This window comes from Agelaius tricolor, unplaced genomic scaffold, assembly GCF_023055355.1.
Source record: "Agelaius tricolor isolate 1412-34295 unplaced genomic scaffold, bAgeTri1.0.p SCAF_4, whole genome shotgun sequence".
Classification (NCBI taxonomy): Eukaryota; Metazoa; Chordata; class Aves; order Passeriformes; family Icteridae; genus Agelaius; species Agelaius tricolor.
In genome coordinates this window covers 26,804,485-26,876,573 of record NW_027269264.1, presented here as the reverse complement: position 1 = coordinate 26,876,573, position 72,089 = coordinate 26,804,485, and the positions used below count along the sequence as shown (strand labels likewise).

At 37.9% G+C, this 72,089-nt stretch overlaps 1 protein-coding gene across 8 annotated transcripts; it reads right to left on the bottom strand.

The window, feature by feature from the left end:
* Window positions 1–18,299: 18,299 nt before the first annotated feature.
* TTC39B (tetratricopeptide repeat domain 39B) lies at window positions 18,300–70,304 on the bottom strand. 8 transcript variants are annotated; one of them, XM_071424967.1, is made up of 18 exons: window positions 70,186–70,304; window positions 42,747–42,851; window positions 41,356–41,487; window positions 39,481–39,557; window positions 38,267–38,334; window positions 36,278–36,342; window positions 36,011–36,116; window positions 34,582–34,647; window positions 32,931–33,039; window positions 32,032–32,099; window positions 31,885–31,944; window positions 31,421–31,582; window positions 30,273–30,364; window positions 29,865–29,985; window positions 27,834–27,945; window positions 24,353–24,470; window positions 23,116–23,232; window positions 18,300–22,100 (listed from the first exon to the last, which is right to left on the bottom strand). In XM_071424967.1, the coding sequence occupies exons 2-18, from the start codon at window positions 42,839–42,841 to the stop codon at window positions 22,004–22,006; spliced, it is 1,665 nt and encodes a 554-aa protein (XP_071281068.1). In that variant the 5' UTR covers window positions 42,842–42,851; window positions 70,186–70,304; the 3' UTR covers window positions 18,300–22,003. The 8 variants fall into 8 exon arrangements, with proteins under 8 accessions (XP_071281068.1, XP_071281067.1, XP_071281073.1 ...); XM_071424966.1 differs by lacking the exon at window positions 70,186–70,304 and adding an exon at window positions 62,911–63,635; XM_071424972.1 differs by lacking the exons at window positions 42,747–42,851; window positions 70,186–70,304 and adding an exon at window positions 38,942–39,017 and having other exon boundaries at window positions 41,356–41,386.
* Between the last annotated feature and the right edge of the window lie 1,785 nt (window positions 70,305–72,089).

Genomic DNA, 72,089 nt, shown 5'->3' with positions numbered 1-72,089 from the left:
ATGCCAACAGAGAAATCTATTCACGTGAAAAGATTTGCTATTTACCTCCATGCATGACATTTTTAGTCCATTAAAGCTTTGAAGGGGAGGAAAGAAATACAACAGAAACCACTTACTTATCCACTTACTGGGGAAGGTATTTGTAAAACATGGCTGCACCAGTACTTGAGCTGTGTTTTTAAGGCGCTGATATGTTCCTGCCCTGAGGAGATCACCACACTTTTTCTGCCATCAAAAGCTGCTAATCTACTTTGCTCCTGTGGAATCTCAGTCTTCACTGGATCTCCTATTCAAGTGTTTTATGTAGTACTACATAGATTTCTTACAGAGTTTATACTTGTACAGAAATTCAACTTTTCTTTAAAGAAATTCGATGGAAGGTTGCCAGTTTTAGTAGTCCAGTTCATTTTGACCCAAAGTTACTTTCTTCTATAATAGATGATAAAAAATAGTATGCATTCTAATACTAAAATGCAGCACTGCTACAAAAAAAAAAAAAAAGAGTTGACACAGGCTTCTCATTAATAGCAAAAAATACAGAGTAAGCATCCTACCACATTCTATGTTCAATGATCCTGAAGGCCACTAAATAAATCCTGTGAAATGATGCATTTGTTTATCTTTCGCTCAAATTTATAATTAAAAAACCCCTTAGGAATACAAGAGTGAACCAAAGCTAATAGTACTGAATTGTCAAAGGCAGTTATCTTTTCGTCCCCTTTCATGTGAATCTACATCCATACATGAGGTATTTCAAACATGGACTGTACAAAAGCATTTCAGGTTGACCTCTCTGCCCATAACTCGTCTGGTGCAGTGGTAAAGCAATTTGTTCTGTGTCAGTAACAGCATTCATGGCTGATAAGGAAACCTAGGATGTGATTTATTCCTAGAGCAGCTGAAGATGAAATTCCAGCTGTGTTACATTCTCTTAGTTAAGCCAGCTGTAAATTACAGCCAGATCCCTGCAAAAGGCAGAGAGATACTGAAAAGATGAAAAAGGAAAGCATCTCCAGAGACACAGTACCTCACAGACTCCAGGGCTCTTGGCAAAAGGCTTGGCCTGGTTAATGATCTTCTGTGTGATAAGGAACATATGGCTTTCACACTTAAAAAAAAGTTTTAAAAAGCATCTCAGAGAAGGAAAAATTGAACCTCAAGCAGCTACATTTGGTGAAGGGCAAAGGGAGGGAAGTGCAGTATCTTAGCTGGCAAGAGCTAAAACAACACCAAAAATTCTTACTAGATCTGGAAACTGAAAATTACAGATAATGGAAATAAAATGTTATTGCAGTGGGCCATACATTCCCACCAGGAGAAAAATTCTTCCAAAGTCATAGAGTTGGCAGAAAAAAGCCTCTAACCCTGTGGTGGATTTTCACACCTTCCCAACCTGGTGAACCCAGGTGTAAAATGATCATCTGTTTAGCAAAAGTATATGGCCACACTGCCTTAGGGAGCTGCTAAGTATAAGACAGAATTTGCAGTTGTCAACTGTCCATGGAAAGCTTGCCCAGAACAGAGGGCAGGAAGAGGAACAAAAAAGGCTGAATGTATAATTGCCTCTCTTTTCTACCCTTTTTTCCTCAGCTGAGGATGAAACCCTTCACAGATCTGCTGCAGATTCATTATACTTTTGCAATCTTGTGGAAAATACACATTTAATGAGAATAAAACATGAGAATAAAAACAGCTCCCAATAATAACATTATTAACAACAATTCAGTTCCTATTTTATCAGAATCAGTGTTTGTTCTGTTGTAGAAAGAGAACTTCAGCCTGTATCTTCTGAATAAGTCTTCCTATTTTTATGGAGATACTTTACATCTGGAGATGTAACTACAAAGTCACATAAACATTGTCCAGTTGCAGTAGTTATCCAATACAGAACTTTAAAATTTTTTTACTCTCTGAAACAAAAATATTTAAAACAAACAAACAAATGAAACAAAACAAAAACCAACCAAACAAATAAACCCAAACTAACAAACAGTTAAAAAAACCCAACAAAAAAAAAACCCTGAAAAAACCAACACCACCAAAAAAAAACCTCACAACTCAAGTAAATTGCAACTGAGTTATCTAAAACACTGCTCTTGGCAGTGTTTAACTGATTATGCTTATTTTCAAGATGCTTTTTGAAAAAAAACAACAATTTTTTTCTCAATTTCTCAAGAATCTATTTGCCTCCATTCTCCAAGGCTTATTTCGTTTCAAAAAGTATCTATTGAGAGTAATCACAAGCGAAATCAAACGGACAGAAAATTGCTGAACTGTAACTACAGAAAGGTACACTTTAACATGCCAACCTGAGTACCATTTCTTGTCTCTCACCATTATTTCACCACTGTGAGGACACGTACATTTGCCAGAGCTGGCTACATTTGACTAAAACTGCTCCTAAACATGAAGGATGCAGGAGGCAAATGCAAGAGAAGATTCTTGGAATCTCAACCCCACCCACCTCTCTTGTTCTCTGTTTTGTGGACACAGCCAGACACAGTGGTAAATATATTCCAGTACTAGTTAAGGGTAATATTTTTACTGTAATCGGTTTGAATAACCCCGATGTACATAAAAAGATTCCATGTTATCGCCTTAAGCATTTCTCAGCTTTTCCAGATGGGTATCATGGGCCAAGCTCTGAATTACAGATACTATGCAAATACCTTGAAAACCCCAATCTCAAGCTTGCTCAGAGACAACTAAGAAATTGCCACTGAAAAATCTTGTTGTCCTGAAAATTTCTGCATGAAAACTCCAGTTGCCACTTTATCTTCTGAAGTTATAAGTGAACAGTGAAATATCTGCCATTAAAAAAGAGCAACTATTGATGACAGACCTTGGAATGAGTTTTACTTGATACCATAAATTTTGATAGGCCCAATAACAGCTTCTGTAAAAGCACCTCATTGGAGGGCTAAGCTCACTATATAGCACAGATTTCATCAACTGATGAACAAATCCAAACAAAATTACAGTGCAGTTGCAGCACTTCCTAGAGGCATGCAGTGAACAAAGCGAGAACTCCCACAGAGAGGGCAGTGATTCCCACCTTACCCTGGAATTGGGAAAATGTGTGAGAGAATAACATCTCCAGGTTGTAATGAAAGAACAATACCAACAAGACTTCCTCCTCCTCCACTCTGCAGACCAGAAAGCACTTTATTAGCTAATCAGCAAGACCTCCAGCCAGGGGGAACTGAGGGAGTAAAAGCTGCAAAATTACATTGCCAGTCTTCCTGGATGACTGAGCTTGACTGCTTAATAGAGAATGGAATTCTGATTAAAAGGAATTAAAGACTTATGGGTAAACAAGTTGAACTCTGGCAAACACAAGGCTTGTTGGCTATAAATTTTGTCTTCATATCAGTGTTAAGGTATACAGAATGGCAGGAGCAGTCAAATCTTACAAAGTCATTACCCTGCATTTTATTATGGCAAAATGGGTGCATGTTTTTCTTCATGGCAAATGAAGACCAATGTTATTCATCTTTCTGATTTTGACCAGTATATTTCCAGTAAAATGTACTGGACAAAATCAGAAAGATGAATAACACTGAAACGTTTTATCTCACTAAGATGCACAGGTTAGAGGCTCCAAAAAAAGTGTTCATATATTGAGTGTTAATTTTTGAAACTATGATTGTGAAGTTATTTCTTGCAGTAACTTCCCAAACTGTAAATGCAGCTGGCCAATCAAATTAATACCATAGTGCACCAAGACTAGTTTAGCATTTTGTCCCTAAAAAGCACCTGTACAAGTCTGCCTTTTGAGTAGTGATCCCTGATATACTTCACCCCTGCTACACTTCTAGTTATAAGCGTAACATTGACTCTATTCCCCAGATCTTTCCATTCGAACCTGTATATATTGAATAACTACTAATTTGAATGATCACTAATTATAATTTTTTTTTTCAAATTATCTAAATAATCCTAGGGAGGGTCACAAGAACTGATGCAGAGAATTCACACAAAGATTAACAGCAAAGAGTGCAACACAGTGGAAAACTGTAGCTTTTTACCAAATGTGTGCTGAACAAAACCATTCCAGAGAAATTAAGTTGCTAGAACACCCCTTCCCAGTGAAGAAATTACTGGTATTCATGGGAAGACATTTAATTAAGTTACTTCTGAATTTATATCTAATTCCTTATTCCTGTACAGATTTTCTGCAAAGTGACTTTTTCTGATCTTTGTGTGAGTGAATGAAATAATGAAATCCCACAGGCAGCTAGGAATGTTGCTTACAAATCTTCTATCTTATAAATGACCAGACAAGTGCCTTGTGAATAGTTTCATTACTTGAATGATGCGTCTCTAGCACTAATGGATGAAGAGCAGTCAATTGAGCCATGGGTGATAACTACAACTCACAAGAGAAATTATGACCAGACTAGCAATAAGATACTTGCAATTGTGCTTTCATGCTCTAAATTCCAACAATGTAGCCAGATCAGATTTCCGAGTGGGAGAGGAAACAGGATCATGAAACCCCAAGAATGCCACAGCAAAGGACAGGAGGCATGGTTGAAATTCAGAAGGAAAATTGACAATCAGTTACTTGCTACTCTGAATTTGGAAAGCTAAGATATTGCAAAGATAGAAAAACTGAAGGATGAGGATTATCTATTAAAAATGCACAAATAACACCAAACATAATAAGCCAGACGAAATATATCAGAGCTTCTGAAAGTCATATAAACTAAAAATACTACTTTGAAATGTGTTTGAACAAGCACCATAGATGGTAAAAGGCAGTCACAGGTATATGAACACATTGATTTCCACTGTTTCTCTCATACAGTAACACACAGAGTGGAAAAGAAGACTTAAATACCTGGGATATCACTGAGACATACATGAAAAGACTATTTGTATCAGAGTCAACATTCATTCAGCTGTGTGTGACATTACACACCGCCAATCACATGGTCACAATAAGGCAGAAAAAGTCCTCACTGTGCTATTAGTTGCATTTTCTGTGTTCAACCCCCATGGAGCCAGGGCTAAGCATTCCCTTTCTCCAGCATGGACACTGTCAGATTTCACAGGATGTCACTAAACACCCAATCAGCATTTCTGAAAAGTTCCTTCCTTCAGTAAGCACATTGGCTTCACCAGGACAGCATGCAAAGGAAGGAGATCCTGGCCTGTGAGAGCAGTGAGAGCAGTGTAAAAAGAAATTGCTTCAATTTCTTTCACCAACAGGCACAGGTTGCATGGGCAGGAGCTGCACTGTTGATGTCAGCTGTAAATACCAGCCCAATGCCTGTGCCATGGTAAAGAGCGAGCCAGCCAAGCCAGCCCTCTGTGAATCTCTGGTTGTCTTGAGCAGTAGAGCAGACCATGGTCAGTGTGACAGGAGACACACCTAGACCCTTGAAGCCTGATATGGCTTCTCATGTGGCAGGGAACACGGCACTTCAACTCTGGTGCAGTCTGGGTGGGCTGATGGCTCCTGCAGCCACAGGACTGTGCCATGAGGAGCTGGGGCTGCAGCCTTGGCACTGTGCACCTCCCCTTGCTCCCACCACTGCCCCACAGGTGCCCTGTGTGCAGCTCAGGGTAGGCACATGTGGTGATGGTGGCTGAGCTTGGGTAAACCTCTAGCCAGCACAGTCCTCAGCCCAGCCCTCTGAGGGACCTGGGTTGTGCCTGAAGGGACCAGAGAGGGAGAGAAACCAATTACTTTTGGTTAGATATCATTGGGCAGGTGAGTATACTTCAGCTAAATCCTCAGGAAAATGTTCTCTACCTCCCATGGTCCCCAGCATCTCCTTCCACACTATAATATAATACAATACAATTATTGTATTTCCCAAGACACTCACAGCTGGGCTTCCCATGGGACATGGTTCTCTTCAGCATGAATAGATGTTCCTCCTCACCATCATCTTTCTCAGCATTCAGTTTGACATATGTACCTCAATCTTCTTCCACCCTTGCCTGGAATTTACCCCAAATATTTTTTCCTCATGCCTCTTAAGCATCCACTTCATCTTGCCTGACAAACTGACTGCATGAGCTAAGTTGGAGCCAGATGGCCCTCCTTCTTTCTTCTTCTAGAGCTGGCTGCAAGGGATTGCCCTGAAAGAACACAGTTTCCCTTCTGGCTTGGTGTCCCAGCAGCTTGTGGACATGTCAAGCCTTGATATCGAGGCATCATCTCTGCCTTCCACCTTTTCCCCAGGTGGTGAGTTATAAAGTTCAAGCTTTCTCATTCTTCTTATAACAACAGTCAGAGGCAGACCTTAAGGACCATGATTGCAGAACTTTTCCCCATTTCTGTGCTTTGAGTCTTTCTTATTGATTAGGAGAGGAACATTTTCCTTACCATAGTATCCTGCACTTGTATTTCACATACAACACTGTTTATTCCTTACCAGAATGTATCTTAGTCTTCCATTTTAGCCCCAGCAGAGCTAGTGTGCTAGCACAGATCCCTGTGCCTCCTCAGGAAGGCCATGAGCTCCTACTATTTTGCTTTGCTTTCTAGGGGCTGGTTTTCATGTTAGGGGCTGGTTTCCCCCAGGACATGTAACTGCCACATCCTAAACTGAGGGCATAGGTGAAAAAATGAGGAGTTAGTTGCATGCAGAAAGTTCATGTGGAAAAAGAGGAGGAAACAATAGAGACAGAATATGGAGAGAAAAATCTTACCTTAAACTTTGGGAGATTACATGATTAAGATGAACACAAATTCAGACAGGATCAAGAGGTTATGTGGGGAATATGCAGCATAAAGAGAAGCACAAATGAGGAGATAGAAAACGGGGTGTTGTATTGTGAATATGATCACACCAGGTGATTATGTTATTAGATCTACTGAGCCTGCTGGTTAAGGGATGAAGAAATACATGGTGGGGGAGAAGGAGGGGCCAGACAAGGGCTGCAAAGGAGAGTAAAGACTTCTCATCCTTGGATCAAAAGTACTAACAGAGTTCTCCCACAGCAAGCCAATATGCTTTCCTCAGTTTAAATGTATGCTGTAAGTTTGGGTCCTCCAGTTCAAAAAGCAGATGTTAGGCTTTAAAACAATTCCCATCATTGCTTCAGGATCTCATGGCTGGAAACACAAATAAACGTGCACAGAGTAATGAAATTATCTGCCACTGGATGCATGGCTTGTCATCATTACCACTCAGAAGAGCCAATTCCAGTTCAGACCACCGTTCCTTTCCAATCTGAATGTTTTCAGTTTTCCCCCCCCCAACACACTTCATTCTCACTAATGAGGAAGCAATCTCTTTTCACAGACCCAGAAACATTCCCATAGAGGACTTGCTTGCAGAGGATAGAGGGCCTTTGTTCTTTGTCTAAATTCAATGTCGTTAAAAACAAGCTGAACAGCTGCAACAACAGTTTCAACCAAACAGTCATCCCAGGGACTGAACCTCCCTAGTTCTTTTCAGATCTTCATTAAAATCTGCCTATTGCTTCTTGTTTCTTTCCATAGTTTTCTTCACTACCTTTTTCTAGTGATGAAACACCAGAGAAAAAATATCCACAGAAAAATACATGCATTACACCCACAATATCTAATACTGTGAATGTGATGACAAATATTTCCAGGGTGTTTGGAAAGAGCCAGGTCACAGCCCCTTATGCTTTCAGCTCTTTTCTTAGTGCCCCTGTGTATCAGATACCCACTTTTTTCTTTCCAAATGCTCCTGAGACATAAGTTCCTCTGCAAAGCCCATGGATGGTTAGCAGAAATGTCACTGGTCCATCCCAAGGCATATACTGTTCCCTATTTCATCTGCCTACTTACTCTGTGTCACTGCTTGAATTGGATTCCATGGTTTTTGAAACACAGGAGTCATGTTTGTTATGTGCCAGAGGGACCTCTTAAGTTTCTTGAAGATGATCCTTGTTTCTGTAATATGAAGAATTTAATGTGCTTCCTCACACTTAACAATACTAAAAAAAATGGTAGCAACAGAGGATACTTATTATTCAAAAAAAAAAAGGCAGTGCTTTGTTCTTATTTTAACTAATGCTTGATCTGTCATATGAACAAACCAACAAACTCGGACTGTATTTTATGGATACATTGCTTTTCCTTTTAAATAGCAAAAAGGGAACATTTTTGCAGTTGCTTATTCACTAATCTCAAAAAGCAGCACGGACAGAGAGTAAATACTCTACTGCAGCAGCTATACGCTTTTTCACAGATCAGGTCAGAAAAGAAAATGTTTGAATTAGGAGCAATAATGGCTCCTTTTTGGCAAGTGAAAGAAGGCAAATATTATTTGGATGAGGTCCAAGCAAAGCTTTCCCAGCACATGTTATTTTATCTGAGGTTAAAGGCCTACAAAAAAAAATCCACCCAGCTACAGCTTGTGAAGTTTGCCACCTACTGAGGAAAGCACAGCACAGCACTACCAGAAAACACAAGGTGAAAAAAAATTTTTAATTGTGCTGAAGCTATTAGATGTTATAGACACATTTGCTCTCACAGACTATTCATAAAGGCTTCTTATACCTCTATACAGCTTCCAAAGGACCAAATAAACAACAGAAATACTTCTCCTCCTTCTCCTTGATACATAAAGCTTTAAAGGCAGTGTTTTACCCTGAATCAGTCCTAGATTTTGCCTTATAAACCTAGAAATTACTGAAAAAAATTACTCCCAGCTTTAGCAAGGAACACAATTTCCCAGCAATCTGAGGTGATAAGATGTTTTAAGTCACAAACTGCTAGGTAATAAAAAGTCCCGCTGTAGCCATTTCTAGAATTATATTGGTAATTATATTTACCTCACAGGCCCATTAGAAGAAGTACTCTTAAGAAACTAAGAGTCTGCCTTTACAGCAGGAGCATTGAGAAATACTACCTGCTAACAAGTCCAGAAAGATCTGTTGTGGTTTGCAAAGATCTCTTACCATACTTTAGCATGAAACACATAGACTATAACATGGCCCTGGAGCAAGGCAGAGGGTGCTCATACAGGATGTGGAGACATCACTGAGCATGACAGGGTTGGTTTCATTTCACATTCACTTAGGTAAAATACATATAAATACAAAAACACTATTAATAACCTTAATGGAGCCACGGGGAAAAAGAAAAAAAAAAAAACAGACCGTAAAAGGTGCAGAAGACTCAGAGTCCATCTTAGTTTTCCTTAGCACATGGTCATGAGGGTACAAATAAAGCCTCATGTAAATATTACCTCCCTGCTAACAGATGAGTTTGCTGCCTGGCATAGCAGAAAGCAACAGCTCCACAGCAGATTTCATCTGCCTCCTGTTGGAGCATAAATCATTGACCCTGCCTGCTCACAGGAGAGGGTTGTATGTGAAGTGGGAGCTTCAGACAAAGTCTATTAAAGAAGCCCTGCCACTGAGTCACAAGGTGCCAAGAAAACTCCCATGCTTTATTAACTCCACCTCACAGAGAGGAGTCTTGGGGAAGCTGGATCTCATTTTAGCCTGTCAACAGGTTTTTTTCATAACTATGTCCCACCAGTTTTAAAGATGGCAAATCAGATATATTTATAAAAGATGAGTTATTTATTAAAAGAAATTAACAGACAGAAGATGTGTATCAAAATTACTTACAGTACAAAAGCTAAAAAACTAGTTATGACATAAAATGGAAAAATGCACTATATTAAAGCAACTATTTATTAAAGTTAGCAAAACAAACTTTAAGTAGAAGTTTTGATGTATCTCACCACAGTTCTTTTCATGGAATACTTCTTCCCCTTTATATAAATCCCTGGAAAGCAACCATGAAGAGGCATCCCAATCCATGGGAGAAACTCCATATGCTTCACATGGAAGAATCTAAGTGAATGAAAGTATGCTAGACTTCTATAACATAAAGGATTTGGCTACAAGACATATGCCTTCCGGTCAGCTCAGCATCTTATCTGTCAAACCTTACTTCAAAGGGTTTGAAGATGGCAAGCCAAGTAGGGCTTTTAGGATATCCAACACCAAAAATTACTGGCACCTCCACTAGTTCACCACAAATAGTTTACATTGTTGTATCTTTTGACCAGATTCCAGGCCAAACAGGTAAGTTTTGTCGGGGTGAAGTATTTTAAATTAATGTTTAAATAGCATATATATTTATGCACACATTTTCATATGTATGTCTATATCTGCAAGAATGTGTATATATAGACACCATGGCAACCAATGTCAAACAAATAGAGATGTACATGAAATACATGTACAATAAAACAAAGTCCCAGGTTCTGGTAAATGAGTAACATCATTCAAAGTCTTCACCTCTGACAGAAATGATTCTGCGGAATAGTATCCACACGGATAAATACGGAGATATGTTTCATCATTTTGGCTGGTGCAACTTAAAACTCAGAAATACTTCTTGAGAAAAAAATGTTACTACTGCAAGGCTCCAGGAATGGCATATACAACTCTACCAATTACTGCACACTCTGTGTGCTTCTAGCCCCACACAAAGACTAATTCACTATGCACTGAGCTGGTGTCCACTGCTGTCAACTTGTGTGTCAGTGCTCTCAGAGCCCCACAGTCATCAGGGCACTCATCAGGGCTGCCTGCACAGAGCCCATGGGGCTCTGACACATGCAAGGCAAGAGCAGTCTGCTTGCCAGAGCACCAGTAGAAAAGCGTAATTGCTGGTCTTCCAGAATGTAGGCTGAGAAAGCGACTGGCTGAGTGAATGCCTTACTTTTTCAGAAGGCAAAATGAATCCCCCGCTGAGATGTTCCTTGTCAATCAAATTGTAATGCCAGAGCAAAGCTGACATACTTAGGTCTCTCATACTCTTCAGTGATGAAGTGGCTTCTGGAAAACTTGCTTTAAGAAAATCTTATAACATTGGCCCCTAATATAAAAGTAATTAATTTTAAAATTATTGTTGTCAATGCAAGATTATGATATAGATTTGTACATGCTACATTTCTTTGGGTTTCTTTCTGGTGGGATAATTAAGTTAGGGGAGAATGTTTTGGTTTTCAAGTACATTAAAATCTTCATGTACAATTGGAAGTAATTTGCCACAGAATGTCCCATAAAATCAGCTGCATGCTCATCTGGCTGTAGTGCTTTATTAGCTAATATTTCTTGTAGATCTTCTTTATTTCTTCCAAGCCATACAGTTTAGTTCTCACAGCAAGACCAGCAAGGAGCTGTCAGGAGATAGCGCCTCTCTGATTACTGCTATGCTGCCCTCCATGTTCACAGCACACACAGTTCTTTTCTCAGTAGCCCTGGTTTCACATTCCTTTCTCATTTTCAACATCTATCTGCAATTCCCTAGCAGGAAAATTGCAGATTTGAAGCTTTGCAATGCTTGCTTTCTCTTCTGTGGGTGGAGCAAGACATCCATGCACCAGGAACCTTAAGCCCAGTGACAGCACCAGGCTCAGTCTCTATGTGTCCACCACAGTTGTGCTCCTGCTTTTCTCCAAAATGGGAACAGACGCCAGGTGTGAACTGCATGAGATCCAAACAGGCAATGTACAGGACTCAGGGTGGTCTGACCACAATTAACGTCCATCTGTCTCAACCACCCCCTCCGATGTTATTCAGATACTTCTTTACCCTTCCCACCCTAAATGTCCAAAGAAGGCTGTCTAGCCCCCCAGAGCAGCTCCATGCTTTGGATGTGTCATGTACTGTACCTATGGACCTCCATTCCAAAGTGTTCTCTCAGCTGGCATTTTGGCTGTCTGTCACATGCTCATGCACCTGCAAGCAATGCAGCCAAAAAGGCAATGACCAGTTTACCTGTTTCTGGAGCCCCAAAGCCATGACATCAGTTTTTAAAGTTCTACCTTGGTGATACCAATAGCATTTTTTCAGTCTCCAAATCTTGCTTTCTGCCTTTGAGACTACTTCCTCTGTGAGTAACCTTTCTCTATAACCTTCAGATGTCTGTATTCAGTCCTCCAACTGATTCTCTAGCAATTAGAAGATTGTCCTCAATAACATTGCACACATTTCTCAGCTTCTGCTAATCTTATTATAGCTACAGCTATTTCTTTCATATCCTGAAAAATAACTCCCACAGCATTTTGTATTCCCAATTTCAATTAGCTCCTGTAAAGAGCAGACCCTTTTTTTTTGTGTAATTTCAGAATCCTTTGTTGTTTGTGTTGTCGAGGGTGAGGTTAGCTTCTGGCAGCCAATGCCCTCCCTGAGGAACAGAGTCTTTCCCTTCCAAGAAGTGCTGATCTGGTCATTTAAGTTATTTTCTTGGAACAATATAAAGATAGTAGAGGGGAAGAAAAATCAAGAGTTTGAAAGATCCCATGACAGGTGTTATTCCACAGTCCCTGGCCAGTCACTGCAATTCTGGGACAGCCCAATAAGCCTGCAGTCTCTGCTGTACTCATATTGAAAAGCATGTGAAGAGGTCTGGAACATCTCAAGCTCAAGGCTCTGTTTTTACACACATGAATGTGCTCATTACTTTCACATGACCATCAGTAAATATTCTGATTACAACCAGCTCCACCTGCAAATTGTGAACAGGGATTAGCAAGGATGAACATTTTGTCATTGAGGATGCTGAAACTGGGTCATTCCATGCTCTGCTGCTGTGTCTCACTGTCCTGGACACAGAGTTGGGGGACTGCAATTAGGTTATTCTCACTGATAGTGGCTTGTCTCACACTCAGCAGGAAAGCTGCTTTTCTCTGCTGACCTATGGTTCTGGCCATCCCGTATCTCATGCTCTGCCGTTGAGCAAGTTCACAGTGTCATTTTTTGCTACTGCATTCTCATTTTAAATACTGTGAGTCCGAGAAATGGCTTATGTGATGCACCTCACCTCCAGGCAGGTGCCAAAACAGCAGTTCAAGACTGGAGAGACTGCTAGCCTGGGGTGCTCTGCTTAGAGGAAAGTTTCCCCATAGAAGCTACTTAGCCCAGTTCCCAAAGTGCACTTTCTGGCCAGCAGAAGTGACTGTGATTCCCCAGCTGCTAGAAGGGTCACTCCATTCTAAGGTTTGCAGCAACCTCCCTGACAGATCAGCCCAAGGCCTGGTGAGTTTCCAGTCTCTTGCAAATGTGTTGCTGCCAAAACCAGGTCTGTGATACAGAACACAGGGCTCTTGTTTGCTGGGGTTTTTTTTCTTTACAAGGGCACCTTGCAGGGTTTGGCATCTTCTTTGTCTTTTCACTTGTCCCTGCTCGTGTTCACCACGTACAGCTGCCATTAACTAGGGTCACTTCCACACATAGCCAAGCCAGAGGCAATGTGAGCCACTGGCAGGCAAAGCCAGGTGCCCAGGATATGGGCTGCTCCCCTGGCTCTACACGGTACCCCTGGTGAATCTGTCTTCAATACACAGTGCCAGTTCCCTGCTCTGCGAGCTGCTGGACCGTGCCACTGTCTGCTCCTCCCATTCGCCTGGCAAAGAGGGAGAGTCAGGCAGAAACCTGCTGATGAAGCCCTGAGTTTTCATGGAGTTGGAAGAGGAGAGAGAAGATAAACTAGGTCCTGCTAAGGGTGGGCAAAGACAGTGGAGCAGGGGAGCAGGACATTTTATTTGAGCAAGACCACCACCCCTCTGAGTTCCCTTTTCCAGATCTGAACCCTGGAAGATCCATAAAAGGCACCAGTCACAAAAGGAGGGTGAAATCTACAAGTGATGAATGGTCTGTTGTCTGCTACAGAAGATGGACAAGATGCCTACAAATTAAGATTGAGTAAACAAAATTTTGTTCTATAACAATTATTTTCCTGCCAAATACTTCTACCCTCCATGCATTCTGGTTGAATTGCATAGTGCTCAAACTTCTGCCTCAAGTCTCAAAAAGAAGGGATTTTTTGTGGCATGCACTCATGGTCAGCTACCACAGTAGCTTCACACTGTAAATAAAAAAGAAGCAATGAACACTATTTCCACTGCTGTTTTACCTTACTTTGTTTAGAAAATACATGCCTTTCTCGCATCTATGAGAGATAATTTTAGTGGTCTTGAAGGAATCAAAATGAATATAGCTGAGACTTGAATTTGGTCCTTAAAACAGTCCTAATTTGGCCCCAAAAAAGCTCAGACACAGTATCATGATAGTTAATAAACAGCTGTTTTCACAAACACTGTTGGAATCAATCCAATATAAGCAAGCTTTTGCTGATGGTATATTGTTTACTAGGGCCTGACTGCCAGCAGGGTACTAAGGGAGGAGAAAAAAATCTTACACTAACAAACTGCTAAATGGCACAGCAGGGCACGCTGGAACTCCATACAACGCCAGCAATGAAATGGAAGCTCCTGGTTTCTTCACAAGACCTTGCAAGATACTTCCGAGGCCTCTTTGGTAACCAAAGCCACATGTGTGTTTTGCAGTGATACAGTACAGCGGGTCACAGAAGACCAGTTAACAGGATCAGATAGTCAGGTTGCACACTGAAATCCATACAGACACACTGGGTAGATAATGGTGGATTGTTTGGCACATATAGACTAGGAGTTACAATGCAGTCTTTTCTGTGAGATCCAGCAGGGCTACTGACCCAGGCTACTACCACGCAATTTGGGTAGCAGTATTGGTAGCTGCCAATATTTAGTTAGGACAGTTTAAGTGCTCCTTAAATGTTCCCAAAGAAATAGCTGGGAGACAGAACCTACAGCTACACTGGTCTATTTTCTGACAAGCAATGCTTTAAATAGTTAACAATACAATTGCTATAAATTTTCATCTATTGTCAGAGCCATGCTACAAAAACATTGTAACTTAAGAACTTCCAGATGGAAGAGCTATTTCAGAAATTGTGTAACACCCCCGCAGGTTCTCCTTGTTGCAAAGTGAGAAGTCTGGGGGCTTTTTGTTGGTTGGTTGGGTTTTCTTTTTGGTTTTTGTTTGTGGGTTTTTTGATTTTTGTTTGTTTAGGACACCTCTGGATTACATTGCCTCCATTTAGTTAGCAAGTGAGTACTCTGCACTATAATTTCTCTTCCTAGACATCTTTCTGTCAATCCTTGTGATAGAAGTCTTCATCAATTCATATTATTTTATTATTTCCATAGTCTAAGGTGGCATCAATTGTTCATATGCCACAGAAACCCCTACCTAACATATCCTTCACACATGAATTTCTCCTGCATGTTCTCCCTTTCCTAGTGGCTATCCTCTTTCCCATCAGTGGGGGCAACTGCTACAGCCAGCAAAGACAAGCAGGTATCTCAGCTGCACATTATTCCAGGGAAGCATGGAGCTAGACACTCGTGAAAAAGAAAAGATTTTTCTTTGAAGACTCACACTAATTTCAGACAATCTAGCAAAGAGGTGAGACTCCAACTTTGCTGTCCTAGGAAAGCAGTAAAAAAATTCAAGGAAAATAAAATTAAAGGAAAGCTCCTTTTTCAGCTGCAGAATTCTCCAGAATGAAAACAGATGCTGACAAATTCTCACTGGGGTTTCATACACCAGAAACATTGGGCATGTAACAGTTTCCAAAGTCCATCAAGACAAAATTTCCAGACACATTATAGGATATTCAGCTTGGTGGACCTAATCTCATTTAGCTGCATAGGTAAGATTCCTGAAGTTAAGGAAACTTGTTTCAGAAACCAGAATTCTGTTTTTTGTCCTTCCAATTTCAATCAGTAAAATTTGAATTCAATTCTGCAGTACCGAAACCGGTATCGTTATTGCAACATGTTCTTTGGGTAATAAATCAAATAAACAGAGAAGCTTTAATAAAAATTAACAACAAAAAGGAAAAAAATATAGAAAATAGAATATTCATAATGTAAGGCCCACCAATTTACCAAGTAGCACTGAAAACCTTAAGTGTTTAGACAAGAAAATATGTAACTTGATTTTAAATAGATTGCTTGACTTCAACCTCCCAAAGGTTATCAAAGGAGAGAGAGATCTCCTAGGGAGAAAGAGAGGGGATGGTTGATGAACAATTTAGCATGAACTGGCAATGTGTACTTGTAGCCCAGAAACCAAACCAACCCTGGCTGCATCAAAAAAAGCTGCCTGGCCAGCAGGGCAAGGGAGGGGATTCAGGACCTGTAGTGACAGAACAAGGAGGAATGAGTAGTAATTGAAGGAAGGGAAATTTAGGTTAGAGATTAGGAAGAAATTCTTCAACTGTGATGGCAGTGAGGGATTGGAACAGGCTGCCCAGAGAAGCTGTGGATCCCATCCCTGGTAGTGCTGAAGGCCTGGATGGACAAAGCTTTGAGCAGCCTGGTTTAGGGTGAGGTGCCCTGCCCATGGCAGGGGGTGGGGTTGATGATCTTTAAGGTCCTTTCCAACACGTAACATTCTATAAGTAACTTTTCACATACAGCACATATCCAACATCTTAAGTTAGCTTATCCGGATCTTTCACAGATTTCCTTAAAAATCTGACTTGTTCAGTAAGAACTGTTATTACTCAACAGCATACAGTATTTTGGGTTGCAGGTTTTATTTTTCAGACAAGGCTTATTTTTTTTCTGCCTAAACTATTAAAATCTTAGCTTGTAGAAAAACAGCCTGTAATTTGATATTCATTAGATGTATTCTCACGGGCCTCCAGAGTACACTGCACTTAAAGTAACATCTTGATGTTACTGTTCATCTTCTATGGCCACTCAGAACTCCCCATAACACATTTCACTTTCACCTTTTTTCCTTTTCTTCCAACTCACAAAAATCTGATTTAAACCATCTCCCACTCCAAAAATTAATTATGAAGCAGGCACAATGATTACAGTATTGTTAGTATTATTGCTTGCAATAAGTGAAGTTGCTTCCACAGCATATGAACAGTCTAATGAAATTACTGTAAACTACAGGAGGAGTACTTTCCATTTGGGTTGTGAAAAGAAACTGACCTTGAATTTTATGCATATTATAGAAAAAAAAGTCTTAACTTTCTTCAAAGTGCAAAACAATTAATAGTAGGTGAAAGATCATCTGACGTTCTTTCATTGTCAAAAGTTTTCAATGTTCCTATGTAAAAACTAATAGAGATGGATTTGAAACAACTTTACTGGTATGAGTAGAATTTGGAGATTTGAGCCATGCACCTTTTCCAAGTAAAGCTTGAGCATGCATATTCTACACCCACCAATGAAATTTTTAACTACAGCTAGATTCCTTTGTAGAATACTGCTTAAGTAAGTTCATCAATGCATGCAATACAGAACCTCTCTTAAAAGAGAAACAACAAGGTGGGTCGGGTGTTACAAATGAAAGTTTTATATCTGTACTGAGCATATGTAGGCAATGTGTTTTGCCTGGATATAAGTTCCATGATCTTGAGCAAATCTGTAATGAAAATAAAATCATACTTAAATTCATACTGCCCTTTTTTCTACAACTAAGTTTAATTCTGAAGATCACCTAATGCTCTGGAACAAGTTAAGCCTAATATAAGCTATATAAATAGCATTAACCTAATTTTACACATCTTTCCACCCTGACTGTAAATACTGATGTAACATGTCATTTAAGCATATCAGTAAAATTATCCTTATATACTCTTATATCCACTGTATAGTAAGAATATTGAGTTTTGAGGTCCACATTTACATGCTCAAGCAGGTAAGACCATTAACCTCTCAGGCAGGATTTTAGTAAAACCTTAACTTTTCCCATAGTCACATGACGTGAACACTAAGTATTTTCCATGCTTCAATGGCACAGATATTGAATCTCAACCAATCTCAACTGCAATTTTCATGGAACAGAAGACCTGACACAGAAAACAGAAACATCTCCTACTGCTTATGTGTTTGAAGAAGTTCTCTCTTTAGGTAAGTGACTAAATCTAGGAAGGTGCTCCTACCTGGGATTACTAGCTGACATGTGCTTCTCTACAGATTGGAAGTACATGCTTACACTACTGCAAAAAGGAAAGTATTTAATCTTGGAATCACTAAGCATTAAATTCGTTATGCTAACCATGAACTCTTGACTTTTTTTTCCCCAGAAGGTACTCTTCTACAAATTGCAAAGTTAAGAGCCACACTGTTTCTTTATGATGCTGTCCTATAGCATTTATTACCAGATTACAGGGAAAAATACAAATCAAAACCCAGAACACAATTAAAAAAAAAAATTCCAAAACATGAGTAGCACCACAAAACCCTCCCAAAAAACCAAGAAACCCTGCAGCTTATTTTGTATTTGCTATCTACATTTAAAAGACCCTTTATTCACTCAACAGACCTTGACAGCTTTATGCAACCTCTCAGTCTGGACTGGTTGTATAAGAGCTCTATGCTTAAGGTAGCATTTATAAATTAGAGATCAGGCCTTATTTGATGATAATGCTTCGGTAAATCTCATCTGGAGGTTCTTGACGTACAACTAAAATACAGTGCCAAATTTTGCACTTGGTAGCACAAGTATATATGATTTATTCCTCTGAAGAGTAAATCCAGTCCATAATAATGAACATTTCTACATGTTCTTTAAACCAGAAGATACTTCATTCCTCATTTTCTGTTTTTCTTCCCTCATTGTTTACTCATCAAGTACCAGATAAGATACATGTGCAAACCTTAGTAGATTAGAAGCAAAGAGACTGCAGCACCAGGGGAAATAGAAACATTCTTTGTTGCACTAGGCAGGGTAAGAATACACAGAAACAAAGGACATGAAACATTAGGATTAGTAATAAAATAACCACAAAATCTAAGTTGAATTTGTAACAAGAAATTACTTGTTTTATACATTACATTGCAAGGTGTTTTAGAAACGTAAAAAGATCTGATTGTTATACATTTCTATGGCCATAAAGTGCTACATACAGCTGCTATCCCATGTGTATAAGAACAGATATATAATAATCTTGCATCAGCTTTCTTTTAACATATATTTGCTTTCAATTTTTTTTAAAAACAGAAATTCATTCTTTATTCTGATGAATAAAGACTTACAAACCATAGTACAATGATGTTTCAACAGATTAATAATTGATTGATATGCACAGACATGAAGTTTTTTGTAATAGTTTCTAAGTAGGCAATTCTTAATCAAAGAGAAGCTTTGTCCTATAACCAGGCTAATTTATTATTGCTTACCTTAAAAAAAAATCTATTATCGGAAAGAACTATAAATAACCTTTTGTCATAATTTAACTGTAAGATCAGCCTTTCTTGCTTAAACTAACAAGTTAAATTTGCTCTTGTATATATTATAATTCCTACTATTATCGAGAGAGGCTATAGCATCATAGGTAAATGATCAGCTTTGCTTAGTTAAGTTTTAGCACAATAGTCAAAATTCCCATGGAGGATGAGCATATGAGGTGAGTATTATAAACAGCAGTTAAGACTAAATCAGAGCTGTATTTAAGGCCGAGTACAGAACACAGCAGATTAAAAAAAAAATTAAAAAGCCACAGACCCTTTGTATGAACGCTTAGACAGGAATTGCTTAACTCAGGCATAATGTCATAAATACTACTGCATCACAGATGCATTGTGTCAAGGAAACATGCACTCTTCTGCAGCATTTGGAAACCTAAGCATCTCTTGCAGCTCTGTGGAGACCCACCTTAACTGAAGGGTAACAAATCACTCTCACACATTTGTATGTTCGCTGTTAACAACTTGGAAAAAAAATGTTCAGCATAAAGCTTAAAGTAAGAATTCTGATCAGTCAATCTTTCTAGCCAAGTCTGGAACAGCAGCACAGAAAGGAGGGAAGCTCTAAATAGCACTTAATATTGGGTCCTCAAAACACTACAGAGGGTACTGGAAATTTCTGTGCATAAGCGTGTCTCTTCAGTCAGTAACATCACCCATGGAAAAAGTACACTGCTTCTTGAAGCTTTGTACTAAACTTTGAAAAAATCAGTTTCTAATGAAAATCATTGTTCATTTTTTGTTAGTTTTGATTTCCATCTCAAATCACCCCTAAAATATTAGCTGTAAGACACTCCCCACAAAAACAAGAGATCAGAGACTACATCATGCTCCACCCTGAGAGTCTGTAGTCCCAGTTATAACTCTCCTGAAATGAAGTACTGTTTGGAACACAAATTACAGAAGTTTTACTGGTAATTTTTTCCCATCACCTTTTACAGAAAAATAAGGCAGACCCCAATTCAATAATCAGATTAAACTAAAATAATCCTAAATTGAACATATAATGCCCACAGATGCATCAAAAGTATTTTCTGAAAATACATGAGTTTATGCTCACTACAATCAGATATATATAAATGGGTAAATCTTTAGAGAAGTCATTTGACAGCATATGCTAATCTCTGTTTTGAGGTTTAGCTACAGTCAACTGAATATATATGAAAATAAACATGCATACATTATCAGTAATTCAGTGTCTTGGGTGTTTAAGCTTCAAATTTACATGTGTATAATTTAACATGGTAAGTTACACATGTACAATAGGCACACATTCCAACCAACAAAGAAAGACTTTGGATCAGATTTCCATTTTGAAAGACCCATTATGTTTATTTAGCTAATATTTTTAAACTCTTACTTCTCCTGTAAATATACCACTCTATTACAGAATTATAAGCAATTAAATGACCCCATTATTTATAAGTCATAGAAGAAAGCTGTGTTCTCAGTAACTTGAGAAGAACTTCTATAGATCATATTGAATGTTTAATTAGAAACTTCAGTTACTCATTTACTGAGGACACATTCTTCCCCTATTTCTTTCGTCCTGATTTTGTTTGGGTGGTAGTTAAGGGCAGCGAATCACATACATGAGCACAGGTACTATGAACTTACTGTGCAGAAATAAACATACCAGACATGGATAAAATATGGAAATTTTTCACTAGCAATAGCTAGTGAAAGAAGAGTTATTGGGTGTATACTTAAAAAGAGATATATTTTTATTTTTAAGAACAGACAGATAGAATCTGTGTATCTAAATAAATGGGAAATTCAATTTCATACTGCTGTTTGCATAGAAGCATGAAAGGAAAAATGCACTTATAATTATCTCAATTTTACTGCACATTTTTGGTAGAAATTAGACTAGAATATGCACATTTTCTTAACAGCAAGATTAAAAGTGGATTCTTGATGCACAATCAACTTCTGTTAATATGAATTCTAACTTGTTATTAGGAAAATACACAAATCCACCAATATTTTATTTACTTTGGCTGGGATCCAAGAACAGAGAAAACCAACTAGGGTGCTAGTCTACAAATACTAAATGATCGCTTTAAAAAGGGAAAGAACAATCCTTCTTCCAGATCCATGACAGGGAAGATGGGAAACAATCAGTTTCAGTTGTGTCAAGAACTATTTGGAGTAGACATCAGGCAAAATTTCCCAGTCTCTTCTCACTGGGAAAGACATCCTGTGTAAGTTCCAAAATGACTGTTCTCAGTGCTTTTTTGTTAAACAGGTGAAATAAATCTGTCAGGATCAACTTAAGACTACTTTAGAACAAGGACATAACGTCCTTTGTAGCTCTGCTTTTCTACAAGTGAAAAATATCTCCTAATATGCATTTCTTTTGACTGAAACAGACCTGCAAAGACATTATAACTGTAGCCCTGCTTAGCTTCATCTGACAGAGTAAAAATATTGCACTTCACACAGTTTAATATTGTTCCCAAAATAAAATTAAGTCAAAAATTACTAATTCTTTCCTCTGGAACACAAATTTCAGAATATGTTACGCAAAAAAATGTGGGTAAGGTTATCTGCAGACATTGCATTTTTGTTCCAGAGGAGAAAAGAGTCTCAAGTGCACTGCAGAAAATAAAACTTTCAAAAAATGCAGAAATTATCACCAGTTCCACTGCATAACCTGCATCTGTTCTTATATAAAAAAAATAAAGTATTTTCATTAAACTTTATTGCACCATCACCTTTTTTTTTTAAAATATCCCCCATCAAGTCAAATATTAAATTATTTTTATCAACAAAATATAAGGTCTTCTTTAACAGCATGTAGATACAGTATAGGCGCTATACAGAAAAGTCTTAAAGAATGACATCAAATCAGAAGTGACAGAAAACAATCATTATGTTCTTCTCTATGATTAAAAAAAAGATTGTGTAGGCTATTTATTCTATGCATGAAAAGCATCCCTTCTCATTCAAGGTGTTGAAGCAGGTGACACCTTCAAGCTGTCAAGTGCTGCATGAATTCTGAAGTGCAACCTGGACTCCATAGAGTATTCTTTGTAGTTGTTTCTGCAAAACAGACAACTTATTTTAAGAAAAAGATGTTTGGATTGAATTGTTTAAACTTCCAATGTTTGTAAGTTAACAGTTTTTATTCCTTCAACAGGAAGCGGAGACTGACACACAGATGAGTTATGAGATATTTAAAACTACATCCACAAATTGAGTGAAGAAAACGTAGACCAATACTAAAATTAAATGTCCTCATAAACTGAATCCATGTCTTAGCATCTCTTTCACTTATTTTGATCCTTTTAACAGACCTCCCAAATACTAAAATTTGCTGTGAAAAGACAAGCCAAAGTCTTTTCTAACTACAGAAAAGGGTATTAGTAGAAAATGTAGGCTTCAACTCATAACACAATTCAGCCAGAGTAATAAACATCATATGTACAGAAATCATATTCTGTAAATCCCATCCCCCCAAAACAAACAAACAAGCAAAAAAGCCCCATGAGGGGACACTATTGCAAGACTGGGCTACTTCTCCATTAACACAAGGGACATTCTATCTTACACTACAATCTACAGATGATGCAAATATGCTGCTCTACAGTACATTAAACTCTCAACTGGTCTTCTGCAACACCATGTGAAAGGAAAAAGGGGTGCAGTCAGACAGGTGTAGTGGCTTTTGACCTGTCTTATGAACACCTTTAGTGGAACTGATTTAATTCCCACAGCTTCCCTCTGGGACAGAATGGTGCATATCCCTTCCCTGGACTCTCCAGCTTCATCCCATGCATACAGTGGACCCTCAGCATCTCTGAAGCCCATACAAGAAATAAACATTTTCCCTTCATACTGTGTCTTATTTGAATCTGTCTACTCCACTGTGTCTGAAGGACAGTTTAATGAAACTGCAAAATTCAACTATATTGGACAAGTCCTGCAAATCAAGAACAGAGATTTATAATTACTTGGATTTTGCAAGGAAGCTGTCAGGAAGAAAAAAACAAGTGTCCTCAATGCTGCAAATACACAGTTATTCTTAATTTACAAAGTGATAAAAAAATCCACTTACTTTGCTGTTTCTATGTATCTTATTGCTTTTTCTGTCTCATCCTGCTGTTTGTACAGAAGACCCAATTCATACAGTGTGAATGGCACCAAGTAGCTATCGTATTTTATTTGCTTCTCACTAGAAAACCAGAAAAATACAAAAATGGTTACTTACAACCCTGTTTTAAGTGACCAGTTAACTTTAAAAGCAATCACTGTCTGTAACAGCACATAGCCAGAAAAAAGATTCTGAAGCCTTTTTTACTGGTTAATTCTGTACACATTGATAAACAGTCTTGAAGCACCATAGCGCCCTAAACATGTAGAAAATAAAGTTGAACAAAATGTAAGTACTCCATGCACCAGAAAACTTTTACCCTCACCCATGCAAAACATACACTTCAAGAAGAACTGTTGTCTTTAGTTTTTTTTTTTAATACCTCAGCTATAAAAGCCTGCCCATTGCCAACTCCCTTTGGAAAAAGATATTTCAGAAACAGTGTTCCTTTAACTTTTAACTTGCAACCAACCAAAGCCTCTGCCCTGTAACTTGCAATGTGCTTAACTAAACTCACATGGGACCTTAGAAACAGTAAGAGAAAACAAGATGGCAACACAACTAAAACACATTAACAATAACTCAATAACAAATTGTATTACTACTTTTTCTAAATAATTTGTTAGAAACATTGCACATGTAAATATGCTTCTTCAGCCCAAATACCTAAAAACTTACAAGACATTTTCAAGTACAACCAGTACTGGACTCATGTTTTATATAGAAAAGCTCTTACAACTGGTATGGAGCTGACACCTGAAAATCCACAGCACAGGAGAAACCAGTCTTCAACTGACACATGTAACAACAACTTCTCATCTACATGGGGAAGCATTAGTTACTGAACTGAAGCATTAACTACTAAATACTGAATTTTAAAAATAAGCCAAACAAACACTAAACCTATCTGTATTGTCATTACTTACAGGTAGCTCTGCAAATACAACTCCAAATGTATTTGGATATGACCTGACAGTTTGATTTATTTAGCCTCAAACACCACATACATAAAGCTACAGTAAGCGTTAAATTGCTACAGAAAAATACATGCAAAGTCTTCTGGTTTTCTACTTTCAGAGGTATTTTAATTCCAGGTCCTTAACATGATGTTTAATTAGTCAAAATTCTAGCATGACAGCTGCAACAGGAGTATCAGAAATGTCACCAAAAACTAGAAAACCTATTTCTGTTATTTTTTTACCTTTGAATTACTTTACTGAAACATAATTCAGCTTGCATGAGTCTTCCCAAGTGTTTCAGACAGAGGCCTTTCAGTAGCTGCAACATGCACACATCATCCACATAGTATTCACTGTGATCTAACAGTAAAAGTGAGATATGTCAAACAATTTGAAGACATCATGAAAAGGAAAATTAGATTTTCAATAGGGAATATATATTCAGACGCAGGATGTTGCTTCTTATGTTCTATACCTCAAAATGTACATATCCTTCAGGCATGGTTTAAAATACTGTTTACTAAAGAAGATGCACCCATGACATCTGTATCTTTATCTTAAAAGAAGGCAAAGAAGAAATAAGAAATTGAAACATCCAACAAATGGGCATAAACTTCATTAACTAAAGATTAAACAGTCAATAATTAAATATATTACATTACATAAATAGTCATTAATTAAAGATTTCTTACTTGCCTTACTTAAAGACTTCTTACTTCTTTATAGCTAAAACTACAGTGAGACAGGAACCATCATATTATCTTAACAGCTTCCCCTGTAACAGAGCACTGGCAGACCTCCAGTAGCATCAGTAGCATAAAAAAACCTGAAAAACCACACCATGACTCTCTTACAGAATTCTTCAAAAGCATCATTTTGCGGTACAAATTCAAGAAACAATGTTTACTAATATTTTTATCATCTCTAATGTTTGAGAGGTCTCAGAAGTAGTGCATAATATTTGAAAAATATTTGAAAATAAGTAATAGTGTATAATATTTGAAAAACTTTATTGAAAGTCTTATGTTCAATAGAGCTAAAAATATCAGATGAAAGAGGGTGTTTGACTCAATTCAAAATTTACTTAACAAGTGTGATCCTTTTTAGTTCCCTTAGTTTGTAGCATTTGCTGGGTACATGGAAGGAAAAAAAGGAAAGAAAACACATATGGATAGACAGATGGCACCACATACATTAACAATTCAGGAAGTAAAACACTCTCCCTTCAGATCATGTTGTTTACAACTAATTACCAGCTCTCTAAGGTCACATTAATTTTTTTCCTTAATAGTCTGCCAAAGAAATCCTACATAAACAGTTCTGAAACATGCAAGACTAATGCATTTTTGGACTCCACAAAGTGCTTTGCGCCATCATGTTCAGCCTTATTTCTGTCTATGTTTAGACCCAGAAAGTCTTGATAGATTGTAGATGACAGACTGCGCTTTTAGGGACAGCAGCGCATGAGTATTTTGCATTCTCTCTAGCCTGTTCTGCTAGGCTAAGGTGTTGGACTCTATGACTGTCTCCTGAAGGACTCATTCTTTGAAATAACTGGGGGCATGCACTGATGTCAGTTAGGGCTCACCAGTCTTTCAAAACTTCAACTAGTACTCTAATTTCCCAAAAGAATAGAAGCTAAAACATTAACACTAAATGCACAAATAACAAATGCACAGGCCAATTTAACACAGACAACCTTGCAATAAATGTGGGAGAACCATCTTTGCAGCCGCAGTGGTCTACACCAAAGGATATATCAATACCAGGATAAAAAAATAAGCAAAAAATTATTTTTTCTTGAAGTTAAATAATCTGTTTTTATATATTGCATATGAAAAAAAAAATTCCCAGAAATCCTGTGGAAAACAAAATAAAAACACCATCTCTAATGTCCTCCATTTGTTCCTTCTACCATCTCTATTTTCAGCTCTATACAACATAAAATTACTTTCAGTCCTTGAGAGATTCCATGCTGCGCCTGTTCATGTGGAACAAATGAAGTAAAAGCAGTTCCGTGAAGTCTCAATCCCAAAATGACCTTTGTGTATAAACAACACCCTTCTCACAGCACCTTAGCAATCCTTTGATATTACTACCACTAAAAATGGTCTATTAAAATTATATTGTAACCTTGTCATACTCTGTCAGCAGCCTTAATTTTATTTTTTTTTTGGAATTCAGCAGCAACTCTTTATTTTCACTGAATCCATATCTTTAAAAGCAGATCAAAATCACATATATGAAATCCAGAATAAAATTACATCTGACTGAAGTTATTACTAAAAAAACAACACAGAAAGTATATACTCTTCCAGACTATATCCTATTTGCAAACAGTGAATTTCCATAAGAAAAAACACAGTGATTTTATCTCCATTGCTTTAGTTTTGGTACTTTGTACATCTTTCCTCAGAGATTCGATAGGAAAATTTACTTCACTGTTACAATAGATGAGCACTTCTAGTACAAATCACTGCACAATAAAGCACTGGATTTCCAACAGGTTCTGTTAGAACCCTCCATGTGGAACTCATGGGAATTACTTTATTTGCAAGTATCTTCCATATCACTGCACTTTTGTTTTAATATTACAAGAAAAAAGGAAAACACTTGAGATTTAAAAGGCACACAACTGATTCTGCAGAAAAGTGAAGGGCAACACAGAAAATAAAGGAACCCCATTCAAACATGGCCATGCAGGTTACTCTCATTTGGTTTATTATATCATCCAGATTTGACCATTATAAATTCCTTGTACGCCCCTGTATAATTTCTTAGGCATCACCTCAATTTACACTATAAATCATACTTAGATATATATTACGTTTCAGAATTGCTGTTTTAACCACTAAAATGTTCATAAGTGTGACTTATGGTTTAGTGTTCATAACTGCTAAACCACATAACCACTGAACCACTAAATTGTTCATAAGTGTGACTAGAATCTGGGTTGAATAAAAATTATTTTAATTAATTATCATTTAAAAAGATTCACATGAAAAATGGTAATATTTATTCTAAAAAAACTCAAAAGAGAATTCTCCCCAAAAATTCACACGACAGGTAAAAGAACCATCCTGATAAAATCTCACAAAAATCAAGTACTTGTGCAGTAAACCAGTTGTAATAAATTAATTTAAATTCTTTTAGGAGTAAATTATGGGCTGATTCTCTAAACATTACTCCAAGATGTAAAACCATGGTCAAAGTTTATTCGTTTAGTATGTTTAATTTTACAACTAGCAAATGTGTTTTATTTTTCCAGAAAGCAAAACAAAAAACCTGACTCATTCATGCATAGCACTTCATCAAATCTTTTATACTTTGTCATATTCTATGCAGCATGCATCCTATATAATAAAGTGTGATATAAATTGGTTTAGAAAAAATATTTTTCAGACATTTAAGATATTAGCAGATTATGGTCCAAGAACACTCTCCAACACAAGAAAAAACTAAGCTAGACCAGTCATGTTCTGTAACTAATAACCTCACGTCCCTGAGTTTTCTGTAGTTGCCTGCAGCATCAATCACACTGCATAAAGAACATATTGAAGAACCATTCCTAACTTTCATGAGGCTCCAAAACTTCCATACTTTGACTTAATGAGAACATTATCAAAGCCAACACTTACTTTGCAGAATACGAGAAGACAAAAGCATAGAAAAAAATCAGCATTTCTTGTAAGATTATTAATTCCACCCTAATTGATCACTTACTAGTTTCATTTTGTAGAGCAGCTTCTTCTTTTTCAATTGTTACCAGTAAGTTTTCAGTGAGGTCGGCTCTTTTGCCCACAATTGCAAATCCATTCCAGACATACATCATTTCCTGATTAAAAAAAAACAAAACCAATCAGCCAACCAAAACAAAAAGGTGAGAAAAACTCATGGAATTGCATAAATATTTAACTAAAGAGTGCCTTTGAAAAGGCTGTTGTGGAACATTTTTGAGTACATAAAATACTACCAAAGCTTGTTTTGGTACAACACATCTATGAATAGGAAAGGAAAAATTACATTGAATGTGTGTTGACAAAGTTAACCTGGGTTTTTAAGATTTGAGAGTTTTGATGCCTTTTTAATGGATTCTACTATCATGTATTTTCACAGATCTTCAGAAATTAAACTGAACAGATTTTATCAGGACAGTTTACCATCACCCACATAACACATCAGCAAAACCGGATGCTTTAGATTAAACTTGTGGTCCCTGCCACCTAAACTAAAGAAGGAGCTAAAAGTAGTTTCTTTCTGAGGGATGATAGGCAAATCTGGAATTTGCATTTGAGTGCGTTCTTGTATATACAGCATACTTATGTAAGCATGCACCCAAAAACACGCTCTAAATGCCCTAATTGATAGACAATTACCTTCCGTTCAGAGCAAAACTGGAGGTAGATAAAACTTTCTAGATAAAAATGTGATTCCAGTAGGCACATCCAACATATGATTTTACTATAATTTCTACAAAATTTTCTTGGAAAAAAATCAAGGCAAATCCTGGAAACATATCTTCCCAGATGGCTCCATACAACAGTAAGCAATAAGCTTGTTTTGATACATTATCACATTGTAAAACTTGAGGAGAATGAGGGTTAATGCTAACCAACAAGGAGCTTGGCCAAGATCTTTACTCAGTCATTACAAACTAGAGTATCATTTGTTCTACTGTAATTGAAATTACACCTCTGAAATATGACGCCTAATGTCATTCTGAAGCTGATACAATACATTGGTGAAAAATTTCCACTTGCATTTGTAGTGTAAATATGTACATTTTCAGACAGAGAAAAAATCTGGTTGTATCAAAGTCTGAAACAGTGTTAAGAACATCATCAACTACATCATGCTAGATTATTTCAGTTCTGTAGTCCTGTCCAACTTATACTTACTGAAATCAACCATACACTGTGTTTGGTTATGCTTAGTCCATGATGAAAATATTCCTAAATTAAAACAGGATGCTGGATTTGACAGCAAGACCAAATATATATATACTCACAACTTACAAGCACTCTGCTGTACAAGCCCAAGACAAATTTTACTTAATCCTCTACATGCAATTTAATACAGAATGAATTTTAGAACCAGAGGATTAATTTTCTTTGGACTCTTCTTTCTATATCAATGAGCACTAACATAAGAAATTTCTTCTCAAATTAGGTTTTTCATGCACAGTTGTTGGTAAATGATGCACATACAAAGATTTTAGCATACACATATGAAAAGTATCACTGCTGTGCACATAGAAGTGGACTGTGCAATAGTAATGACTCTGATGTTAAAATACAGGAAATTAGAATAGCATTCATAAAGTTACTTTAGCTTCTGCTTGTTTTAATCAGACTCAATACAAGGGGAATAAAAAAACACAACAAAAACCAACCACCACACTTCATTTTCATAAGAAAAACAGAAAGTACCAAAGTACTCTTTAACTTCCTAATGAGTCTAGAAGACAAGGACTAAAATCCTACCAACCTAAAGAACATTAATGCAGTTTTTTGTATGCTGAACTTTTCACATGAAAAATATGGCACTTCTTTCAGACTGCTGCTTAGTTGGTTGGTACTGTGATCCAGTCTCTAATACTTTTCACCAAAATCACATTGCATTAATGCAGTACTTCTTTAAAAAATTTAAAATGCAGCCATATAATACCTGACAATATTATTCCTTCCCTGTATAATGAACTATTCTGATTTCTTTTCTCTTTGAAAAGGATGAAAACAAAGCAAGAACAAATACCAAGGCAGGTAATATCAGCTTCACTGGTTGAGGACATGCATAGCGTCGCGCTTTCCTTACTGCAAACTTCTCAGTTGGGATAGATTTTCCTGCAATTCTCTGTTTTAGACCATCCACTTGTCTACATGAAGGGAAAATGGAAAAAAAAGAAGTTTTTTGTTGGTATTTTTTTTCATCTCATTTCAGTTAGAAAGATTTACTGTTATCCCCTAAATATAACATCTTAAAATTTTTTTACACCATGGAGACCAGAGCTGCAGGATTTATCTTTGCTGATAAAAGCAATTCTAATGCTAAAGGCAAAGAGAAAAAATGGAAAGTTTACGGTTATAAGCAAGAAGTAAGTCACACAAGATAAAGACATGGGGGGACAAAGAGTACACGTTCAGCTGCTTTATAAAAGTTTACCTGAATAAAGACACTATGTCTTCACCAGTCCTCTTCAAATCATCCTCTGGAAGCATACACAGAATTGCTGCCTTCTGGAATACGTATATTGCCTATTTCAAAAAGAAACAGCAACAGATTACCACATCTAATTTTCTGTGTTTAATCAATACATTAAAGACTCAAATCTCTCACCCAATTGCTGTAGCAAAGTATTCCCATAATTCTCAGGCAGATATAACTATAAAAGTTTAGTATTCCCTTTGTCACAGAACTTATGCTGTAAGTTTATTTTTAATGTATTTATATTTTTATATTAGTCAGAAAGTTAAAAGGTATCTCCTGCAAAAAACAGGAGAATTTATTATGCAAACCACTGTCAAAGAGATGAGGTTAAATGACTTAACTGTTCTAAAGTCCATTACTGTTATTATATGATCTATTACATGTAGAGACATGAAAAAACCAGAAGGAAATATCTGGGTACTGGTTCAAGGAATGTTTAACTGGGTTTTGCAGGAAAAAAAAATCCGTAATTCTATTAAAGACACTTGCATTTCATGTTGAATATACTATTCTCTTCCTCTTTTGCCAAGAATTAGATGTATACCCTTTTTCATTAAGACAATAAAACAGTAATCTAAAGAGGAATAGATAATAATAATAATGCATAAAAGGTTATTGGCACATTGTGCTTGGTTCATACCCTGAAAGGTTTTATAAGGAAAAGGTTATCTGATAGCCCAGCTTTTCTTGTGAGATCTTGTCCCCAGCAGCCATTCTCATATTGTGCCACAAAGCATCTGATGAGTAGGTGTGTGTGTTTATAAACACCAAATACAGTTTCTTTAGCCAAGTTTTACTAGTGAATATTAGAATTTGACTTGAGAGAAAAGTTTACAGTTTTCCTATCCCTCTTCTTTCTCCCAACTTGGGTAAGCACCTCCATTTTTGGATGGGCCAAAGTATTGCTGCTTATGGTTCTGCTGCTTCAAAACATGAAATAAAAAGTCATCCTTAACCACCCAGCTAAAATAGTTTGGTCCCATTGTGTCTTTGTTCATGAGCTTCTCAGGAAGGCAAACATTACACTTATTGTGCAAAATTAAAACTGACTTTAACTGTAGAGACCACTGGTATACCACAACAATGTCCACCTGCCCATTTACCTTAGACCACCTGCTCTCTTTGCTGAGCAGGTCTGCATACCGATATGCCTGAAGCCAGTCCTGCTGGAAGGTGTAGCACCACATCAGTTCCCAGTAACAGAGATGATGAATCTGTTTCCACTCTTGCTGGGCTGCTATGCAGTCTTGGAACCTCAACTGTGCCTATGAGTGAGTAGTTAAGGAAGAATGATGAAAACTGGCTCAATTACAGCTCCATGTGAGAGCAGTGTCTAATTACAGGACAAGTTCTTACCTAGCACCCAGGTGGAAAACACCTGACAAGTAAAATGAGATAAACCTCCCCTTCAGTCTCACTTAGAGAGAGGGCTGGAATCAACATTGACAGTGAATGTGAACAGGGATAACAGCATACTGATCAGTCCAACTGAACGCAGATGAATTCATTGTTTTTCTGCCTCAGGCTAAACACTAAACAAAAATCTTAGAAAGAAAGTATCATTTACCTTTTCAAAATTTCCTTTCAGTATATCTATTCTGGCAGCATAAAATAGAATAATGGAACCCTTGAAAAGAGATGAGAAAAATAACCAGTTAGGAGTTTAAGCATAGGGAAATACATTCTTGTAACAAAATTTATTAGAAATACGCACATTTGGAAATTTCAGGAGGTAGGGTTCGAGGAGACTGTCTGCTTCCTGAAGGTTGGCTTCCCCTGTACCTAGAAAATGTAACAAACCAACCTCAATGTACTTAAAAGAATCCAAGTTTCACAGACTAAGATTTTGTTTTCACATTGCATTTGATAGATCAATGGATGATAGCTTTGAAAGCAGAATTATTTCATCATATTGTGTTTCTATAAACTAAATGCTTGTCCCAAAGATACTATGTGATTTAAAAATACTAAATGTCTGTAAATTGAAAAAAATTACATACAATATAGGAATATTTTTTAGACTGTTCCATTACTGATCCTAGTTATGTTTTTAAATCCCTTTAATTGCTTTAGCAAGACAGGAAAACATCCTCAGCTGCCTCTTCTCCTAATTTTGAACTCAGTAATGAAATACAAGTGATACTGGAAGAAATGAAGTTCTCCTTAATTTCCTGATGAGCCTGAGGGACAAGTACTAAAATACTTAAATACTAAAGAATGAGAAAATATATGGTAAAGAAGCATATAGAATTAATTATGACTTCCAGGTCTAAATGGCAAAAACAATTAGTTCTGATTGTATAGCTTTTTTCTGGAGATAGTTTTCACAACATCTGATGTTAATTTATGGATAATGACTTTTCTGAACTTAACAATATTTTGCAATATTTAGCTGTTGAGACAGCCCTGCAAATGGAGCAAGATGTTGGTATAACGCTATCCACCCTCACTACTTCTGCAGACACAGCTTTGTCATGGATATTAATTTTAGATCATAATTAAGTATACAGCAAACTCCTACTTGGCCACAATTTTGAAATTCTGTTATAAAAATAAATCACAATATCTATCATAAGGTGTAGCATGACTGAAAAGCTACACAGTGGGTCTCACCAAGGATTAAGGAGACGTAAGTATGATAAACCAACAGGGTGAAAGTACACAGAATGGCCCTCAAACTGCTGCCAGATGCGCCTTCCCGTAGTTGGCAGAGGCCCAACTCCTAAGAAATATCACAAACACATGCAGAATTAACTATAAGTATACAGAGTTACTATCAATTTTTTTCTGGCTAATGAAAATTCAGTTTTCCTTTCAGATGTAAGTATTTCATAATTCAGTACTTATCTCAAATCCAACACAATCCTCTACCAAAAAGTTTCTGTCACAGCTAATAGCACTCAGGAAGAAGACTAATCTAACTCTTAATAAAATCATGCATTTCAGTGCTCTGGTGAAATGGGAACACCACATGAACCATGCAGACACACAGGTCTACAACCCTTCCCCACTGTGTTCTGACTCTGAACCTTTCAGAATAACATCCTTCAATCTACGTTCGGTGGAAAACTCTCTCAACTGTTCCAGTGCTACTTGTTGGTGTGAGTCTTCCTTCACTGAAAACCCTGGCTATCCTCAATTCTCTTCCATCAAGTCAGCCATTAGTCAACCATTTTGAGGCTCTGACCAAAATATTACCTCTGCTGATACACCAGTGTCTAAAGACAGATCCAGATTCATGGAGCCTTATGCAGATCTTAACACATGAGACTTCCCTTATGTTTCTGTTTAGACCCCTTACATAACATCTTGACTATCTGAAGGGTGTTGAGCTCACAGCTTCCCTAATCAAAAGCAGTGACTCCCCAGAAACATAATTTTGCCTCAAAACAAATATTAACAGATTGGTTTTATTGCATAGCAACTTGATGAATTATAGGAGAATTCAAGCACCACACAAAAAAAATTGTGATGATATTTCAAAATCATTCTTTTTCTTTCAGTCTTTACTGCATTTTTAGTCAGGGAAAAATGTGTATTTTGGAAGATCTTCAGCAAGAACCAGGTTTTATGGAGGAAGAAACAGAATGAACTGGTCTCTACTGAAGTCTAATTTTACAGCAGGAGAATCATATTGTGGACAATCTAACAGCAATAAGACCATATGGTGACTGCAGCTATAGTAATTTGAAGTTCAGTTGTGTGCAGTTCTGTGGGTCACCTCATTACAATTTCTTACTTGAGGTTTTTCATTTCTTATGGGCATCAAAATGAGTTTTAAAGAGCTGTAAAATAATTACAAATATTTTTGCCATCCATGAGAGAAAGATGTACCTAGAGTCCAGGATGACACATGATATTCAGAATTTTTTTTTCCCAAAGAAATGGGCTGGGATTTGGGGTGGAAAAATGTAGAAATATGATTCTTCCCTCAGTTACTGGTGAGGAATGTCAATTTCCAACTATATCACCTAGGAAAAAAAGCTGATATCCCCTACTTAAGGATCAGCAAAAGGAAAGGACGTTGCATTGGCAAAATCTCCTCTTAAGTAAACTGGTCCTTTCCCACGCATGTTAAAGAGTGGAGTATCACCATATGTGCTTTTATGCCTGTATCATCTAACCCATTTCTCTTTTTAACAACAGTAAAATACTGATAAACAATCAATATTATACTTCCACTGTAGAATACATGGCATTAAATCCATCCAGTCTTTTATCTGAGAAAAAATTAATTTGAAAAAGCAAGTATCAAATTGAATACCCTATTGCCAGAAAATCCAATAAATTCTAGAAGTCGGAGGATCCTTCCTGGTAAAAGTGACAGCATCTGAAATACATTTAAAAATAAAAAGATAATTGTAAACATGTACACTTAAAAAAAAAAGTTACATTGCTATAAATGTGAACCAAAAAGGCCAGCTACTATGTTAAATGCTATTACACATTAGTAAAAAATTAGTAAAAATTTTTTACATTAGTAAAAAATTAAAACATGAAAGAACTTGAGAGTAAACATGCATGCTCAGAATTCTGATAACCATCCAGCATGAAAATAGACAGAGTACAGCTGTGCTTCTTTAGATAATGACAGATTTTTCTATCTTCAGCTGGTTAAAATTGCTTGTAAATTGTGGGTCTTTTAGAATGAAAGTCTTATCTATTTTAGTATGACTCACAACCTACAACTACCATGTTCCTATACTATTATTTCATTTTATTGGGAGTCTCACAGAGGCTCTACTTGTTCCTCCTGTGGGAGTACTGAATCAGCAGATCAGTGAGCATAATGGTTTTAGAAATACTAGCTGTTGCTATCATCCTTTAGGCCTCTATTATAGGCATTTTTGTTCCCTCTGTAACTCCATCCTCCACATCCTACACAACAGAAAATGTACAAATATCATAACCACCTTTTCAATGAGCATTAAGAAGCAGGTCAACTTGAGGGTCAGTTTTTAGAAAGCACCATTCACCCTAATACATTTTGCCCATCAGACACTTTTTCTGTTAAGCCTCCTACTGAGAGTACTCCATGAAGAATAGGAGAGGCAAGGACACTTATGAACACAGTTGCTTGAATTTTAAAGTCAGGTGCAGATAAACCTGAGTTCTTCTGACCATACTTAAAATTGGCCATCTCCAATCTAGAATGATACAGAAATTAACATACTGGCAGAAATCAACTTTAACCATTGCCATGACAGATGTGAAAAGGTAACTGTAGCAAATTGTAAAGAAAAGGCAATTTTCCTTTGCACAAACTCAGTAAACTACTATGCATTCTTCTAACTATAATTATCTATGAGAATCTAGAGTATGTCACTGAAGCAAAAGAATGGGATACATGGGGAAGTTAAATTAAACAGTCACTCCAGGCATTTTGTAACCACAGCATTAGCATCTTTAAAAATCCCGCTACACACAGGGAGATGCAGCTTCTTTTTCACTTCAGAAATAGATGTATTAGTTATTCCCAGAGAACTAAACCGTTCAGAATAAACTAATAGAAACATCCCAGAAAGCATGCACGCCAGAAGCTAATGCTGGTTTCACATTGCATAAAACCTCCAAACCCCATATCTCTATTTTACAAATGCGTAAATGTTAAATCAGTTACAGTAGCACATATACAAAGAAAGACAATCCTACAGAATAACCCAATCGCCTTTTTGTAGAAGAAGAAGTCATACCAAGTTGAATGCTCCAATTCCAAGATTTACTCCTCCTTCAAACTGGTAGTACGTTTCATTTTTGCTTTTGTTCCCCTGAGTCGTCTGTAGCACCTGATGACATTCCCTTGTGATGGAGAAAAAAAGGAGGGAAGGTGAAACACAACATAGAAATTACTGATTGATGACTATGATGGATACAAAAATATTCCTTTGTGTTTTGGGAGCATTAATGCCACTCCAACTGCTTATATTACTTTTGAAGTCAAATGTTTTCTAATAGCTTACTTGTATATTTGGTAACTTGTCCTAATTTTCAGGCCACCTTTGATAAAGTTGATCATATTTTCATCCTGGAAGAAAAAGATCTAACTGTAAAATATTGTGTGTTCATATTACACATAACACATACATAAAAATCCTCCAGCTACATATACATTTATTTATAAGTTTATGTCGTAGTAGAAAACACTAAAAATGTTTTTCAGTCACTAGATGTACCTCTAAGACTGACATTAACACTTGCTCTAAGTTGTCAGGGAAACATTTCTTTGTTGCACATTACAAATTTTAAAACTGAAGAGAGAGGTGAAAAAGAAAGTCGAAGTGTTAGTTATAGCAGAATTTGTGATGTATCTACATGAACCAAGAAAGCTCTCCACCAGATGGTGCTGCAGGAACTGTTTCAAATATTTGGAAACGGTAATTCTGACATACACAAGGAAGCCATACAGAAACTGGCAGAAGACAAACTGAAAAATCGCTCGAACAGATGAAACTCTATTGCTGATCAAAACTACCTGTGTTATTCAATTTATGTGCTTACTAACTTCTAGGAAAACCAAAACAAAGCCACAATATACTTGCCATCAAAACTAAATTCCTGAAAAGCAAAATATCGGTTCAACAGAATGAAATATTTTCTCCTAGAATTCAAATAAAAGGGGAGGATGCTGGCATTTCAGAAATGCAAATTTAAATACTTAGGAACAGTAGATGCAACATGGAAAATGAAAAGAGCAACAAAAAAAGGCCTCAGAATGATCAACCAAAGGAAATTCTGGCTTCCATAAAAAGATTACCATTTTAAAACTCCTCATCTCTCTTGTCTGCAAGTCTGAACACCCAAATACAAGTGTTGCAGTACAAGAATTCTATTTCCCTCTGAATGTTTACATTTTTGTTATCATCATCATCATCCTAACACTAATCATGGTCAGCCAAAGATGAAAAATATGAGGCAGCACAGCAATCAGCAGAGCAGGGTATTACAGTCAAAAGCAATACAGATGTGGTGTTTCAGAGAAAATATACATCTAATTTTTTTTATTATTTTACACAGTCCTAACTCACCTCCTTCAACAACATTCTTTTCATGGTTAAAACAGACTCCACCCACTGAATAAAAATAAAGAGGGTTGCTTCCACATGGCTAGTAAAGGAGCAAGCTAGTTACAGGAAAGACTAGCATTCCATTAATAGTATTTCCTGACACTTCTGGCCAAATCAAGTAGTTCATAAGTCATAAGCGAAAGGAACTTAATCTGACCTTAGTATCCTATGTGCCTCGCTTCTTTCTCATAATTTATACTGGAAAAGATTATCTATAATATATATTTAATAAACACTTGTTAAACACTCACATACCTTCAAAAAGTATGAGGAACAACTCCTGTTTTCAAGAATCAAGTTTCAAATTGAATTTGAAAACTCTGTAGCATGAAGTCCCTGAATCACAACCTAAATCACTAGCACCACACAGTATAAAATACCAGATCTTTCTGTGAGCTGAATTATTACCTCAGCAATGCTAAGCATGCCCATTTTATAAGCATTCATTACTGTATTATTCCTGACACCATGTGCACACACAGCAACACGGAATTGGAAATTACACATCAGCTGAAGTTTTGTTAGCTGGAAAACATTCTACCCATTCATGCAAAAAATGACTTGCACTTTCAAAAAATACACTTCCTCATACCTGAAAATATTTTTATGCAGGCACTGGACACTGTCCAATGTGACGCAAATCATTTAAACATACCACTTAGTATAAAACAGGACGTATGTTTAAAAGATGGTATGTTTATACCTTAGGATACCTCAGATACCTTGGTATCTGAATATCATCTTTGGTTATTCGTTCAAAGAAAGAGACAACTTTCCTAAGTAGCACAAGATTTACCATACTTTCAATTGTTGCCATGAAATAACATTCAATAGCAAAAAATTTTTGTTTGAACATCACATCTTTTGTTGAGAAATTGACTTTACCTGTACGAAGGTGAGAGCGGCTTTCTGTAATAAGCATTCAGCATAGCAGATTTCAGCATGCATTTCCTCTATATAAGAAAGAAAAGTTATTTACTATCAGCAATGTCATTGTCAATACTGTCTTCTTGGGGTCAATGGAACAAACAAAATGCTGCCAAGACAAGAAAGAAAAAAAAAAAAAAAAAGAAAAAAAAAAAAAAAAAGCAAAATTCTGCTGTTGCCATTTCAGTAACTGCTGAGTAATAGCTGTAACACACAAATCCCAACAGAATTCTTCTATTTCCCTTCTTCTCAGACAAAACATTGTCAGAGCTGACCTCAGTCTATGGCAAAAGCTACTTGACATTCTGGTAGATGGGTCTCTTATAATTTTCATTGATTCTAAGCTTAACAGCCCACAATAACAGTCTTTCAAGCCTCCTTCCAATGTCTTACAAGAAATTTCTGTAAATGAATAGTAACCCTCACGGAGGTTCAGGCTTTTCCTACATCCACTAAGACATCATGAACAGGTTTTCACCAAGTCATGCTTAACAAACTGAAAGCCCCAGGCAGACTTTCTGTCTTCATGCAGCACTACAGTACATTAGATTTAACACACATGATACAAGTTGCTCTGCACCCATGCTGCAAGACCAGCCACATGCACAAGGCTGCTGTATGTACAGTGCATACGTGGTGAGTTTGATGTGTCCAAGTATTAAAGAGGATTCTTGTGCCAGGTTAGAAAAAAATGCATACTTGACTCTGCCTGAATCAGAAATAGGAGATCAGCATTTTCAGAGCCATGAACAATGTACTGATACCATTTCCCAAAACACCTTAAGGCAAAACAGACAAGCACAAAACTTGTTAATATATTCAGATTCCAATGCAACTAATGACAAGGATGTACTCCTCCGCATCAATGGTTCTTAAACTTTTGGGAGCTCTCTTAAGTCAAAAAAAGGAAGTTTCCCTTCAGTCCTATAATGTGTTGTGAAAGGCATTCCTTTCTTAATTCATGCATGCTCAGAGACAAAAAAAAACCATTAGCCTGAATTCTCCACTGAAGCTTTGCATTCAAATTAGAAAAGATTATACACACGATTTTTATGTTTATTACTGTAAGACACTAGTAAAGTCACAGAGTTAAGCATATTTGTATACATTGGTAGGGGTAGTTTTGAGCTTTTTTCACTTTTTTATTTTAACTGTATTATTTAACTACTTACCTTCAGTCAACTGATCCACTGTCTGTTTAGAAACTAGATTGGACAAGGATTCCACCACTGTGCTTCTTTTTCTGAATCTAAATAGGTTGTGCATGGAAGAAAAGAAAGCCATACATTTCAACACAAACCTAAATTTAATAACTGGAATTCTTAAAAACTTCCAACCAAAATTTACAGAGATTCTTACCAAAATGATCATTTGTCAACAGTTTCAATTCTCTCAGTAGTCCAAAGACTTGTATGCCTCTAGCCTAAAGAGCCTATCCAACATTAAATGCATGCTTGCAACTTCAATTAATCTACGTTAAATGTATGACAGCTTCAACCCCACTGCCACTCACTAGCTACAGAGGTGTTGCTGATGCTGAGCAAGACACTTTAACTGGAATTCAAAGTTTTATGAATTGCTTTTTTCTGTTTCTTAAACATGCACTCAAAATTAGAATGAAAAAATGAAAAGGAGCTCTGTTTTCAACAAAAATGTTTCAGTATTTTATGGTGGTTTATGCCAGATAAAATGCCAAAACAATCGCACACTTTACTTCCAAGAGATCTCAACTCACGTTTTAATTCCAAAAATTAATTTTTGGCAAAAAATTACAAACAACTCAGCGTTATGAAGAAGCTAGAGAAACAATGCTATATTCAGAAAATGAATGCACTCTGTAAGCCAAGGAGTCACTGATTATAAATACTAGCTATTAGCTTATCATTTTTGTTTACACTACACATTGACAATTGTGGGATCCTGAGAAGAAGATTATAACACTACACATTAACATAATGCACACAAGAAAAGAGTCAATTAAGACACATGTAGTTATGGTAATTCTTCAACTTTGAACATTTAATTGCCTTTCTCTTGCATTTTTATGAGTTTTGCGACAGACTAGATCAGAGTACTCATGAATTAAAGTTTACATCCTGCAGAGATGAAATCCTGTACTGCAGCTGTCTAGACTAGAGGGACATCTAATCTTCAGACACACTAAACAACACAGTTCAGATGAAACTGCAAATTGATAGCACATCCAAAAAAGATGCAGAAACTGCTGACCCCTTCTCTTCAGCATCTGATAACGTTTTCTCATTTCTTTTTTGCCATGGCTAAGATGATGATGATGACGATGTTAAATGTCTGAACTAGTATTTGGCAGTCATTTTTTGAGAAATAATTGTGATAAAATAGACTAACCAATATGAAGAAGAACCAGCAAAGCAGAAATAACTTCTATTTTTCTCAGAGATTTGTTTAAACTTTAGCTTTCACAACCCATTTTCTAAGGTTTTTTTTTTTGCTGTTCAAAGAAAGCAAAATGTACAGTCCAGGTAATTTCTGATGTGAGCAACAGAAATTGCTCTTAAAATCATTAATTTTAAGGTAATCTAAACACATTTGTAACAACAACAAAAAAAAACTTATTTGGTTTTCAGCAGAAACCTTAGTACAAGCTTAATTGTATTAGACTATTCATTCAACCTTTGGAAACAACTTTTTTAAGATATTTTCATGCTGAGAGGGGACAATTCAAAATATAGGCCTTGAAACTTTTGGAAAAACAAGAAGTTACAGCTGCCAATAGCTCAGACAGTTCAAAAATGTCTGTTTATGTGTAGGTCTACACAGTGAAACAATCATTTAACTAACTGTAGTGGCTATTAATACCCACACAGGACAAGTCTGTTGTTGACACATCACCATGTAGAAAAATATCTTCACCAGTAACATAGTGGGACTTACTCCACCTTTACAAATTTAGACCACTCTCATACAGACAAGAGTCTGCTTTTAAAACATACAGAGAACTGGGATATGTCACAAATAATACTTTTTGGATTTAGTATCTCATAATGGTTGGGATTGCTTGGGCTCACCTTTGGCAGGTTTGCAAAGCATCCTTCATTGTAGAAATTCCCATTTGTATATCCTGCTGTTCAAAGGTCATTGCAGCTTGCATAACTAAAATAGTGCTGTATCCAAGTGCATGGTACATACTATCTTTGGACCTAGGGAAAACATGAATCTTGTGCATTTAAGCAACATTTTACATTGCAATACAAAATTAAATGCAGAGACACTTGTATTAATTTGTGAAAAGACAGAAGAATTAAGCAGGAAAGCAACAGATCTGAGAATATAATCTACAACTGTTTATTGGATAATTAGGACTTAAATAGCCTTGAATAGACATAATTTTAGCTCACTTTCTCGACTTGTTAGAGAGAGCTCACATCTCATGAGTTTGTAATACATAAGGAAAATAAACTTCAGGGTGAGACTTCAAAAACAACATCTCCTGAGTTTTATTCTCCCTGACCTTGGAGCAAGAAAGATCCTGGTATTCCAACAGTAATATCATCTTCCACTGAGCTTAACTACAACTAATTCTAAGAGATAATATTCCTGGCCTACTGCCTTCCTCACATGAGCTCTCCAGAGCACTAAAAGCAAACACCTGATAGCTGTGTCATCCTTCGGATGTTTCATTTAAAGCTGTCTTGGAGGTTGTTCATACAACATCAACCAACACATCACTCTTTAATCTATTCTTACTAGCCCCAAACTGCAGAGCGAGAACATTACTCCACTCTATGGACATGGGCTACACATCCCTCTTGCCAACACATCCCTCAATACCACCTGCTCCTTTCAGACACAGACAAGAGAAGAATGGTGGATGGGATTCAGACCCCGGTCCTGAAGATCAGCCACTCAGACTGCCTGCCCATGAAGTCACAGGTAAGACAGGTTTCACCTGTGAACTTCTCCATATTCTTTAATTCCCTACATCTGCACTGCCATACTTTTCTTCTCAGTGGAGGAAAGGCAACAAGGGAACAAGGAAAATAGTCAGAACATTAAAAGATGAGCTTAAAGATAAGCACCAGACTCAAACATAATATAAAACATAACCAAAAGACTATTCTGGAGCTTTGCTCCAGCTTTCCTCTATTGTCAAAAGCAGTTTCATTGTACAAATTATTTGATCAAAGACGCAGTGAATATGGTCTTGCTCTCCAGCCTCTCCCCAATGCGTGAGGACAGACAGCTAGAGATCAACTCTAACATCACAATTCAGTGCTTTATAAACAATGTTTGAGATGGTTTTAAAGATCCAAAAAAAATTTTTAAAAAACCACAAATATGGACAAATTTCAGAAAAAAGAGAATAAATTAAAACTACTATCTTCAGACACTTTAAATTAATCTTCAGGTACTAAATAATGTCTGTTTACAACAACTTCAGGAAATAACAGAATCTCACCATGGACGAAGTAGTTCCAGCGCTTCAGAGAACTTATTGTTTAGAAATAAGTTCAGTGCCATTGAACATTCTTCCAGAGCACACTTGAGATCCATCTTGGATGCCCTAAAAAACAGATTTTAGTTTACTCAAACTGTAAATATAAACAAAAACATTTAAAATGTCTTTTGCTTATGTAACACAGGTCTTTTGTGGTGATTTTGTTTTCATAATTTAATTTTTCAAAACCAAAGCATATGCCTAACACTTTACTTTACACAGGTGCATTGCTTATTTAAGCGATGTTTATAGCTCTGTCCTCCTAATCTTACCAGAGAAATTCTCAAAATTTATCATTGTGTCCAAGCTCTCAATCTTTCCCATCAGTACAAATGCTGTTCCAGACTCTGTGCTCATATCAGAATCTCAAAAGAGGCCACAAGACAATATTTAAATCTAAAAAAAGCAGTAAAGACACTCATACAGCAAACAGGTATACTACAAATAGTCCTGTAAGAAACCTGTAGCTATGCCAACAGCTTTTGTTCATCCCAATTCACTTCAAGTAAAAGCACTTGCACTTGCTTAAGCAGAATCCATCTCAGCAAACCCATTCTTTGGCCAGTTCTGCCCGAAATACTCAGGAACACTCACAAATTATTCCCTAGGCCGAACCTGGGACAAACTGACAATCGTGGTAGTGACATACAGCTAGAGGCTACACAGCCATCAATGTGCACAGATGCATCTGGAAAAGATAATCTCTCTACAGCGTTAAAACAACAGGTTTAAACTAGATAATGGGCTTTCTGCAAGTACGGTTAAGCAGTGGTAAGCAACAGATCATGTCAATGAGATAAATATTTAAGTACTGACCAGAAGTGAAGAACTCTAAAGGAGGAATTTAAGAAGAGAACAACAGAGGAGTACAGCTGCTCTAAATCTAACAGTAAGACACACACAAAATAAACAAAGAGTGGGGTGGACATGAAAATATGACTGGACAGGGGGCTTTTTTGCCCTCCAAAGAACAGTGTTAAAACGGCTTATAAAGACCAAAACTTTTTAAAATCATTCAATTTTATTAACTAATTCCAGAAATACCATCTGCTGGCAAAAACATTCCAGATAAGTATTTTTTAACTAGATTTAAAGGCTGATTTTTTTCCTAGTACACAAGCAAGGACCTGAGTTAGTCCCTTAATAACACATTATTGCCCTGTGTGTTCCCATGCTTTTGTACCTTCTTTTCACATTTGTGTCTAATAAAACTCTTTTCACTTGGTCCATGCTTGTTAGATTACTCATTCCATTTGCTTTGCCTTTCCTGCTAGGAAGAATGGGTTAGTTGATTTCAAAAGTTTTTCAAGAAGGTAAAAAAAAAAGGTGGGAGGAGAGTGGGGAGGGAATTTTTCCCTCCTTTAAATACCAAATTGGCACTAGTTGTCTTTAGTGGCTAAATAAAAAAAACCAACACCACCACATCAGTAACTGAAGTTCATACCTACTAGACACCAAGAATGAGTTTTTATTTTTTCATACTTGCAGACTACAATTATTTTGTGACTAGCACTGAAGCAGTGGCCTGTTCCAGGTCTCTCCCCAAACAAATGCCAAGATCAGTACTAAGGTGTGTGGAATCTTCAAAATTACACAGGACAAATGGCCCTTTTAGTCCTCTCCTCCTTGCAGGCATGGTTACTAACTTTGTGGTGGGCCAAGAACTCTGTCAACCATGGGAACACAAAAACCCCTTGTGAGGCAATTTTCTGCTTCACAGACTATGGAGAATATGAACAGTGATCTGAAGTCAAGAGAGGGAAGAGAATGGCAAACAAGACATGTATAACCATACAGTTCATAAAACAATCTGAAGAAACAAAGACGACTGGTAACTACAGGTAATTTAACAACTGATGACAGCCTTAAACACTAAGTTTCATTATACTGGTGTTCAGCCTCAAAACAGTATGCTTCCCACATGAGAAGCATCAGCAGAGAAATAATATCACAGTACTCCACCATTGCAGCACTTCTCCAAAGGCAAGGACCAAGAGCTAAGGGCAACGTTTTGTTTTCAACTGCTTTAATAAGCATAATCTTAATGAACAGAAATACGTTTTCTGTACTTGTATGTTGTAAATCTGCACACTTCCAACTCTGCAATCAGAAACTGCTGGAACTGCCACTGGACAGAACATCTAATCTTTATTTCATTTAACATACCCATGGACATGACAGCATTTTAGCTGCAGGTATGGATGGTTTGCCATCAGGCTCCCAAATCCCATCACACCACAAGCTCGAGCATCACCACAGTATATATCAGTATTTGCAAACTGATCTCATAAACCAGGGTTGTATAAGGACACAAAACTATTTTCCCAGTTAAATGGGTAAGAAGCATATCTCTCCAGCACCTGGCTATCATGCTTTTTTCCCTTTATTACAGACTCATTCCCTGATGCTGCCTATATGTGACCAAAGTCTGCAGACAATGCAAACAGTATTCCTTAAGTTAATGTATTTAATGTTCCCTGCATCAAGCATGCTAATGACCTTACTCTGCCACTTCAGACATAAAACTTGGGAAGCTAGTTTCCTCAAACTGTTATTTCTGGTAAGTGAATCATATTCTCTACCAGAAAATTCCTCATTCCTGTTTCATTACTCTTCACATATGTTTTCTAATGTTTTCCTACATCCTGCAGCAGAAGAACATAACCAGAAGGATTTGTTTCAACTCAGATTCATAACTTGATAGTCAGAAGAAAAGAGCACACTGACTCAGAAGCAACTTGGTTATCTTTGCTGGCATTTCTATGCAGTGGCTCAGAATAAGCACATTTCCTCTTCTACTCCCGAAACATCACAAACCAATTTCTAAAGCAACTTACCAGACTAGCGAATGTTCAGTCAGTAATGCTGACTCACACTCTCTTTCTGACTCATGCTGTTTTCCCTCTATCTTATTTTTTCCCCCTATCTCCACATAATTTTCCTGGAATGGACAGGAACTTTATACACTTTAGTACATTAGATGAACGTACTCTTTAACCTAATCCAGAGCAGATTAAGTTAACACTACTTCAGTGATGTTATTACGGATTTTACACCTAGTGATTTACTATGGATTTTACACCTGGTGTCATGGTTTAACCTCAGGGGACAATCAAGCCCCATGCAGCAGCTCACTCACTTCCCCAGCAGTGGGATCAGGGAGAGAACTGAAGGGTAAAAGCTAGAAAACTCATGGGCTGAGATAAAGACAGTTTAATAGGGAAAGCAAAAGCCTCACACATAAGCAAAGCAAAAAAGGAACTAATTCACTGTTTTCCATGGGCAGGAAGGTGTTCAGCCATCGCCAGGATAGCAGGGGCCCTGTCACAGATAACAGTGACTTGAGAAGACAAACATCATGACTACAAATGTCCACCCTTCCTCCTTCTTCCCCCAACTTTATATACTGAGCATCATGTCGTATGGTATAGAATATCCCTTTGGGGCCCAGTTTGGGTCACCTGCCCCTGCTGTTTCTCTTTCCAATCTCCCACATACATGCAGTCCCCTTGCCAGTGTGACTACACAAAAAGCAGAAAAGGCCTTAGCTGTGGGAGGTGGTGATCATGGAGGTCCCTGATCAGCAATAACAAAAATATCTCCATATTATCAACCCTATGTTCAGCACAAATCCAAAACACAGCCCCATACCAGATGCTGTGAAAAAGGTTAACTCTACCCTAGCCAAAACTAACACTTACCCACCCCTTATTCCATACCCTTTATGTCACACTTCCCAATACCCCATCACCTTCCCTACTTATCTGTTTTGATAGATATACAGACAGACATCATTCCCCTAGTCTGTGGAACACCTTTGTCAAATGTTCATAAAACGTCCACAAAAAAAAAAATTTGTTGAATCCATGCAGTCTATGACTTTGTCCTTCACCCTTGGTAACAGCCTTTTGTCTTAAGTTGCAAATATAAGATGTGGCTGGGGGTGTATGTTCTATTGCCATCTGTTAGAATTGGGGCAGTTATCTTCTGTTAATCGGGCCACTTGCTAAAACCAGGTGGGGCAGTTTCCTTTATCTTTTCCACAACCCATCCTCCCTCCAGGAAGATATCTTCTGTTAATGGGCCATCAAGTCTCACTGCTTGACTGATTAAATTACATCATCCCATTGAGAGATGCTCCACCCAGGGGGAGGAGCCAAGCATTCCTACCTGGATATAATGAGATTTGGAACACCACAGGCAGCCTTTTCCCACTGGATTCCCAGAGGAAGACCAGGCCCATCTACACTACCACTGGACCTTCAGTGGAAAACTGTACCCTTCAGGATCATTGTTTCAACAGGACATCTGTCACTCCAGTAGGAACTGCAGCCACCATTTAATCAGACTGCTACCAACACCCTGACCAACAGGGTGTCAGTTTGTATTCTGACTGTCAGTGTTGTTTATATTATTGCATTTTTATTTTTGTAGTTTTTTATTTTTCCTAATAACTGTTATTACGACTCCCATATCTTTGCCTGAGAGCCCCTTAATTTCAAAATGATAAAAACTCAGAAGGAGGGGGTTTACATTTTCCATTTCAAGAGAGGGTGCTGCCTTCCTTAGCAGACACCTGTCTTTTCAAACCAAGACAATTTCCCAACCAGGCAGTAATGTTTTGCCACAACTTAGCAGCCCAGATGGGTTTACTCTAGGTTGCCAGTTATTCTGCTTCCACTGCTGCCACCACACCCATAGGGCCACCACCCATGAATCAGTACAGAGGTAAAAAAAAAAAAAAAAAAAGCATTGGCCATTTCTCTCCTTCAGCAAAATCTAAGGCCAGTTGGATGGCTTTCATCTCTCCTTATTTACTCAATTCATGTTCTCCTCCAGCAATTTCTGTGACTTGTCATAGGGGACTCCATACAGCTGCTTTCCCACAAGCAGAAGGATAAATCAGTAAACAAGGCATATTGCTTCTCAGTTTCTGAGAAATTATTATATACTGGGGCCTCTTCAGCGCAAGCCTGGTGACATTCCAAAATTCTTTGGCCTTCTGGCTAGCCCATGATTAATTCCAGTTTTCCTGGATGACAAGGGTTTCCTATCCAAACTCTTTATGTGATCAATGCAACTCCTTTACTCTCTTTGAGCATCCAACTCAACGCAGGTAACTGTGGTGCCAGAAGCTGTGTGTCAGTACCAATCATCTCTAAAAGGTGCCAGTATCTCCTTTTCAGTTAGAGTATAATGGGCTTCAGATCCTCTGTATGCTCAGCTCCAAAAACCTAGAGGTCAGCCTCAAAACTTCCCTGGTGCCTTTTGCCAGAGGCTCCAGGTAGGTCCATTCTCTCCAGCTGCAATAAAAAGCCTATTTTTTACATATGTTCAGACTGGCCCTGTTCAGACTGGCTCGAGGGCTACAGCATTAACTATTTCCTACTGGATTTGTTCGATGGCTTGCTGCTGCTCAGAGGGCTATTTGAAATCATTCTTCTTCCAGGTCATTTGATAGAAAGGGCTACAATCAGCCTGCAAGCTGGAATGTGCATTCTACAAAATCCCACAACACCTATAAAGTCTTGTCTTTTTCTTGCTAGTTGCTGGAGACATCACTGTTATCTTAATAAAAACCACTGGGATCTGACAATGTCCTTTTTGATTCCTAAAAGCTGGATCTCTGTGTAGGCCCCTTTACCTTATTCTGTTTTATGGCAAAACCAGCTTTTAAAAGGATTGGATTATTTGCTTCCATTTCTCAAAAACTTCTACTGTATTTTCTCACAAAATGGTATCACTAACACATTGCAGGTGTTCCAGAGCTTCACCTTGTTCCAGTCTTCATCAGTCTGTGGCAGATGATACAGCTGTGTTTCCTTCTGACTGGCAGTCGATTCCAGGTACTGTGGACACAGCTCCAAACAAAAGCAAACTGTGGCCTGCACTCTTCTCCCAAAAGGACTAACAAAAACAAAACAGCAGTATCAACTGTGGCACCACATGGCTTCCTTTGACGCCAGCACAAATGGAAGTTCCTATATATCCAGTACACCAGGACTCAGAGGTGGTACAACTTCATTCAAGCCACAGTTTACTGTCAGCCTCCACTCTCCACTGGACTTTCATACTGGCCATACAGGGTTGTTAAAGGTAAGCGGGTCTTGCTGACCACTCCTTGGCTCTCTAGGTGACAAATTAGTTTATAAATGGGAATTACAGAGTCTAGATTGTGAGACACTGCTTCTAGTGCACTGTTGTGGTAGCAACTGGCACCTGCTGTTCTTCAGCCCAAGAGCAAAAGGGATGTCTGAAATTTCCTCAGCAGCATTTTGAATCCTTGATATATCCTCTGCTGAGACAGTCTATACCAAGGATGAAGGGAACCCCTGCTCCCATCAAGATAGGGTACTTCTGCCACTCATGCGAGTCAGGCTAGTGTCAGCTTCCAATACAGTCAGCTCTTTGGATCCCTCTGTCATCCCAGAAATCCAAATGGATCCATCCCTATGCAGCTTGATGACATTAGGGTACATTGTGCACCAGTGTCTACTGAAGCCTTGTACTCCTGTGGGGCTCCTGTGCCAGGTCATCAAACCCACACAGTCCAATAAACCTGGTTATTTCTCTCCTCCCTTAGGTGGAGGCAGGGCCCCTCCAATACTGGTCACAATGTTCCCCACTATTATCTTGCAGAAATGGACTTGTACTTCTCTCCATATGTTGTATTGCATTAAATAGTTTATTTAGTTGTTGTTTTGCAATGGGTTTGGTATTTTGCACTGAATAGTATGTTTGTATCACATGGTTTGTTCTGTTTTTCCCCTCTCCCCCAAAGCCCCTGTGGTGGTGGTCTCTCCCCAGGTTATTCCTCCCCTCACCCTCCTATCACTTGCATCCCATTGGCTTTGACCCCTCTCCTCCACCCCCCTTCGCCTGGGTTTAAAAGCTCCCACGATGAGACTCTCAATCTCTTTTTCCCTCTCCTGGATCCCCTGGAGTAGTTCCACAATAAAGGTGGGATGTTCGTCCTGAGGAAAAAGAGCGCCTCCAGTCTTTTACTTTTTACTTGCGAGACTGTGAAGGGCCTGAGGGTCCAGAGCTAGCCAGACTGGACCCCCCCAAAGGCCCCAGGTCAAGCTTACATCCATAGAGTCAGTAGTATGATTGGACTGAAAAATCTGCCTGAAAAACTGTTCACTGGAGACTGGAGCAGCAACTTCAAGTTATGGTTGTTTTTCCCTGCAATTCCTGCACCAGTGCATCTACAGTCAAGGTGTTCCCATCCATCCCACTTCCTTGTATCCTCTCCATGGTCCTGCAGGTAAAACCGTAGGGTGCCCCATGCTGTGTATCCTCTATATCCTCTCTCTCAAAGAAAGAGCATACCTGCTGTCAGTTACTGAAATACAGGCTCACACAGATGGGGAGTATGACATATTCCCTCTGAATTGCTGGAGCTCCTGCATCAGTTCATCAGTTAGCTTCTCCACAGATTCTGTGATGGAGGAAGAAATACTGTCTTTGTATTACCCGAGTTGCCAAATTGCATCAATTGCTGTTGGTGGTGCATCATCTTTCCAAATTACTGTTGTCAAGGGGTTTCATGTGCCCTTGCTGCACTCCGTAGAAATTTCTGCAACATGAGTAATTGACAAAAGATGTGGTCTGGCTCTGTGGGGACCTGGGTGTTGACCACATGAAAATACTTCATTTCTTGAACCGCTAATTTTCTTAAGAAGGGAGTCACTTTCTCTACTGTAGTCCATCTGTCTAAATTACATGGAATATCATCTTTACAGGGATACCTTTTCCCCCTCATACTTGATAAGAATCATGGCCAGAGGTCTTTTCCCCCATTGCTTTGTCAGTGTCTGGGTCCTTGGCAAGTCATCTCAGCCTGGCTCCTTACCCTCTCATTCCACACTATTGGCTCCATTGTCCCACCAGCACACTAGCCAGGCAGCAATATAGTCATGGATGACTGCTGAAATCTTCTCATGTCTCCCATAGCTCACTCAGGGATACGGATCAAGTCACGTCACTTCTGGTTTCTGTGATGGCCTTGATAATGGCTCTGAAAAATCACCCTCGTGATGGTTCTGCTTCATCATCCTCACTCTCCTTGTCATTGACTGTTTTTTGCTGAAGCTTTTTGACTGGGTGATTTTCATGTACATTTCTTCTGCTTCTGTGCAGGGTCCACCAACACCAGCCCATGCTGATTTTCTCCTTCAGTGGTTTCAGTGGCATCGCCACAGCCAGTGGGAGTGGAGCAGCCACAGTGTCTTTCAGGTGGCTGGAGCAGCTGCAGGGCCTGTTGTCATCTCACTGTCATATTTAGAGACCTTCTTTTTCTCCTGCAGGTACTAAGCAGTGTTGAACATCATGACAGAACAACTTTTTTCAATATTTTACTAGTTTTTCTGGATTCAGCACTTGTTCAGGAGTAAAGGTGCAAGTGCACTGAAGGTGCTCACTGCCCTAGGTACTGGCCCATACAACCCCAAACACCTTGTCATTCTGAATTATCCAGCTTTTGGGCAGATCTTATGTTATTAGTCTGACCTTAAACAAGATCTGAACCATATGCAACAACATGCTGGCTCCTAGCAAAAAAAACCCAGGCTGGTTTCAAGGGCAGTCAAAGGATATTCAGGAATCTTTAAAATCTTGACTACCAGCCTAAAAGACAAAGAAGGAAAAAAAAGGAGGAGAAAAAGATATAGAAAGGTGTCTCCCTCATAGGCTGTTCCTCTGAGGAACCAAAAAAACAAAGATGTTATTATTAATTGCTCCCAGTAGGTGACTCCCAAGGCACAAAGGTGCCCTCCAATCTTGCATACAGACACACCTTGCTGGTGACCAGCAACATTATAAGCCCATTCCATAAAATACAACACACAGAATGTGTACTGCAAGTAAGGAATTATTTCTATAATACAGACAAAACACCACAAGTATGAGAGCAAATAAATCCATATTGTAACCAGCAACTATTAAATCAATACAATGAATGTTTATAACGATTTTATTTTAACACACCCCAGTCAGATATCTCCTGATCTCAAGCCTTTGTGCCCCACACTGGGCACCAAAAGAGACTTGTGTGGTTTAATCCCAGATGACAGCCAAGCCCTATGCAGCTGCTCACTCATTCTCACACTGGTGGGAAGGAATTGGAAGGGTAAAAGCTACAAAATTTGTGGGTTGAGATAAAGGGAATTCAATTGGGAAAACAAAAGCTGTACAAACAAGGAAAGCAAAGCAAGGAATCAACTCACTGCTTCCCCTGGGCAGGCAGGTGCTCAGCCATCTCCAGGAAAGCAGGGCCCCATCACACATAATGGTGACATGGAAAGACAAATGCTGTCACTGTAAATGTCCTCCCCTTCTTCCTTCTTCCCCCCACTTTATATACTGAGCATGATGTCATATGGCCTGGAATATCCCTTTGGTCAGCTTGGGTCACCTGAACTGCAGAATCACATAGAATTAACTAGGTTGGAAAAGGCCTTTGAGATCAAGTCCAATCTATGACCAAACATCACTGTGTCACCTAGGCCATAGCACTAAATGCCACGCTCAGTCTTGATTCTTAAACACTCCAAGGGTGGTGACTCCACCACCTTCCTGGGCAGCCAATGCCAAGTCATTCTTTCTGTGAAGAAATTCTTCCTAATGTATAACCTGGACCTCCCCTGGTGTAGCTTAAGACTGAGTCTTCTTGTCATGTCACTGGTTGCCCGTGAGAAGAGACTCATCCCCACCTGGCTACAGCCTCCTTTCAGGCTGTAGAGAGTGATAAAGTCACCCCTGAGCCTCCTCTTTTTCCGGCTAAACAGCCCCAGCTCCCTCAGCCATGCCTGACAGCATTTGTGCTCCAGACCTTTCATCAACTCCACTGCCCTTCTCCTAACACACTCCAGCATCTCAACATTCTTCCTAAATTGAGGGCACCAGAACTGGACATAGCACTTGAGATGTGGCCTCACTAGTGCTGAATACAGGGAGACAATCCCTGCCCTGCTCCTGCTGGCCACACTCTTGCTGGTACAGGCCAGGATGCCATTGGCCTTCTCGGCCACCTGGGCACTGCTGGCTCATGTTCAGCTGCTGTCAGTCACTTCCCTGAGGTCCATTTCTGCCTGGCCACTGTCCAGCCACTCTGCCCCAGCCTCTTGTGCTGCATGGGGCACTGGCTGTTGAGGTCAAGCGCAGGACCTGGCGCTTGACCTTGTTAAACCTCATTTTGTTGCACTCCACCCATCAATCCAGCCTGTCCAGGTCCTGCTGCAGAGCCCTCCTACCCTCCCTACAGCTCATCAATACTTGCACCCAATTTGGTGGCATCTGTGAATTTACTGCAGACATATCTGATCTGCCCATCCAGACCTCCAATAGAGATTTTTAATGGGGCTGGTCCCAACACTGATTCCTGGGGGACAGCACCAATGAGCAGCCACCAGCTGGATGTGGCACCGTTCCCCTCCACTCTCTGGGCCCGGCCACCCAGCCAGTTCTGAACCCAGGGAAGGGTGCTCCTGTCCAAGCCATAGGCTGCCAGCTTTCCCAGGAGAGTGCTGTGGGAGACAGTGTCAAAGGCCTTGCTGAAGTCCAAATAGACAACATGCACTAGTTGATTCACGTGGTCATAAAAAGAAACCAGGTTGGTCAGGCAGGACCTGCACCTCTGAAATACATGCTGGCTGTCCCTCTTATGTGCCCTCCCAACCTCCTATGCACTCCCAGCCTCCTCACTAATGTGGCATTACAGAAAGTGGAAAAGGCCTTGGCTGTGTGTGAGCCCTGCTCATCAGTTACAAAAGCATCCCTGTATTATCAATCCTGTGTCCAGCACAAACCCATAACACAGCCCCATACCAGCCACTGTGAAGAAAGTTAATGCTACCCCAGCCAAATGAAATAAAAAGGATCAGAAAATTGTGCTATACTGAATGTTACACCAAGATAATAATGTTACATTACAAGGAGAATAAAATGCTACTGTATTACAGTCCTAACACTTAAGGGATTTTTTTTTCCCCCAACACATAGCATTTTTTAGGTTTTCCTCTCACTGCTATTTCAAACTTCTTTTAGGAAAAAAGAGGAAATGTTGTGAATTCCAGCAATAGTTTGTGTACCTTGAGTTTGGTGCTAAACTAAAGAACTTATTCTAATTCAGTGGGAATATACTGTCCATAAGCAAGTTAATTATTAGCAACTTTAAGTAGGTTCTTCTAACAAACTACTTGGAACCACAACAGAAATAAAGCATAAGAAAACAACCTGAAAACCCCAGACATATTGGAATACTCACTTATTAGGATGACAGTCCTCAAGATGAACACAGAACAAGAACATTATTCATTTAAAGTGTCAGAACAGTTTACAACTTAAGTTCCTTTCCTTTTTTTCCCCTTCTATAGATTAACAGAAAAAGGGGGCATAACTACTAGCCTAAAAAAAGGAAACATCAGTGCATTAGTATTTAAAAGTTATGTAAACACAAGTAATGAGTTAGGCAATGACATCCATCTCTCTACATCAGGGCTTAGTCTAAGAGTATTCCTGAAAAGCCATTATACAGCTGAAGTTATACCTTAACTTGGTATATGTGGCTGTAACGTATTTGTATTTGCAGAAGATTGAGTAAGCTTTTAACAATCACCCCAGGTGCAGTGATTTACCAACCCTTCTCTTAGAAAGGGTTTCAGGAAGTAGTAATGGGAGAACTGCAGAAAAAAATTTACCTGTAATCTACCAGTGCATTCCACCTTTTATATTAAATATTTAGGACTGAGTCCCACATCACCTTTTTAACATCAGCTAGACTCAAATGTTCAAGCAACACTTTACATGAATAGGGATTGAAGAATTTCGTTCTTAAACTTCTAAAACATTTTCTTGGCTCTTTTTACAACACAGCCAAAATAATTAGCCTTATCTGATAACAACATTGAATTGCCAGCAAATTGGTTTCGTTCAGCTGTTCTTATCAAAGGTATCCTCACTACAGTTACTGAAAATGTTTGTAATGATTAGTTGGAATAAAGCAAAATTTTAAGTAATAAAGACCACAAAAAAGTGAAACTAGCAATAACTGTTTCAAGATAATCGTATTAAGATGCAAATCTGACACAAACTAAAGGAAAAATAAGGTCTTCTAAAAAATGCAGGAAATATGGAGAAAATGCTATTTTGAGTACAAGTATCAAGAAAACAAGATGCATTACAATTAAGAGAAAATTTTCCCAGGACATAAATGCTGTAGCAAACAAGTGACCCTTAACATTTAGATGAGCTTAATCAGAAGGAAAGTATTTTAGAGGCATTTACTTTCATAAACTTAAATAAGTATCACCTCGTGTGTGAACTACAGTATCGGCAGCAAGAAGCTACCATATGCAGTACTCTTCTTGAACAACATTTATGCAAGTGTCTGCTGGAGTATTTACCGCCAAACTAACCATGACAAAAACAGCTTTAAAATGGATTGCTCTCAGTTGGTTCTTGTCTTCTGGAGGAAGATTGTTAAGTCAAATAGTCATAATATGCTGTCAAAATCTGATACTGTCACTATACAGAATGTTTATATGCTTCCTGAAGTAGATCTTTCCCTTTCCAGCAATGAATTGGTTCAAGAAAACTATATTAAACTGCTTATGGTTTACCATATCAAAAAGAGTAACTATCTTAAACAGCCACAACATGACTTCTTAATGGGAATTAACAGTTGATCCCCAGTAGAATCTATCCCATACTTCCATTTTCTTGGCTAGAAGGCTCTGACTATTTTTGTACAGCTCTACTTCAACTTTACTGATCCCTTGTACTGTCCAAGAACAGCGATAATTTTAAAGTTTTTTACTTGATAGGAATCCTTTTCTCTTCCCTCCACATACCAAGGGAACTATGTGCAGACCACACTATGCTTTTTCCTGACCCTGATACCTGACCCTGAGCTGTGTACTTCCATGCCTGCTTAGCATAAAATAAACTCAAATCCAGCCCTCCCATGTAGAGGTCCCAGGGCCTGCCGCTAGGGCTGAAATGCCCCAGCCCTAGAGAGGCCAAAGCAGGCAAGGCGAAACACCCGGCTGCGGTTAGGGTGAGAAGTGCCTCCCTCCCATAGCCCTTTGCAGGCACACGTTAATGTCTTGAGTTCTATTGGTTTGTAAAGTTTTTGCAGCCCAGTTCAGCCCTCGTTCACCATATCTGTACATTCCCTAGAATGTTCTCCCCTCTCCTGATCCCCATTGGTCCCACTTTGCTGCAGTGTTCCATTCTTGTTACCCTGCTGGTTCCCTTGGTTGCCTGTCCCTCCTCTGCACCACTTTCACCTGTTCCCATTGGTCCTTGACCCTCAGATCAACCCCTTTTTCCCCACATAAAACCCTCTGCCCCTCAGCCCAAGTTCATCTTTGTCCCTAGACCCCCTTCAAAGCAATAATCAGCTTTTGGATCTCCAAACAAAGACCTGTCCTTCCCCTCTTTCATCAGCCATTGTAGCAAGTGTGCTCCAGACCCCAAGAGCGCTGGTCGCTCTCAGAAGAGCCTGCTGAAGCACACCGCTTCACTCCCAGTCTCCTTGGAAGACTTCCTCCCCCCAGCCAACATCAAAAGCTGGACTAAAATTACAGTATCAAAGGTCACAGTTTACAGGTCACAGACATAATAAATCATCACTTCATGTTCATGTCTTGCATAATTTTACATTGCCAAAATGCACTTGATGTCCTCTTGCCTGGTTTTACTATATAGCAGAAATCCAAAACATTTGAAAAACTGTCACCACTATATTACTGCTCTTTTTTTAAACTGAAATTACTTAGACACTTTGTATTACTGCAGCAAAAGTATGTTCCTGGCATAATTCTTTTTGCTGCGTTTTGATTTTAAACGATGCTTTAGATTAGAAGCATGTCACTAGGACAAGAATACTAGCATCCTTAATTCTGCAACATTTAAAAATCATACATGAAGAAAAAGGAAATTGTTAAGGAACAGGTTCTTTGTTGATTTCTGTCAGTCTTCAAACATTCAAACACTGGAAGTCCTGTCATAGTCTACTGTTACCTCAGTCTCAGTGAAGGGGAAAGAGTAATCCTCCTTTACTGTGGCAGAGACACTTTCTTTCTGCCTAGCTCTGTAAAATACCATGCAAACCTCATATCTTTTATTTTCTTTGACTATTTTATCTTCCACCGATGTGTCAATTCCTCTTGTGATTAACACCTTTCCTCTGTAAGGTTTCACATTCTTTCAATAAAGTTTAAGTAGAAAACACAAACTGTGTGTCTTTGGGTAATAGGAAACATCTCTATCATGTTTATTTAAGGAAACATCAGTGAAGTATGGCTCTTAGTACCTATTTAATGTTCATCCAAATAGAGGGCAGTCTCCTATGTCTGAAAAGCTTGCAGGATTGCTTATCTCCTCGTGAACACTTTTTTCTGATGTTTTGTCCTTGAAATACCTAAGGCATTTGATGTTTTTATATGCACAGCTAGCAACTGCAAAGATTTGAAATGTCCAACAGGAACTACTTTCACATAAAGACTAGCATAGACCCATATGTATTCACTGTACCTGAGCAATCATACAGACAACTCAGATATTATTTCTGCCTGGAAATAGTTCTTCAAATAACTTTCTTCATGTTTTGAAAGCACTGGACTCCTCACCACTAAGTTTGTAATTTTAAAAGAAAAATGGCTTTTGCATCTTATCCCTCTCATGCATCACTCATATACCCGGCAACAGTAATACTCCAGTTTTCTGTCTAGTGCTGTACCAAAATTTAGATTCAATCCCTTCTTAAGGGACAGTATTAGATGCTATCACTTTTATTAGTCATTTGCACAGACATAAAGTTGCAACACAAGTCATCACACATAAGGTGAGAAACTTGTAGGAGAACTACCTTCCTATAACAGAGCAGTGGGTTGCACTAGTGCTCATGGCAAAAGCCCACCAAGAGCATCATGAAATGAAGCAAAATAACTTGTTGCAAAATCCTACTGAGATAGTCTGTTAGATCTACATTTTATGTTTTAGATTTTTTAGTGAAGGATGGCTGAAGGTAGTACAATCCACACATACAGGAGATGTTCAAAAAAGCAAATGGAAATAGCTTTTTAGTTGTGTTGGATTTTCTTATACAAGGGATTACTCCTATATCTCACAAGTGAGAGACTTCTGTATGATTTGGTTTTAAACAAATACAAGCAGAAAAGCACAACCTTTAGGAACCATTCCTGTATCAAGTCTGAACCTAAGGAATTCTCATGAATGCTCATTATTCTGAGGGACAACTGACTTATGCAAGAAACTGCACACACACCTGAATCCCACACTATGCTAGAGCTGGCATATGTCTTTCAGTATCTTGTTGGACAGGTACAGGACTCAGCCTCTGAAGGGTCATCAGGCAAGCCTCATGAAGCTGAAATTTTCTTCTTTTGCCTATAGGCATGCCATGTATACCTTTCACCCAGAGAATAATTCAGAAATGCAGAATCAAATTGAGTAACCTGTCTCACAGCTGAACATTTCTTGCTGCAAAGATATTAAAGTATATTACGTCCTTGATAATTCTGGAGAAATATAAGATCACATGATCAGTATTTTTTTAACGAAAACAGAAAAATTTCTGCAAACTTTTTTATCATTTAATCTAAAACTCAGTGTTCAACACCACTTATAAAGACACAACAGAAAAATGGCTAAATGCCGTAAGAAAAATGCCTTAAGGCATACCGCTAGGCATATGAAACGATTTGCAATTTCTATAAAGCATTTCCTGTCCTAGGCTATTACCATTAATACAGAAAGTCTGAAAACTTCAGTCAACTCGTCAGTATAGTAAACAGTAACTTATTTTACCCAGGTATTAAATCCTCCACAGGGTGACACTAGTCACACCTCCACAGCAAATTCTGCATTCATGATGTGTACACCCCTTCTTACGAGAAGCATGAATTTTAGGTAAATAAAATATTTATGGTAAGCACTGAAAAAAAAAATTTCTTGCCAATGCAAGGCAGACTTTATTCCTTTGAAGGCTCACTGTCTTCACTGTTCCAGAACTTCACCAATGCATGCAATATTCTGTATGCTGAACATTCATTTAAAATAACCCAATTGACAGCTATGCAAACTATGCAGCTATAAAACTATGCAAAACTGTGCTAGCCAAATTTGCAAACAGGAAGAAACTAGTTTAAAAGCTTGGTATAATAAATGTACCCAACATCACGCAAATTTGAAAAGAAAGAAACAAACAAAAATAATAAAAAACCTCACCAGAAAACACATAACTGACAAAAGACCCCCTGAATGGTCATTTAGTTTAAATTACATTAGGTTATGTAGCTTGGTATTCAGGCAAAACCATCAGGGTAACACACTTATTTTCACTTATTCCTCCCTTAGGACTTCCTTACACTGTATTTGAAATCTTGTTCCATAGCAGAGAGAGACAAACAGCATTGTTATTACCCAAGCCCTTCCTTGGTACTACCTTCCATTTGAATTTTTGGAGACAACTATCCACCCACAGAGCTGGTAATATGCACGATGCAAAGACCATGGTAGAAAGCAATTCAGATTAGTGTTGTTGCACCTCCCTCCTCAACACTACCTGACTATGAGATAGCAGCATTTAGCCAGCTAGTTGTATCTTTATCAGTGAATTTCGAGATCGTTGCCGCAATAAAAATGGACTTGCCCATACAATCCTTTGAATGATCAAGCCAACTCACCGCTAGGGAGTTTTCCTTTCTTTAATAGCACTGGGGGTTTTGTTTCATTGCTTGGGGGTTTTGTTTATTGTTGGGTTAGGATTTTTTAAATAATTTCTTCTACCTCACATTACAGTTATGGCAGAAAAGATGATTCTGAGAAAAAAAAAACAGTAGCTAGCTGATATTAGGAAAACTATTTTTCAAAACAAGCAGCTGTGGAAAAGGAGCAGGAGCTCTCAGAAAAACAGTGAGAAGGGAAGAGGTAACTGAAGGAGAAAAAAAGGATATAGCTGCTCCTATTGAAAACCAACTATTATTAAAATAGTATGCACTGAAATCAGCTGAGAATGACTTCACAGTTTTTATCTATACTTTAGCATTTTCAAAAAAAAGGTGAGGCTGATAGCTTTTCATAGACTACTGGAATTTCACTAAGAGAGGATTTTAATTGATGCATTGCTATACATTAACAGGTATAATGTTACATGTAATGTAACAACAAGGCAAGGGCAAGGATGGCAGATACAGCTTTGTCTTACAGACCAGAAGCTGGGTCTAGGGAAAACCTGCTAGTATTTTAGGTAAAGTGTTTGCCCTCTCTTTCTTTTTAGAACTAGAAGTCTCAGTCTTAGCTCTTCTAAACTAAACAGATTTACCTACAAGTGACAACGTTCTATTTTAGGAATTATTACTGCTCACAGCAGCAGTAATGCATTTGCAATGCATTACAGGAGTATTGCAGTGGGGGCGATGATTTCTAGCATTGTAGGAGGTTGAAGTTGTGTAGGTGATTGGAGCCATGGGTTTGGGTTGAGGCTACTATTAGGGCCAGCCCTGTGCCTGCTTTGCAGGCAGAGAATGTTAGTGTGAGGATGGGTAGGACGGGTAGGATGGGTAGAATGTTAGTATGAGGATGGGTAGGATAGAAGCTGATGATTGTACTTGGATAGGTCGTATGGCTAGGGCAATGTACATGGACAGTATTATGCTTTCCAAACATAGTAGGGCTGAGATTAGCAATGCTGTCTTACAAATGAAATGCATTAAAAGACCACCAAACAAACAAAACGTTTTCTTTCTGTACAAAAAAAAAAAATTCCTTCTTAGAAGTCTCATCTGATCTTGAAATTTAAATGTCAGATCACCATGTGTCAAGAGACAAATGTTTATTTCCTTTACATTCTGCATGTAAGTTTTGTTTGCAATCTCCAACTTAAGAGGGCATGCACTGGACTGCCTTCCAGTCAGAAAGCAGCCCAGCACCCACAGCGCTGCCTCATGGCAATCTAACAACTGACTACAAGAAAGCCATCAAGAGGTTCAGCCTCCAAATATTTCAGTGACTGAGAGGGTGGGGACAGATCATGAGACAAGGAACTTTCCTGGTTGTCCGTCTTATTAAAAACATGGATTTTGCTTATCTACGTATCTCCTCCAATGCAGCGCCTAAACATCACAAGGAAATACTGATTGGTGTATATCCTCACATACTACTCTACAGGGGCAACAAAGCAACAGAATAAGCAGGAAGGAGGAAAATCTAGGCAAAATTGACCATCTGCTTGAATCTCAGGTGCCACAGGATATAGTGCCAAGACGAAGCTCATCTTGCTGGCTCACCATCAACCCACCACTGCCAACAGAGTCTACTACTCTGAAAATAACACAGGCTACATTTCAGGCCACTTTTGTATCTTATTTGTATTTTTAAAAAGAAACATGAGCATAGCCAAATGCTCCAGTTTTTGACTGATCATTATCCAGATTCATTAAGCCAATAATCAATTTACTTCAAGTCAGGTGGTTTTTTATCATTGGAGAAACATCAGAAGTTTTATATGACAATAAGTTCTTAAGTTCAACAGCAGATTGCATTGCACATGGACAGAGAGAGAGACCCAAATTTGCCATAAGGACTCATATTGTGAAAGCAAGACACGCCAATTCCTTAGGTTACTATTTACCCACCTGAATAGGCATACACAGTTCATCTGATCACTAAAATGATTACAAAATAATCCTATTTAAGTCTTATCAAGCCATTCCAGCATGAATTTGACCCTAAATATATGTAAGCTTAAAAACTGCCAAGAAAACAAACAGATCACAGGCATTTAAAATTGACCACAGTCTGCCTGAGAAAGCAGAAAAATCAAGTAAGTGTCAGTATTGGTTTGCAGGCAGAAGAAAAATCCGATTTACTATTTCTATTCTAAATTTCTATTCTGTTCAACACTAATGGGAATACACAGCAGTACAAAAGATTATCAGATTTATTGAATGGGACTCAGTATTTTTAGATGTAAGTTTTAACATGAGATCTTTGCAGGTAAACTGAGAATTTTCTATATTTGCATACTCCTTATCAGACTAATAGTTTGTATCAAATAATCAAGCTGAGGTCAATGCATGCAATATGGTGTACAAAAATGATCACCTGAATATGGCAGAGAGCCATACTGCTGAAACTTAATACAGAGCATGTAGGTACAGACAAGTAGATGCCCACCATAAAAAAATACCTAATTTTGATCTGTTGAACATTTCTGCTAGAAAACAGGTCAAAATAAAGCATACTGACAAGAAAATAGGTTGAGAAGGAACCTCCTTGGAGAGCTAGCATATATGAATAATAATGACAGCTCACTAGCAGTTTTACATTAAATGAACAGAAATTTCACCTATCTTGCTATGGGAAAAAAAATCATGCTGCAAGTAGGACACCAGATCAGGCCAGATGTTTATGGGACTAACACTGCGTCACACAAATACTGGCCTAGATCCAAAGAGACAATTAGGACATCATGATCCTAGCAAGACACTCTTCCTAAACTTCAAACCAATTTACTTGTATTTATTACATAGTGAACTTACAGCCTATGCTGGAGATATTCTGAACTAAAGTGTCTAAAAGCACACTGCATTATACTTAACACGCAATACTTTGAAAGCACTGCATTGCATCCCATGAAATTAATTATTTATGTTTAAGTAAAAAATTATATAACCTCAAATGGTTAAACGAGCACAGCTACCAAGAGCAGAACACATAGTCTATAAATGGAAAAAGTAGCTCTAAGTCTGATACTGTCCTTAAATTACCACATTTTAAAGAATGGCATCCCAAAATACACACCTTGCAGTGTTCTACAACCTACAGTATCTGAGCTGATTAAGCACTGACATCAGGAGAGAAGCCTCTGCTCTCTAAAAGCATTGTTCACCACTGCAAAGTGCAGAGGAGAAACAATTATTTCATAATCCCATTGTGAATATATAGTTTTCCCTTTATCTTCAAGGAAATCTATATAAAAATAACAATGTTGTATTTTGACATACATTCTAAAGCAAATTTTCACAGACAAAATCCCGTAAATCTTGCTACCACATTCATGATTTCAAGAACTATTAGGCAGAGATAATATACTTACAGGATTAATTCAGTTAACTTCAGGTATGTAAATACAGTCCTTGTGTAAAAATAAGTGCTGCTTCTTTCACTCTTTTCCACCGTGCGCACACACACACACACACCAAAAAAAAAAAAAAAAGCAAAAAGACAAAGAAAAGCATAAAGAGAAAAGTGATTCTGTTTTATTTCTCAATATCCATGAGGTTTCATTAATGAGTTATCAAGCAAAAAGAATAAAAGTTTCCATGCCAGCAGCTGGCAACAGAGGCACTCTCCATAGCCGAATTCAAAAGAAATGTCAGTGAGAGTGGCAGCAGCTACAGTCAATGCTGGAAGCTGATGCCTCTGCAGGAAGAGGATGCTGGGAGATTCTACCAATCTGTGCTGCAGCCTAATTCTAATCCATCACTCCTAACTGCAACGGGAAAATGGAGACATGAGGAGTGCAGAGTAATTTATATTTAAAGACAAAAAAGGAGTCACCTTTGTATTTGCTGAATAAAAAAAAAAAAAAGACAAAATTAAAGTCAGACAAAAAAGGAAAAGTATGCTAATGAAACTGCAGTAAAGTATGTTAAAGCAACTGCAGGAAAACTAGATCAAATATGTGAGAGTTCATAGCAAGGAACACTGAAGAAAAATAACTAGCTCATGCTTGATTTTCTTTATTTGACAGTACTCAAACATCCCTTTTTTTTGAATTAACCCTTCAACATTCTTTCCCTGAGAAATCCAAATTTTTAGCTAGAGTTCTATGACCAAAACAAATCGCTAACACAGACAGCTGCTAAAAAACAATTCTCTTCATGAATATCAGCTGCCACAGAAGAAAGCAGGAGTCAAAAGCAAAACGGCTACAACACAGATAGTTTTATCCCCCTTGGTCTAATCTCTCTAGATGAGATATGATGAAAGTTCAGTACATAGGAGCTAAGCAGCAGAAAATTAAACAATGTCCTCCATTATTACCTTCAAAAGGTATTCTTTAAAGCTGTACCCACTGAGCTAAGAGCATCTAGTTCCAGCTATGCTTGCTGTTATTTACTCACAAAAATGAGTAAAACGGAAACCACAGGTTTGCATTTACTTATTTCAGGTGCATGTGAAATAGGTATCAGCAGTAATACTTCAAACCAATTTATTTAAACAATGTACTTTTGTTAAAACGTTCTTATTCGTAATATACTAGGAAAGAATTGCACAGTATTTTCTACAACACCTGTGGAAACCAAGGGCTATGATCAGGTGGAAAAGGTTTCATAAATTTTGTAAACCTTTCAAAGAGATGAAATTGACACCTGTAATTTATGGACAACAGCACCTTTAACATTGGGACATTCTACATTTTCCATAAAATTTGACCCAGTGGTGTTAAAGACCAAGGAGTTGAGAGATATATATCCAAGTTCTCCACCATGTCATTTGAAGCAGTACTTATGCATATTGTCAGTTAATATACTAACAATATTAGGGGCAGGGAAAGTAAAAGTGCCAAGATTTCTGTGACCTTGTCTACACATGAAGAACAAATAAGTTTGAATCGAGGCTGCCCAGTCACAAAGAAGTCAACTCAATTTCCCCACAAAACATACAGTGTTCTGTTTCTAACAAAGGATAAGTTTCAGACAGTCCACATCTGACGGCTCATAAACTACTTTCTAGAAAAAGCTGAGTGAGTCAGGAGAACATTTCCACAAAGCTGACAAAAACAAGCTTTCTGTCTGCAAATACCAGCCCATGCTCAAACATTTTCCCCTGAAGTGACTTAAGGGAAAATGAACGAATACACATACACTAAACCTTCCACACAGATTGACTCCCAAAACACTCTGTGACAGCATTTAATCACACGGGAAGGAAGGGGTGGACATGACACAACCAAATCAAACACCAAAGCAACACTATAAAAAAAAACAGGACTTTTTTTGTTTGTTTGATCACTTAAAATAAACAAACAGGCAGATCTGAGTTTCAGTCTGTTTTCCTTAAAAACACTCCTGCTTCGCAACACATTCTGACTAATTTATTATTTTTCTTCATTGATGAGTTAAAACTCATCTTTCCATTTTCTTGTCTAAAGCACTTACATCTTAATGGTTGCACCACAAATCCAAAAGTCTACACCACTTTCCAAGTCTTAGAAGTTATTCAGAGAAGGCAATTCCTGAACTGCAGGGCTACAAATAGTGTTATGCAGTCTTTATTAAAGCACAGAACAAACATTACTTTCCTGAAAGACCTTTAAAGAAAGAAAACAGAGATATCATCATGTATTCCAGCATAATATCAAGATTCCAACACAACACTTAAATAAATTCCAGAAGTCTCCAGAAAGTCCCACTCTAAAAATGATGTGAATTTAAAGCCACAATGTTAATTGATTTGTAATGAACGAACAAGCCACAGAACAGCAAAGAAATATTTACGCTCAAGTAAGACAGATTTCTTTTGGTGAACATGAGATAACAGAAAAACATGCTGTAATATCTTTTTGTGCACCAGCTTTTCAGCAAAGCCTTGCAAAAAGAATAACAGGGTGTGGAAAACATGCAGAGTTTTGGGCACTTCTGTGGTTTTTTTGACTTTGGGTTTTTGTCTACCTCCTCTCCTCAGTTTCTAAGGAGCTACAAACAAAAGTGGGAACACACATTTCAAAGTGAACAGAAGATCCCAATACAAGCAATAGTATAATGTGGCCTGACATCTTCTACTGAAATACAAGCACAAAGAAATCTTAAAGCACAGACAAAAGGTGTAGAGGGAATAAACAGGTGTTTACACTTGAAAATGTGTAACCACAAAAATGTGTAACCAATGGAAGCCTCTCCAAGTTTAAAAATCTATAATCTTTTGGGGTGAGGAAAGATTAGAGAGATAAGGCTGCTGTATCATTACTGCTCTTTCAAATCTTGAAACTCACAATATAAAGTAGCTAGTGGGTCATATTTTTATATTTATGCAGCTATGAAAATATTATCTTCTAGACACAAAAACTGCCTTTACTCGAACTTTTTGCCAGTAACCTTGAAGGTCAAGCATAAGAAAATAAAATTTTGATCATTTAAATTGTCACAGCTGCTTCTCACCATCTCAAGACAATGCCAAAATGTGAGTTTAAACTTACAAAGACAGGAACTGTCCCTAAGAGTTGTTGGCTCGCTGAATTAAAATTGGAATTTAGAGCCATTTCCTTAACTGTTCAATTTCATTCACTAACAAAACACTCACATGTGCAGGTGTAACTGAAATCTTAACTACACATCTAAGATTACAAGGATAACCTGCTCTAACTTCCTTAAACACTTCTGGCCCTTAATCTATCACCTCAGTAATACCACACAGAGCTGCTTTGGCAGGATCAAGGATTAACAGTACACAGCTTCGGTTAAGCAAAGAAAATGCAAAAGACAATCAGCCAAGTATGTCTCTTTTTGCTGAAATTGATAAAGACAAAAAATCCCAGGAGTTCCATTCTTGATCAAAAATCATCTGTCTGCTTTGCTTACAGAATGCAAGCTCCCACTCTTCCAATACTTCATGTTTTAAACATATTTAAATGAGATCTCACTATCTTTCCACTGATGACATGACACAGGGTCTGGTGTCTGAAATTTCTAGAAAAATAGCACAACATGAAGACTCCTCTGCATATGAGCTGCTTGAAGCCATCAGGCAGACTACTGTGTTTCTTCCCAAAAACTACGACAGAGCATCTTCATACAGAGCATCTACATAACCACACAGCTATCATAATAGAGCAGTTGCTCTAAATGCTGCTATTCATTTACATAAGCCTCTGATATTGGTTTAGTAAACAAAGGCACTATCTTTGCCTTTATCTCAAAGAGAAAGACTGCATGGCAATCTAAGGCAGATTGAATGGACAAACATACCTTGATGGCTACTTATTCCTTTCACATACAGATGACATTTTAAGGAACAGTAAGTAAAATGAGATGGACAGAAAAAAACCCAGAATTAATATTTCATATATGTTCTAAACAAATTGAGAACTTCAGAGGATAAAATATATACAGAAATCAAAAGAGCAGCAGCAAGGTCAGTACATGCTAAGCACAATACAGTGATGGTTAAAAACTGTTGAGAACTCAAACCACTTTCAATCTAGTTGTAAAGCCAAAGACAATATAATTTAGAAAATTACACTTTGACAACAGAAAACATTAGTATCTGCAAAGATATTCAAAGAGATTTTCAGAATTCTCTAGAAAGAGATTTTCAGAATTATTTGAGTAAAAATTAAGGCAGCAGAAATATTTTGAAAAAGATAAAGAAGTAGAGAATTATCTTGTTTAGTGAGACTGAAATTAAAGTTGTAGTTTTTCCACAGTAAAATTTAGGTATTGATGAGGCATTTTTAGCAAGCATTAAATAAAAGAATAAACCACACAAAATCTGCTCCATCTATGTATGTATAGCTATGTTTTTGTATCTGTAGATGCTTGGCAGGCACTAGGTAACTCAGTCAAACATATTCACCCAGCCCAAAACGTGGAAGCAAACACTCCAGTGCAAAAATGATAAAAAAACATCCTACCACCACAAAACTTCTTGTCAGAGGCTTCAGTTTCCACAACAAAAATCACAGTTTGTCTCTAGTTACTCAGTTCCTTTTACAACAGAATATGCCAATCAAACTAGCTCTGAGTTAACACAAACAGATAATGGTGAATTTACTTTGACATATATTCCACCTATTATCTTTTCAAGGTTGAACATGGTCAATCAAGTGTTACTATCAAACCAGTACTTTGAAAACTCAGTTACTTTTGTTGGCAGAGAAGATATTAAATGCTACTGCTTGCTTGTTTTTTTTTAGCAGAGTGACCTACTGTAATAGTCTTTCTTCACCTTTAGTACCAGTAAACAAAATTCACAGTAAATAACTGTTTAAAGGTTTCTTCATGTTTCTACAAAGCAAGTATTTTGTGATCATTACATGTTTTGGAGTTGCTGTTTATATCTGCAGTAACTACCATGAGTAGAAGATGACAAAAGAGAATCTAATACATTTAAACCACTGGAGCAAAGACTGATTTTCTCCTGGGCCTGTCCTCAGACATAACAGCCAGCACATGGGATTTAAGGAAGGATTTTACCATATTAAGGTAATTTACTGCCCTTTCAACATCTAACCTGCACAATCTGGTATCTGTCGGTAAGCAATAATATTAAAAGAAGTTGAAGTCCGATTAGCAAAACCATTCACTAGCATCTACTGGTGCAAAATACAGAGCTGTGTTACTCTGTAGATATTTTACACTAAGAATTGCAGAGTGGTGTGGGAAATACATGAAGATCTGGTTGTTACACATTCTTTCCCAATTCTCTAAACCACCATGATGATCTGACAGAATCTGAACCAAAACTGATCTCAAAAGTAAATGTGAGCCTTTGTTGACCCAACTCCCTATAAAAAGGTCCATTTTAGTTAAATTCAATAAGATATAACTAACTGCAACAAAGCACTCAAACCAATGCCAGGCATCTCATCACAGAGCTCTAACAATGTCACCTTCCTATCCAAAACAAGGGAAAATTAAACACTGACACAGAAAAATTAAGAACGTGAATATTAACAACAGCAAAATCAAAAAAAAAAAAAACCAGACACAGCTTCCCAGAAGCTTAAACCTTGAGCCTTGACTCTTCTATACAATGCTTATTGCAGATGAAAGCAATACCAGCCAGAATAAACTGACACCCTAACTTCATTGCTTCAATATAGTAATGAAAAAACTACAATTAATTCTCTGTTCATAGATAGAGAAAACTGAGGAACAACCAGTATGGCATTAGATTTACAAAGGGCTTTCCCTCAGGCAAACTACTAGCATCATTTGAAAACTACAATCAAAGCATTTCAAGAAAGATAAGATGGAAGACTTTCAGAAAATATTCCAAGATTTTTTTTCAGTTTCTTAGCCATGTTTTTTTTTTTTTTTAAATAGCCATATCTTTGAAAGAATTTGGGAAAGGGAAGTCTAACCCAGTGAAGAATCCTGCGCAGATACAAAAGAATATACACATTCATTATGTTCAATGTGATGTTAAGTAACAACACAGTTTTTTGTCCCATTAATATTCTCTCTATCATCTTTCATTGACTCTTCTATACAATGCTTATTGCAGATGAAAGCAATACCAGCCAGAATAAACTGACACCCTAACTTCTGTTATAGAAAGTGTACCTGTAAGACAGCTATGATCACAGAAGAGACATTCAGGAAGAACAAATCAAAGCTCTGCATGCCAAAAATAAACAACCATGCCCAGCTCAGACATCAACAGAAAACAACAAAACCACTTTCTCATGGAACAAATGAACATTGGATAAATATTCTCATATAGCATTTCAAAGTTACTCTTGTCCCTGTCCCAGGGGAGAACAGCAGCCGAAGAGATAAGTTACCCAATCATGGACAAACTGCAAGGCAGTCAAGGAAGAGTAAGTAATCTTTAACATGAAGAATTCCCAACTTGAACATATCAGGTCCTTGTTTCCTTCTGAGTCAAGAAGCAATGTTTAATTTTTCTCAGTTCTACACAGATCAGACCTTACTATTCTAGGTAAGACACAAACAGAGGGTCTGGCAATATATAAAATACAATCTTCCAAGACCATGGATGTTTTGGCCATGAAGTTCAGTCCAAACCTACTGCTGGGTCTAGAGTGTTTCAGTGATCTGAGGATATCAGCAGAAGTCACTTCCTCATGTGTTTCATGGCATAAAAACGCAATAAAATCCTGGAGAAAAACTAAAACCACTTACAAACAGCACAATGTGTTTTCATCACAGTTTAAGACAGGTGTTGATTCGGCATGAGATCTTACAACAGAGAAATTACTATCTCACTTCATTAGGGGAAAACATCTGTGCAGCAGTATATTATAAGACAGAGCAACTTCCTTTTTGAAAATCTTGCTTAGATAGTCTTGCATAACGTATGATCCAAAATTTTCCCAATAATGTTAAGTGACTATATTTTTTCACCATGCAAAAATGTCTAGAGCTGTCAGTATGTAACTCAGTTACTAGATTTCTGGTTTAATTCCTTACAATTGTCACATTTGTTGACAAATATTTCATCATATATGTCAACCTAATCATAGTTCTGTTTCTCAATTCTTGAGGACTTTAACTGTTCTAAAAAATGTGAATGTAGTCAGTGCATATAAAATTTTATTTCCCTGGAATGGTGTGCACACAGTATTCTATTTCTGTATAAGGAGTTTCAACAAACACACATTAAAAAAAAAAATTCTACTTACACGGGGATGTTTTCATAGGCATCTTCAAAGTTTTCCTGCAGAAGAAAAAAAGAAGTTTCAATCTAACGTGGATATGTTTTGTAGCACAGCAGAAATTTACCATTACCAGATAGCACTTACTTCCACAACAGACAGTAATCACCAGAATAGTCACAGTCTACTGACTCTTTGCTAAGCTTTTACTGCAAATCATAATACAGAGATATTTCCTATGGGCCTACTACATCAGACTACAGCTGAATTAAACCAAAGATTATTTCCTTTTTAGATTCTAAGCTTCCACCATGTAAATCACAGAGGGCAGTAGATGCTTATGCCTCAGGAGTCTGTGCAGCACACGTACTAGCTGAACAGTATAATCTACATACGAAACAAAAGGTGCATATACCTGATACGCAGGTTGGCCAGAGTACATACAAGAGGTCTGGAATGCATTGCAGATAGCATGCACATACAGCTAGCTCCCACATTAAAAGCTGTTATGTGAACAGCTTAGTCCAGAAATCTAGAAGTTGTTTCTTTCCACCTAGATTCAAAGCTCTTTCAACCTAGATTCAAATTTCAAATTGAAATAAAGGAAGAAATGCACAAATGTAAAAATGAGCAGAACAGCTTAGCTCAAAGATCATTTATTTCTGTATCCAGTTTCCAAAACTGGGCTCTAGAAGTGTGTAGCAAGGACAAATGGGCTACAGCACTCCCTCACAAATCCCTCTCCACCTCACACTTTCCAGCCTCTGGCAACTCCGGGTATTCAAGGCCTAAAGACAGTCTGATCATCATGTGATTTTCAATAGATCTCTTTTCCTTCCAAATACCAGTTTCCTCAAGCACATGTAGACTCTCTTTTATTCATGAGTTATAAAATTAGTAAGGAATTCCATGAGCCTGACACCCATTTTGTGCAAAATAAGAATTTCTACTTGAAAGAAATAAGAATTTCTACTTGAATTTCTACTACAAAGGCTCCAGCTACCTTTGTTTAACAATTCCTAGTTTTATTTATTCAAAACCAATAAAGAATCAATTTGTACTTACTCTTTTCTTAAAATTTGGAAAGCTTTTGTTACATCATCCAACTCACCTCCCTTCTGAGCCAAAGACTGCTACTTTACTCAGTCACTCTTCAATCAGAAACTATTTCCCACTTGTAACTGTGTGTTCTGCTCTTTCCTTAAGAAAAACTGGAAGCATGATGGAACAGATTTTTAATATATCCCAGGAAGATACCTCGAGGAGACTAACCCCCATTTCCGTGCAACCCTTTTCAGTTAGCTGTAGAGAGTCATAAGATCTCTCTGGAGTCTGCTCCAGGCTAAACACTCTCAGCTCCCTCAGCCCCTCCTCACAGGATTTATACTCCAGACCCTTCACCAGTTCCATTTCCTTCTTTATACATGCTACAGCACCTCACTGTCTGCCCTGGAATGAGGGGACTAAATCAGGACACAGAATTTCAAGAGTGGTCTCACCAGAGCCAAGTACAGGGGGAACTTAAAAGAACTCAGAAAAAGCCAATTAAAAGAACTCAGAAAAAGCCAATTAAACGATCCTCCTGATCTGTGGAGAACTGGAGTTTCAAAAAGCTGAATAGAAACCAACAGGAACATCCTGAACAGAAATTATGTTACCCATGTCTCACCCCAGACACTGACAGCAGTCACCAGTCTTCTAATAAACTCCTTCACTAAAAACTACTTGCCTCCTTTAGACACTTCTGGAGACAAAAGAAGAAATTCAGCAGAATAAACAAGGCAAAACACACTTACAGCTTTTGGAGCACAATTCCAGTTCTCCTAAGAGAACAAACCTGAAAAGCAAAAGTCAGTATACTTTTAACTGTCAAGTACTTAATAAAGAATAGTAATGACTGGAAATTCACATGAAAAAGTATCTGTTATGTG

What these genes read in the sequence shown, in the direction of transcription:
- TTC39B (XM_071424967.1), bottom strand. Translation starts at nt 42,841, where the DNA reads ATGGATCTCAAGTGTGCTCTGGAAGAATGTTCAATGGCACTGAACTTA. An exon ending in TTACGTCTCCTTAATCCTTG is followed by an intron (nt 32,100 to 32,930) that starts GTGAGACCCACT and finishes TACATTTTCTAG; the next exon opens with GTACAGGGGAAGCCAACCTT. An exon ending in TGCTCTACAAAATGAAACTA is followed by an intron (nt 24,471 to 27,833) that starts GTAAGTGATCAA and finishes TTTTACTGTTAG; the next exon opens with ATCACAGTGAATACTATGTG.